Source organism: Macrobrachium nipponense, chromosome 42 (genome assembly GCF_015104395.2).
Source record: "Macrobrachium nipponense isolate FS-2020 chromosome 42, ASM1510439v2, whole genome shotgun sequence".
NCBI classification, from domain to species: Eukaryota; Metazoa; Arthropoda; class Malacostraca; order Decapoda; family Palaemonidae; genus Macrobrachium; species Macrobrachium nipponense.
Genome location: NC_061103.1, coordinates 14,681,344 through 14,734,133, shown reverse-complemented (window position 1 = coordinate 14,734,133; position 52,790 = coordinate 14,681,344). Strand labels below are relative to the sequence as shown.

At 36.7% G+C, this 52,790-nt stretch overlaps 1 protein-coding gene across 1 annotated transcript; it reads right to left on the bottom strand.

Moving 5' to 3' along the window:
* Positions 1-39,270: 39,270 nt before the first annotated feature.
* On the bottom strand, positions 39,271-39,627 carry LOC135213275 (uncharacterized). Its single transcript, XM_064247255.1, has one exon. It carries the CDS (start codon positions 39,625-39,627, stop codon positions 39,271-39,273), a length of 357 nt encoding a protein of 118 aa, XP_064103325.1.
* Positions 39,628-52,790: the final 13,163 nt, after the last annotated feature.

Genomic DNA, 52,790 nt, shown 5'->3' with positions numbered 1-52,790 from the left:
AAATCCTGACGAAATCAACTTTGGACATGTCATCAGAAAAAAGAAAAAAGTTTGATATGAGTTTGTGGAATAGAGAATGTAGAATTTAGACCAAACGCTGGGACCTATGAGGTTATTCAACACCGATTATATTCTAAAGAAACCGATGTTGAGCCATGGCGGATAGATATCCAGATGTTGAAATATATGAAATTTGTTTCCTCGAATAGGTTCTTAGGATCACGCTGTCATTGTGTTCTTAAGGAAAAATCAAATGAGAGACTCCATTATACTGCGTGGTGGAGTTATTAGAAGAAAAGCTATGATTTTGTGATTTTGTAATTTAGTCTCGAAACAAACAGGAACTTTATCGCCAAAACGTCAAGTAAAATGGAGACTGGTTTTTACTTTTTAGTTTTCTGTTAAAGAAAATTGAGAGGCTTTGTCCGTCCGTCCCCACTTTTGTCTGCCCTCAGATCTTAAAAACTACTGAGTTGAGGCTAGAGGGCTGCAAATTTGTATGTTGATCATCCACCCTCCAATCATCAAACATACCAAATTGCAGCCCTCTAGCCTCAGTAGTGTCTTTTCTTAAATGTTAAATTTAGCCATGATCGTGGGTCTGGCAACGCTATAGGACAGGCCACCACCAGGCTGTTGCTGAAAGTTTCATGGGCCGTGGCTCACAGCTCACACAACATTGCACGCTATACAGAAAATTCCATTGTGCTGAAGAAATTTCGTTGCAATTTTTGTTTTATTCTTTGAAATTAATTAGTTTCGTGTAAATTGTCTTTGTTGTCTTTGTCTAAAGTGGCGAACACGTTTTTCTCTTCACGAGGATCAGTTTTATTCCATTTATAATTAATCCACCAAAATGAGTAAAACGTTGAAAATACCATAACTAGATTTGCTCCTGTGCAATGTCTTTCGTAACTTCCATGACAAACCTCTTAACAATTATAATAGTGCTTTTAGTTATGTCTTTTCGGTCCATTTTATGGTAATATAAGAAATAGGGACGAACCCATAGCCACGCTGAATGTTTGTATATATTAATGAACACATCAAAAGAAAAAACCAGAATCCTTTTTTTAACGCAGTAGGAAAATAGAAAACATTTTTTGCCTTTGGATTAAATATAGAAGAACTTAAAATATGGAAAACCTTTCGGAAAAGCTTTTAACCAGAGATGTACTGGTTATATTAGATTTGGGACTGAATTTCCTTCCGTGTAGGTTAGGGAAATATTTCTCTACGAATTTTATCAGCCAAATCAATGTCGTCAATGTGGAAGAGCATAGCAAACCTCTGCTGACTTTTCAAGGGGTTATTGAAGACTAATCTGATTGTCTCCTTATCCTGCTCGTGAACTGAATGTGTGCTAAGAAGGATTGTTAGTCTAAGAGATGTAGGAATGATGACACGGGACAGAATTCGTTCTACTTGACTGTTTTTGTCTGCATTTTTTCCACTTCTATGTGGGGGCCCATTGTTAATTCTACTTACGTTACTATGATGTAAAATGATTTGCGTCCATCCCAAGAAATACGCCTGTCAGCCTGTGCATAGGGCACATTGGTATTTTGAAATTACAATTTATTTATTTATTTTATTTATTTATTATTATTTTTATTTGTATTATTATATTATATTATTGTTATTTTATATATATGATTATTATATATATATATATATATATATATTATATATATTATATATATATATATATATATATCTATATATTATATATATATTATATATTATATTATATATATATATATAATATATATATATAATATATATATATATATATATATATATATATATTATATATATATATATATATATATATATATATATATAGATATATATATATATAATATATATATATATAGATATATATATATATATATATATATATATCTATATATATATATATATATGGCTATCAAAGTCCTCCAATTCGACTGGGTAGGTATTTATAGTGTGGGATTCCAGGTTGCATCCTGCCTCCTTATGAGTCCATCACTTTTCTAGGATCACACACTTCTGCATGAATCCTGGAGCTACTTCAGCCTCTAGTTTTTCCAGATTCCTTTTCAAGGATCTTGGGATCGTGCCTAGTATTCCTATGATTATGGGTACAATTTCCACTGGCATATCCCATATCCTTCTTATTTCTATTTTCAGGTTTTGATACCCATCCATTTTTTCCCTTTCTTTCTCTTCAACTCTGGTGTCCCATGGTATTGCGACATCAGTGAGTGATGATATTATTATATTTTATGATGATATTAGTTTATTATTATTATTATTATTATTATTATTTTATTATTCTTATTATTATTATATTATTATTATTATTACAGAAGATGAAATTTTTCATATCGAAGAAGCCCTACTGGGACCAGTGACTTGAAATTCGAGCTTCCAAAGAATATGGCGTTCGTGAGGAAGAGATCCCACTTAGTATTAAAAAAGGAATATAAATAAATTAATAGATTGATAGATAGATAAAGATGTATTAACATGCAAGGAGAATAGTATTAGTGTAGTAATGCATTGCAATTTCTTGAGTTCCAATTGCGGGACATCATCTGGGAGGCCGTTCGAGAAAAATATTATAATAATAATTAATAATAATAATAATAATAATAATAATAATAATATGCTTTATTTCAGCTCAGGGCCAATATACCTGGAATATACAAAATACAGACAGTAACATACACAATCTAGATACATGAGACATGAAAAAAAGAAAATGAATAATCGGCACTTAAACACAAAATAGCTGAGGTAGCATAAAAGCTAGTAATCATAGTACTGGTAATAACAGTAATAATATTGGTGAGAAAAAAAAATGCATTGAGAGTAATAACAGTTAGTGCACATTTTATATAACTTAAATTTCAACTAGAGACCTTAGGTGGTTACAGTAGTCAGGTCCAGAGGGCTAAATACAAAAATTGAATGTAAAAAAAAAACTAACTTGATAGTAATCATAGTAATAATGAAAAATGTAATAAATGTAATAATGACAAAAACTGCAGATCATATTTTTGACTGTCATCTCAATCCCCGAAACGCCGTATGTGTAGACTTGGTTGCCCAAAATACGTAAGAAAAGATGCCTCAGCAGATTGGAAGGATGATGCCATTTGCGTCATATTGTTGCTTCCTTAAGGTGTCCCCCGTAAAACAAACTCATCTGAAGCAAACTTCAGAATTCTCTTGATTACTGAAAGAAGTCAGCACAGTTTTAAGTCCGTGACCAGCTTCTATGTAGCCCCTTTTTTTTTTCCTTTATCTATCAACACCACTAGAAAAGGTTCAATTTCAAGAGAAGTAAAGGCGAAGAACAAATTTAAAATGTTCTTATTCGATTAAGAAGTTTTTTTTTATTATTGTTGATGAAACTGTGGGTAGAGGGATATTTTTTGTTCAGGATTGAAAGCATCATGTAAAGATAAACATTCTGCATAGGTAAGAGTTCGTCCTTAACCGCTATTGCACTTTTGATGTATACAAGGAATTTATCTAAATTTAACTTCTCCAAGAAATTATTTTCATCAGCATAAAACTGATCCCCTGGAGGAGATTTGTGAATGATATTTTCTGCTTATTAGACAAACATAAGTAAGATGAGTCAGAATTCGTTCATTTCACAAGGACAACTGTTATTTTCGTTGCAGGAAAGAACAGGTTAAAACGTGCCAAAGTTTCTTCGGCGCAGTCCAGTTTTCTGCACAGCGTATGAGGCTGAATGAAAAACTCAACCACGGCCTGGTGTGGCCTTTGGTGTTGGCACTTATAGCGGTGCCAGACGCACGGTCATGGCTAACTTTAACCATACATATAACAAAAACTACTGAGGCTAGAGGGTTGCAATGTGGATGCTTGACGATTTGCAGCCCTCCAGCCGCGGTAGTTTCTAAGAACTGAGGGCGGACAGGAAAAGTGCGGTCGGACAGACAAAGCCATCTTTTCCTTTTACAGAAAACGAATAAACCAGTGCCTCCACTTTATAGGTGTTCAAATTATGAAAGTTCCCACATACATTTTCATAAAATTAATATTTCGTTGTCCAACAGTTGCTGTGATATGATTTTTTTTAGTAGTGACTATGCGATCCCAACTACCTGTTGAAGCAACAAGACAGAAAATGGTATTTATTCACATTTATCCGTCGTGATTTTTTCAGTGTTGTCTCTGTACAGTTATTTCTTTGATAGGTGAAAGAACGTGGAACGTCTATACAGGGAGATAACCTGCTATTCCACCCAAAATAAGAAGCTACCAGCATTTTAAATTATCCTAAGTCTGTGCGTAACTTTCAATTTAACAGCACCATTAAAAATCACCTAAGTAAAATTGATTTAAATTTCCGGTGAAGATTCTACCACTGGTCTATATGTATCAAAAGTATAAAATTTTTGTTTGTCTTATGCAGGAGACGCTTAGTTGTAGTTTGGAACAACGTATCTCTCTGACCATAGGAAGGCAGTATGCTCTCGTGATTAAAACAGCGCCACTGCAATATATACTCGTATATTTGGGATAATGAAGTGGAATAGTTGAAGGGTTGCTGAGTAGTTATGTGCCTGCTTTGACGATAAACCTTTCGTTAAGCTGAACCAAATGAAAATAGGCTTACCATCAGAAAAAATATTTATTTTATTTATGACTTCGTGACTGATGTCAACAGAGACTGGTGATGAATCATTCTGCTCAACTTCCTCTTCAAGCAAATTATCTTATGCGTTGCCGAAAATAATCGCTTAATAGTTACTTTATTCATCTTAGGGGTGCTAAGAAGCTTAATTAAGGTTTATAATTCATTCCAACGTATCTTTTATCCCATAATAGTGCCCATTATCTTACAATAATAATAATACTATTAGGTAATAATAATCTAAATAAAGAATTTAGTAGTTAATCTTTTAAGTGATTTTCATAATTTATCTGAAAATTATGCGAGCCGATATGTGTGATGTTGAGGAGATTCTGGGATAACATTCAAGTATTTCCTTACCAAAAACTCAGTGAATAAAATGAGTTTTTCCTGCAAACTATTCAACTAGAAGTTAGTGATCGGAATGTCGTGTATTTTTTAAGCATTTAAACAAAATTTGCGAGACATAACATGACACAGCCTTTACAGCGGTATTCTTGTAGACCCTTACGTCAAGGGAGCGCAAATATTTCAGATGACACGAGTATCTTGCGCGACGTCATGTTGCATCACCCGAAAACCATCACTGGGGCTCTTTGTTCAAAGACTTTTCGTATTCTTTAGGCCCGTTTGGTTGACAAAGACGAATGTATGAAATAACCTTTGGACATTTACACTCCCATCCATTTTGACTGAAGCAAGTGCCTGACTTCATGTCTTCTCGAGAACCAAGTGCCTCTGGAAATCCGTGTGTTGGGCAGGAGGAATGGAAACAGGCGAAGGGTTTCCTTATTGTATTTCTGAGCTGCAGGATTCCCCCTGTTGTTGCATTCTGATATGAAGAGGCACAGAGGATGACAGCTAGAATATTTAGAATTGTGGCCCTCCTGAGGCTTGTGAAATCCCGAGACGAGGTCTGACATTTGTCCTTTGGGAGGGAAATCCTCTCCCCTTCGGAATACTCAAGACGTACATGGGATCTGGAAGAGGGGAGGTCTGTCAATGTGATGTATTGTGAAATGTAAGGAGAGTGTCTAAGTTGCTCAATCTATGGAAGCAAATAGTGTGATAAAGAGAAAGCGATGAAAGAATACACTAAGATGAACTATGAAGGTAAACCTTGAAAGCGTCAGAAAATATTCAGGGAAAGGCCTCGGAATATAGGAAATTCAGTTTGGAAAGATGTAAATGGGAAAAATCCAATAAACATGAAAAGTGCAAGAAAGGGATTATGAAAGGTGATGAGAAAACAAAAGAAAATATGTACAGCAGGGTGTAGAATGATTGACCCCTGAAGGTGAATATTAGGCTACAGGCATAATAAGCCGAGTCGAGAAAATAACGGAAAGAAGTATGAAGTCTTCGAATAGCTTGCATTCTACAAAGCTTATAGATTTAAGAAGACTCCATCTCGGAGGAAAGGCATAGAAAATAAACACTAAAGCGAGAAGGAGGAAATCAAGGTCTAGAGAGTATATTATATTCTCTAGACCTTGGAGGAAAATGAATAAAAAGGGCGGAAATATCCTGTAAATGGGAGGGAAGTTGTAGAGTGTGGCTCGAACTGGATATGTGCATTTGGAACAGTGTCTTGAATGTTATGCTGCGTCGATGACTGGAGAAAATGTAATTATGTGAGAGAAAAGGATCGCTCAATATGGAGAATGGGAACTGAATAATAAGTTACACTATGACGGAATTGCTTTGAAAAAGAAAGGGTAAGTCAGGAGATGAAAAAATTTAAATATGTAATCTCATGAAAATGAGGATGATCGCCTTGAGTGTAAAGAAAGCCAAACGTACGAGCAGATTCAGGTACCTTGAAGGGTTAGAAATAGTGAAAGATAAAGAAAATTGCTTGAAATACCCAGAAACAATAACAGTTTAAGTGCAGTGAATTGTTTTAGGAAATGTCTTGGATTCTTGAGTATATACAGAAAGATTTATTGAAAGATTTTTCAGCAACCACCCATTAATTCCTCTCTTGCTGTGAATTTTTGGATTATGAATTCGTCTTCACATATCAATGACATTTTACCCACGATTTGATATTTATGTTATAAAAACACTGCCATGGCACTGTTTGTAGGGCCCAGGATGGGTATTTAACCTTGGTTTTGGTGAACATGCTAAGATGCTCCTTGGAATCATACTTAGATAGACTGTCTGTAAAGATGAGCACATGTGCATAAGTTATGCACATAGTAACAGACAGTTTGCTCTCTGTTGTCTGTCCTAGAGGAAGATTTTTATTAGTAATATAATTCATTTATAACTGACAGATAGGGATTATAAGGAGATTAGTACCTAGAATCCGGCACACCTGGAGAATGAGTAACCTTTCCAAACAAGCATAAACATGGTTACAATTTAAAAACAAAAAGATTAAGTCCCACTCCTCAGACACAGGGACAAGACAATTAAAAGATTATACATGGCGACAGCTGACCAATTCAGATCTTTGGTAAACAAAAACTTTTTCACAAAACATATTAAACATACACATACAATGAAGATCTCTCTAAGGCAACTAATTTGTATTTATGTCTGTAATTATATCTTTTAGGTCATTCTTAAACATGTTGCAAATACAAGGGTCTAAATGAAACAGGCCACAACTAATATTAAAATTACAATGGGAAGTAAGTTGTATTATGGCAGATTCTAAAAGATTTCGTGATAAGACATCTTTTGATCTAGCAATTACTGAACTAATAATCCAATTTCTCCAGTGGTTATTTTCACTTAAACAAATGAATATTGCATTAGATGTTTGCCCAGTTTTTACAGAATATATATGCTGGTTTAATCTTACTTCTGAGCCATTGCTTGACTGTCCGAGATAAAAAGAGGGACAGTCCATACATGGAATTTTATATATTATGTTGTTGCTTTCCCTGGGGCCATTTTTTTATTAGCATTCCTTTTAGTGTGTTATTATAGGAAAAAACAAGGTTGACCTTAGAGGCTTTTAACAATGATTAAATGGTTTCAAATCCGTTAAAATAAGGCAAACTGAGAATGTTCTTAGAATTTTCTTTCTCCGTGTTACTTATACTATAAAACTTTTTGTGGGCTTTATTATAACAAATATCTAATATATGTGAAGGATAATATATATCTTCCCTATTTTTCTTATGTATTCAATTTCTTGATCCAAGTATTGGGGACTAACAATGCGCAATGCTCGTAAAAGCATAGAAGAAAAAATTGATATTTTGATGTTAAGATGGTGGCCTGAATAGAAATGAACATAAGTTAAGTTGTTGGTTGGTTTCCTATAAATACTGAATTTACATTGAAATGGTTTTCTATGTATCAAAACATCTAAGAAAGGGAAGCAATTGTCTTTTTCCAATTCTAGAGTAAACTTAATTGATTGTACCTGGTTATTTAATTTATAGAGTAGATCGTTTACTGCAATACCAGCAGGCAGAACAGCTAAAATATCATCAACATATCTAAACCACTATACAGGAATATAAATGATATTAGGTAATTAGCATTTTTCAAAGAATTACATATACAAGTTTGAGAGGAGTGGCGATAAAGGGTTGCCCATTGCCATGCCAAAAATTTGTTGATAAAATTCACCATTGAATATAAACTTACAATAACAAATGCACAACCTAGTGAGTGAAATAGTGTGACTTATAGGTAGAGGTAATTCATACTGAGTTAGTTCATTACTCAGATATTCTAAAATAGAGTCTGTAGGGACTTTAGTAAAAGAGAACTTACATCAAAACTAATGAATCTATCAGTGGGGCAAAGGTTAATTTTGTTTAATTTATCAACTAAATCTGGAGAATTGTACCCATGTTTATGCTTGTTCGGAAAGGTTACTCATTCTCCAGGTGTGCTGGATTCTCGGTACTTATCTCCTTATAATCCCTATCCGTCAGTTATACAAACGACCTTTCCTGTACTATAATTTCCTCGTGTAAGTCAGTTTGTCTGCTGAGTAAAGGACATCGAGTCGAAAGATCTTGCAGAAATTCCGTTATTTATTTTTCCTTCGTGGTTTATACCTTTATTTATGGATTTATCACGTTCCAAACTTTTGTGATTCAGTTTATATATATATATATATATATATATATATATATATATATATAGTATATATATATATATATATATTAATAATGGAGACACATTGTCTCCGTTATTCATTTTGGTAGCGAAAGCCAGAGAGCGGCAGACACTAGGTTTTGGTAACACCTTTTCCCTCTCTCTCTCTCTCTCTCTCTCTCTCTCTCTCTCTCTCTCTCTCTCTCTCTACTAGCGCAGTCTCTCTCTCTCTCTCTCTCTCTCTCTCTCTCTCTCTCTCTCTCTCTCATCATACCTCCCCTCCATTTCATTAGGTCATCAAAGCAGAGTCGTGAACTTACAAAAATATGCATTTATTTAAAAGCAAAATATTGACTGAATAACTCAGATTCTCAACAGCATGATTAAATGGAATGATAACTCAAAGTTCAGATAACTCAGATAACCCTCGCTAATTAACAGTATATAGTAATTAGTCAACACCAATTATCTCTTCTCCAGAATATAGTTCCCCCTACCAGAACCGTTCCCTCCACTAGAATCGCCTGTTAGAAGAACAGGAGAACAAACTATAAGCATACACAATTGTAAATACAAAGTCAAAAGATTAAATGAAATAGAACATCTTTACAAAATATCAAAAATACAGTCAAGCCACACCTTTGGCTAAAACAGATATAAATACACTCACCCATCTCAACCTAGAATCTCCAAGCACTTAAACAGAAACACGTTGGCAGAGCCATCCCGGCTCTTTCTCTCCCCGTAAGAGTCTCGCCATGATAAGTGTACATTTCCTTAATATGTAGGAAAGAGGCTCACACATACACACAAACTCACAACCATCGATCACGCCCTGAAACCACTCGTATATATATGTGTGTTATATATAATATATATAATATATATATATATATATATATATAAATTATATGTATATATATTGTATGATCGTATGTGTGTATGCGTGTGCAAAGACTACCACGGGGAAAATTAATCTTAGTTACGAATCCTGGGCTTTTGATCTAGAAACAGCGGTTAAGCAGTCTACTTTGACTTAACTGCCAAGAGATGTAAAAGGTGATTTCGACTCCGCTGAACATCTTCCATCGAATTCAGGATCTTTGCTTAAGATGTATATTAGTTTAATCTCCACCATGATAGCTGATTGGCTAATTCCTGAATTCATCTGGAATGTTTACAGCAGAGTCGATATCAACTAATATTTCTCTTGATAGCGGAGCAGTCACAGCCGACTGTTTATTGTTGCTTCTAAACTAAAGGCCCTCGTTCGAATCTTGGCCGGGGCAGAAGCACTTTTCGTTCAGTATTCTATTAATGCGCAGGTTATTCCAAGGGTGTAATGAATTCGGTATTAGACTATATTTATGGGTTCATATGCATATATAGTACGTATACTTATGTATGTATTTATATAGTCTTTATTTCGGTTATATTGTAAGTTTTTCTGTTCCCAGTTAATAATGTCTTCATCGTTCTTAAGAATTTTATTCAAGCATGTAACACTCATTCAGAATCTATCTATTTTTTCCATTTTGCTAATTAAATTAACGTGGAAGAAGAGAGAGAGAGAGAGAGTTTCGAAATAGTTACCATTTGGTAATATGTTTTAGTTGCTTTGAAAACAGAACGAGAATTCGGTGCATTAGAGAATAAATCATACTCATTGCCATTCACAGGTTTAAAAGCTTGTTTAATACTACCATGCTAATTACCAGCCATTGGGTACGAATCGAATATGCTGCTGGTTACGAGTCGACCGGGTCACGAAATGACTTGGGCATGTTGCAAGTCGGTCAAGTTACGAGTTGGCTCGTATTCACTAACATTAGGGTTTATTTTCATAGTGTTTGCTATTGTTAGGTAGGTTCTTTTTAAATACTTGTTTCATTGTTTTGTTGATTTTAAATGTCACGTTACCTCCACAAGTATGCATGTACATATATATGTGTTGTATTCACACACACACACACAGACACACACGATGTTTGTGTATATATGAATGTCTGTATATGAGCGAGAGAGAATGTTCATAATTTCGTTTTGTTTACAATCTACAAAAGGAATTCCTCTCTCTCTCTCTCTCTCTCTCTCTCTCTGTAGATAAGTTAAGGTTTCGCTAATAAGACTAGGAAAACCATTTACCGATTTCTATAAATTCCCCTTTGTAATATGTGTGACATTGTTACAATAAAAAGAACAATGGTATTGCAAGACATAAACCATTTTTGATCGTTCCTGACTCCTCTACAAAACTCCTCCACAAATCATCTTTAAGACTTCCGCCGTAGGGAATAGTAGGGCTCTGGAGCAGTAGCTCAGGAACATTTTATGAATGGTCCAGGAATGTACTGGAGAGTTTGTTTGTATTGTCCAGTTTGCCTTTGGTTTAGAGAGATGGAACATTTAGGACACGAACAAACATTCTGTATTGTCAAGTCGCTGAAATCGCATTTCGAATTAAGTTTTCAGTCGAAAAAGGGACTTTCGAGTTGGTTAATTAAGCCAAGGTTCATGTCTTTTGGAACTTTTAGTGGCCTTGGTTAACATAAGGATCAATCAGTTCTCAGGATATTATTGAGCAACTGACTTCATTTTGGAGGGTAACAGAAAAATTTGCCTTAGAAAAATCTACCAACCGCGGCTTACGGGACATTGAGCCATCGAAGTGATTTGCCTATTAAATTGAAAAGAAAACAGCTCAGAAAACATCATTGTTTTAAAAAAGTTAACGAACAACTTCCCAGATGATTTTCAGGAAATTATGTCAGTTTTATATTTTATTCAGATGAACTTGTTGTTACGTGAAATTCAAAATTTGACTCATAATAGAGGACGAATGCTAATTACAGATGTAAGCAGCCATCTGCTGGTTGCAATTCTACTTAAAACCTCTTTTTTCAGCTGTGCTTCTGAAGAGACCGTTTTAATAATCAGAGAAGAAATAGTTATCACGGATAATTTCCTAAAATACTGATTGTCTTTGTAAGATGATATTTGTAGCAGCATTTCTGATTTTTATAATGGAAATATGTACTAATGTCCATCTTCATATTTCTTCTGCGATTAAATTGGAATGGTTGGACTCTGTGGCTTACTTTTCTTCAGTTTTGTGGTCGAAAAACCATGCAACAACATATTTTCCAGTGGCAGTCATGGTTCATAATTAGGTCTTGTGCATTTTTTAGCTATTTATGTATTTTTAAGGCATTTAATCACTTTTATTGAAGTTGTTGAAAATGTGTTAATCCTAAGTTTTTTCCGATCGGTTACCCCACTTCGAACGAACATCATTTTTAAAAAGGCATCTTGATTTCGTATGAAAACTGGTGTTAAAAAATCCATACATCTTGAATCGTGGAAAAGCATTGACTAGCAAATGTAACTGAGACATTACTTTTATCCCGTCATGTTTTGTTGTTTATTTAATGCTTTTTCGAACAATCAATTTTTTACTTAACCCTTTAACGACCAGAGCTCCATTTGGGATCTTTAAAAACAGCTACTTCTTTCGGGTAGTCGTGGTGAACAAGTTTGAGCTTGTATGAAATTGACGCTTTGGCAACTCATAGCTACACTCCTCTGCTCTTCGAATCAACCAATCAGAAGCCACCAGGCCCTCGCACGAAGACTGGAGGGCCTTCGACAGACCACCTCAGTCACGTGCGCAAGTTGGAAAACAGTCAAGACGTGTCGCAGTAACCTCCAAGTTCCCCCCCCCCCCCCCCCCCCCCAACACCCCCCCCCCCAAAATTCGAATCATGGTAAGTCACAGTGACTGTGGGATAGTGAAGCCTAATGATATGCTTACCTTTTGATGTTGGTTTGCATTTTTGTTAATGTTGTTAAGAAACGGGGTCTGCTGTAGCTGCTCGGGTTGGAGATATTACGGCGAACTGAATATTCTGGGAAGAGGAAGCTGGTGCCCTTGAAGTAGTTTCTGATCCCAAATATGACTTCACTAGCTTCTTGGATTCTCCTTCTAATGAAGGTGTTTAGGAATTCTGCCTCTCACCCTATTCATGGTAATTTTTAATTCTGTATTAAATTGAATTATATCATTCAGGGGCATTACTTGGGTGGGGCAGTGTCCCAAAAATCTGTCGTGTTGGGAAACGTTTGGTATTCGATAACTGCTGTTGAGAATAATGATCGTATATCGTGCTTTCTTGTGGGGGGCAAGACAATTTCTTCGAGAGAGGTGTCATCATCATCCTGGGTATCTGCATTGGTATATGACATTGAAACACTTTTCTAGATTCACAATAATCGCAAGAAGATAATTACAACAATCAAAACTCAACTGACCCTCTGACCCCATCGGAGGTCACTGACAGGCAGGTCATCCATTACATGACCTTTGAATTGCTGTTTTGATTACCTACATTGTTCGTTGTTTAATGTTTCCACTCTTACTTTAATTTACTTTCTTAACGATTTTGATATTTCATTTCATAGCTAAAGACATGTTGGAAAACATGTGAGAGAATCTGTTGATATAATTCAAGATATACATAATTGTATATCCACTTGTGAATCTTTTAACCAAAACAAAATTGATAACACGGACAAGAACATTACACTCATTTCTCCCAGTGTTAAAATCCTTCCCATCCTGTATTAAGAGACCAAGAATATGGCCAATCTGCTTCTTAGGAGTACTCGGGGACCCCCCTTCAAATGAACATAACAACCATAAAGTCTTATACCAATAAAAAGTCCCAGTTGAGAGATGCCTTTAATCATACATTTGGATCTTGACATATCTCTCACAGCATCTGTCCTGCCACCTACACGAAGGCATTATGAAAGGTCATTATTCCCGGGAACGAAGGCCACGATTTAACCTTCAAGCATCATCAGCGCGCCTGAGGTTTTAAATACCTCCCTAGACAAGCCATGACTGCAGCACACATGGAATCATTATGCATACAAAAATTCAAATCAAGCATGAACAGTGAAAGAGATAAAATTTCGATCTACGATCATTAGAAGGAGAAACTAGGAAAATCAGATGGCTGAATGTGTTACCAAACAGTGCCTCGCTGGCACTAGCATCCTTCTCCAAATCTGTTCAGTTCGTCGCTACATCACCGCCCTAAGCATCTACACCAGACCTCCAGCTCAACAACAACAACAAGGATATTCCAAAAGTTCAATGGCTGTAATGTCTACATGACACCACCAAGCATTCTAATAAAAGTAGTTCGTCGTTGGACGAGTGGATTTCGCGCTCGGCTACCAATCCGGTGGTCCGAAGTTCGATTCTCGGCTCGGCCAACGCGGGACCAGAGGAATTTATTTCTGGTGATAGAAATTCATTTATCGATATAATGTGGTTCGGATCCCACAATAAGCTGTAGGTCTCGTTGCTAGGTGACCAATTGGTTCCTAGCCACGTAAAAATATCTAATCCTCCGGGCCAGCCCTAGGAGAGCTGTGTTAATCAGCTCAGTGGTCTGGTAAAACTAAGATATACTTAACTTTATAATAGAAGTAAAAGTCGCGGTGTTATTAGTAAAACTATAACTACAATCATTTTACCTATTTTTAAAAATAGTTATCATATCTACCAGTCCCATGTAGGGAGATTGTTCCGTTAGTGCATCTCACATGGTGTAATGTTGGCGTTACTAAAGGGTGTTTACAGCGTCTCTTTGGCCCCTACCTACATCAGTTTTTTACTTTTACCTCCATTCCCGGTTTTTTTTTTCAGGCAAGTCTTGCTATCCAACCTCTTTAACTATTACTTCTTAGTGCAACTGTGGAGTTTTTCTCAAAGTTCCACCCTTAGATCCCTGTAGGCTACTTCATCATATTTATTTTGTTGATCTCTTTACTTTCCTGTCAGACCACACCAACTCCCTCTATCCACTGTCTTAAGCGCTGAGTAGCCGATAGTGCCCCAGTCATAGGATTGACTGCGTGCATTTCTTGAAAAATCAAATCAGGCTATCTATCAGTTCTCTCTCTCTCTCTCTCTCTCTAAGGTATTGATACCAGCAAATGACATTCTTCTGTTCTTGTGCTCTGACCTCTCAAAGAATGAGATATTCTTTCTTTTCTCTGGTGAAAACTGGCTCCAGTGAACTAGATTGTTGTTCACACCTCCAAGCATTGAACTCTGATCTAGTCTACTGCAAAGGGAGGTCTAACGGCCACAGATGTCGCATATTATGCTCACCCTTCCAGGTATAATCCAGCCTTAACAGGTGAGGTTGTGTAAAGTTAGCGCCGTATTTACTTGAAGTGTTTTAATACATTATGCTTATTATCGTTTATAATTTGTCTGATTTTTAAGGGACGTGCTTCACAGCACAGTTTTCAGTCTAAACATTATTCTTCAGTAAATAGGAAAATGGTTATAAATTAACCTTTTCTGTTCACCCCTGTAATTCTTTGCTCCAACAGAATTAACGTTGGCAAATAAGGTAGCTGCAGTCAGTTTCATTGGTTCTAGATTATACACTATATAATAAGCCTCAATTTGTGTAGCAGAATTCAGAATATCTGCTCTTTTTTTGAGAGGTAATAATGTTCAGCTGAATATAAAATGGTTTCATCTCGAGATTCTCCGTTTAGGAAATTGATTTCATATAAAAACGATAAAGAAATGTTAAGGGTAAGATACCACTGGTCTTTTTTTTGTCCCAGTTACGAATCGTCGCCTCCAGAAACAAAAATAGAGTCGGAGAAGTTGGTCGTCTCCCCTTGCAGAGAGCAGGATTGTCTTAGAACGCTTTTAAGTTCTCCATCTCGTTTCCTTCCCCACTCAACCTCCGGGATCTTTCCTCTTCCTCAGCCTCCTCCCTCCTTCTGAAAGGGAGAGAGATTCAATTGAGTTTTGTCTTTGAAGGTGAACACATATTTTTAAGACTTTCATACGATGTAAGGAAGGATTTTTTATGCTATAGGGTGACTGCGTCACGCATCGAGAGAGACTGTTGATCTTTCTGTTAAAGCTTTCTTTCTTTCGTACTTCTTGCTGCATGTGGAAATTTATCATTTAGATCTCATGATTACATACAGGCTGAGCATATTATTCCCTGTATGAAGAGTTTTCATTTCCATGTGCATATTATGGTATCGGTTTTAATGGATCACGCGATCAAGCAAGATTTTATAATGGACGATTCGTGTCCCAATTAATAAATGTATAATATTCATAAAAGAACAAAACAAATGAGTAAAATTCAAGTCTTTATAAGCAGGTGCGATTCTTAAAGGGCGTAACCATTTCAGATATTGCGATTCTACACAGATATTCTGAAGACATGAAGTTTCATGGAAATTGAACATGATAGAGGGTTAAGGAAGCATATTGTAACTAATGCGTTATATTAGGAAGCCCATTGCATTTCTTGAGAGTTAGAGAGTAAAGAGTATTAAATATGGTGGGCGATGGAGTAATTTACTTATTATGCAAATCAAGTTTTAATTTTCAATAAACTATTAAGATTTGATAGTGACTCTCTGTCAGTCTATTGCAATGACCCAAGGATGAGGACTTACTCTATAAATGATTTGAGGTTGAGGTCGCAAGCTTGTGCCTAGACAGCTTGCTAAGTTATCCAGACATGCTGCAATTTTTGGCCTTTTTTTTTTCATGAATACCAGCTTTCAAGATACTTTGAAAAAAATTAAAGCTTTCTTCCACAAACAGGGAGCTGCAGGTTTCTTTGCAGACAGATCAGTTGCGATAGCAACAGTGAAGCAAATCCGAACCCTAATGACCACCAACATGTAAGAAACGGTTGTTAATCTTTAAAATAAATGTTAGTAAACGTTTTTGAGTTTTCACATAACGATTTTTTTTCTCCAACTAAAGTAATGAATCCTTAAGGCATATTCTTCTGTATTATATCAGTCTTATTTAAAAGTTACAGAGAATTTTGTAAGTAAGATTGAGTCTATTGTCCAACACTTCCCTAAGAATTCCCCATCTATAGAGAAAGGTTTAGGATTAGCTTTTTCGTTCTTTCCCACCAATCTGTAGCTAACTGCCAAAGAACAAGAGGCTCCGCCAAGTCATTTAAAATAATGACATATTTTTATTCCATTGCTCTAACAAATAGTAGGGAAAGTTCCTGACTGAAAATGGATGTTATTTTATAGTTTGCGAGTGTGTGTCTGTGTGTGTATTCGAAATGTTGTAATTGGCTGCTAACTCATCTGTCTCGTTTCCAGGTAGCCAGTTACCTCGTGCCTACACTTAACAATAGTTAGCCATTTGTGATTTGAGACCTGCCTTATATTAAGAGAGAATTCGTGATTCCATATTTCTTAAGCCAGTTTTCATGAGTGTATGATTAGCTGTTCCCAACCTTCAAAGAAGAAAGCCACAAAACTGCGTCAGTATATTTACAAGAAATACAGTAGATAAAAGAAATAGTGACTATATCCAGTTCCTCGTTGGACGAGTGATTTTCGCACTCGCCTACCTATCTGGGGGTCCGAAGTTCGATTCTCGGCTCTGCCAACGCGGAATCTGAGGAATTTATTATTTTTGGTGATAGAAATTCATTTCCCGATATAATGTGGTTCGGATTCCACAATAAACTGGTTGCGTAAAAATATCTAATCCTTCGGGCCAGCCCTAGGAGAGCTGTTAATCAGCTCAGTGGTGTGGTAAAACTGAGATATACTTAGCTTAGCTACTATATCGGTACATTAGGCATGAATACATTAATGTTAGCATATACTTAGAAGTATAATATGAATTAACATAAATTGTATCCTTAGAAACTGATAGTTTTGTCCTGGGGTTTACTGTAAGTGCCTTATCCATTGTTGCGCGTCGTGTGGCTCCTCTCCCTCTCCTTTGATTATTCCCCCTGATGCTGTGTAGTAGTAGTATCCTTAAGGATCCCCTCATTGCTAATATTCACACGAGTCCCTTGATCTCTCGCTTCATCCTCATTCATTAGAGGGATAATAGGACTCGGCTTTCTCCTGAATGGCGTCTTTGAAGCCGGTTAGGGATTTATCACCTGACCCCCTACCCCCTCCCTCCCCCCTCGCCCTTAATTATTTTCCTTTTTTAGTTCAGTTCAAGTTTCCTTTACGTAAGTATTGATAATATATTCGAATAAAAATGATTACGTACTTCTATGTAGTTATAGATATTTTTATGCGAAATGATTTTTTCAACTTTTTTATTATAGTTTTCTATTAAAAATAATGACGGTGTCAATAACCTATAGATGTGGCGCTAGTTTTTTGGTAGACATAATCAATCAGCCATCGCTGCATTCATACCTTCCTTAGTTTTCCTCTTCGTTGTTTTATATATATATATATATATATATATATATATACACACACACACACACACACACACACACACATATATATTATATATATATATATATATATATATATATATATATATAGATATATAATTATATATATAGATAGATAGATAGATATGCAGAAGCTAGGTACTATGTTGTACCTCTAAGTAAATGTAGTTTTATAAAATATATATATATTTCTTGTACAGCAACTCATAGCTTTCGATGCATCAGCTGTGGTCTTGTTCACTAAAATGTCGAAGACCACAGCTGATGGTCGAAAGCTATGAGTTGCTGTACAAGAAATATTTATATTTTATAAAACTACAGCCTTAAGGATTTTACATCAATGTGGATTGTATCCACATTTACTTAAGAGGTACGACATAGTACCTAGCTTCTGCATATCTATCTATCTATCTATCATCTATATATATATATATATATATATATATATATATATATATATATATATATAGATATATATATATATATACACATGTGTGCTTGATTATTCCTTACGAGTCGAAATGCCAGTTCCTTCAGCCAACCTTCACGAATGTATTGCGTCAACTGAGAATTTCCATTGCTCTGCCGACTGTCTGTATATACATTACAACGACTTAAGTTCGCTGATGACGCCGGCGGGCGATTCGGCCTTTTGCGTCTCAAGTTCATAAACAAAAGAAAGTCGAAACGGCTGCTCCGTCGAGGTTGGCATCTCATTAGTTTTCGTCCGTTTTTTCCTCTCTTTTTTTTTAACTTCTGCTTTTTTGCCATGTCATAATTAATGAGGTAACCCTAGGGATAGGGACTGATAAAATACAAGGCCTCTTTTTGTGGGTGTTGTGGGGGGGGGGGGGGTTGTTGGCGGGAAGGGGATGATGGGCTCTCTCGATTATTTTTTGTCGCAGCCGGGAAGTGGTGCCACATGATTTTGAGAGGGTGAATTCATCATTATTCTTGTTTTTTATTTTGCGTGTCTTTACAAGCTGAATGTATACTACTATTATAACGTGCTCTTTAAAATGCACGCTTCTTACTTAAAAACAAGGACTCATTTTAAGTTGAGTGACCTTCCAAGTAACAATTCCACTGTTACTCCCAACTGCACCTCAGCGCTCCTTGCAGTGTAGTAGGAGGTGTTGGAATAGTCTCTGTAGGACATAGAATATATGAGGCTGATAACATATTATTATCACGTTGCCTTCGATAGAAATTTGTGAAATGATGTTACAGTGTTACGAATCTTTCATTCCTTTAACTGCACCTCCGTTCATATTCTCTTCCTTCCATCTATTTTTCCTTTTACTGTACCTCCGTTCATATTCTCTTTCTTCTATCTATTTTGTTTATTTTGCTGCACCTCCGTTCACATTCTCTTTTTCCATCAATTTTATTCCTTTTACTGCGCCTCCGTTCACATTCTCTTTCTTCCATTCATTTCATTCCTTTTACTGCACCTCCGCTCATATTCTCTTACATCTATTTCATTCCTTTTACTGTACCTCCGTTCATATTCTCTTTCTTCCATCTGTTTCATTCCTTTTACTGTACCTCCCTTCATATTCTCTTTCTTCCATCTGTTTCATTCCTTTTACTGTATCTCGGTTCATGTTCTCTTTCTTCCATCTGTTTCATTCCTTTTACTGTATCTCGGTTCATGTTCTCTTTCTTCCATCTGATTTTCCACCCTCTAACAATTGTTTCACAGTAAAACTGCGAGGTTTTCCTCCTCTTACACTGTTCAAAACGTCTTACTGCCACTTTCCCTTTCGGCGTTGAATGACCTCATAGGTCCAAGCGATGGCCTTTGGCCTAATTTCTATATTCCATTCCATTCTATAATGTTACGCAGACTTTGAGCATGTGAGGCGTTTGCATAGGGAGTTCCTTCAATAGAAATTTGTGAAATTAGGGTGTGAAGCTTTCAAGGTTTCGAGCAGTTTTTCCGGCACCTGATGTATAACTGAAACCTTGATGGTGCGGCGCTACCATTGATGTGTGATACCATGAACGTGTAACTAATGTGTGATACCATGAGCGTTTAACTTGTGTGTGATACCATGAGCATGTAACTAATGTGTGATACCATGAGCGTGTAACTTTGTGATACCATGAGCGTGTAACTTTGTGATACATGGTCGTGTAACTTTGTAATACCATGGGCGTGTAACCGTCATCGTTGACGCATGAAATCGTCTGAGCCTGATTTCATTCACACCAACTTAAAGATTGTTGTCAAAGTATCATTGCAATTTGTGTCTGCGTGTGTCGATCCATCTCTTGTCAACAGAGCCTGATGTCGAAATAAGTCACTGAGGTTCTTAAGGTTCTCACTGACAAATTCTTTTATCACGGGCAATCAGTTTTTTAATTGGAAGGTGAATTATGCAGTGGTGTGGCAGTGAAATTTTTCATTCAACAGTCAGCAAGATGAGATTAAACATATTCTGTATAGTTATGAACCATTCTTCATATATTTTCGCAAAGTATATTTTTACATAATTCTTTAAAGACATCATTGCATTTGTAATTAGATTAACGTTGCTCAATTTTAATGTGGCCTAATTTTTGTATGGAAAGACATGCTTTCAGTGAACCAACGAGAAAGATTAACATATTTAGGCAAGACTTTGCAGAAGGAAATAAGACCAGTAGGAAGTGGCGACAGTGGCTTGGGTATTTAAATGAAGGTCGAGTAAGCACTTGTACACACATATTCTTGATAATTTTTTATTGCCTTTTTAATCTTTATCATTTTATTATTATAGTCTATTTTGTTATACTATCCCTTAATTTTTATTTGTCCTTGTTAATATATATATATACTTTGAAAGTGAGAAAAACTGGCATGAGTGATCATAAGTAGTATAAAATATACTGATGTTAGTAGTATTTGAATCCAACAAGTTGTTGTAGTTCACTGAAAATGAAATAGAAATAAGTTCTAAATGCTTCTAATCTGCATATTCACATATAAATGCACAATTAGTGACCTGAGAAGGTATATATTGCCATAAGAAGTCTGTATAAATGAAAGAAGTCTTCGTAAAGGGGACTATTAAGGAACAAAAGTAAAGAAATAGATGATGATGATAAGTTATACATCTTAAACTGTCCGAAGGTTGACACGTTATTAATTATTAGCTGCTTTAAAGGCAACATTTCCTTCAGTGGAGGCGATTCATTTCCAAAACGATTATAGAAAGAATTGTGGTTAGAAGATTACAGCCTTCACTTATTTGAACCTGGAACTTGCAAAACACACAAACGAATGTGTAGATGTCAGCTTTAAGTCTGTTGTCTTCGTCCAAAAGGATCTTCATGCCTTATCAATATATATATATATATATATATATATATATATATATATATATAGGATATTAGGTCAATATATATATATATATATATATATATATACATATATATATATATATATATATATATATATATTATTATATATATATATATATAACTATATATATATATATATATATATATATATATATCTATATATATATATATATATATATATATATATATATTAGGAGGTCAAAATGACACTCGTTTGAAGAAATGAAAAAACTCCTAACTGGTAACGTGCCTTAACTTTCATGTTGAATGCCATCTCTGAAGTTAGCTGAAAATCAAAGTATCAAACTTGGCTATTATAAACTCCCGCTGTTACAAAAATATACTTTTTATTTACCAAAATTAGCTAACATGAAAATGGAATAAAATGGGTTAAGAATAACAAAAAAAAAAGAAACGGTAAACTATCATATTCTTCCCAAAATCATATTTAAGTAAGTACCCCCTTTTCATCTTTCTGTCCAAACATTCATAGTTTATCAAAGTAAAAAAAAACTGTCTAGAGAAAACCCATTTTTCTATATGGTGACTTCGAATCCATCTGAAATAAAGAGACCATAATTATCACACCATTAAACATTAAAGTTCGTCAATAAAATGTGTGTCACATCGCACTTCCCTTTCTCTAGAACTGAAGTAATTGTCTCTTCAAATGTTAACTTTTCCAAAGTTTTCCACTTTACCTTTTTCGATGGACCTCCAACACCTCTCCTACACCGAAAACACTGTTGTCTACTTTACAGTTGGACGTCCAATTCCTCTGCCAATTCACATACCAGAGATTATATGTCATTTTCTGTAACACGTGTAACGAACTCACACCCACTAATCGACGCACAGATACACGCATGCTACATACATGAACCTCGTGATTAATTCATGTCTTTGGAATGCGTCAATGGCCTCAATTGTGCACCGGTAAACTTCCTGTTTGTTTTTTCATCTCCACATCTTCGAGGAATCCAGCGTTTTGCATCTTTCTCTAACTGGCAAGAGCTAAGGTTATCAACCCCATTATTTAGTATTATATATTGCTACCAGTGTTATTTATATATTATTATATATATATATATATATATATATATATATATATATATATATATTACATGGGAAAACCGCCATGTATTTCATACGGTAAGCGTGGACACGAAACGGAAGGCAGACCTCCACACCCATTTCAATACACGCTCTCTCTCTCTCTCTATTCTAACAATCACCCCACATCTCTCTCTCTTCTCTCTCTCCTCTCTCTCTCTCTCTCTCTCTCTCTCTCTCTCTCTCTCCATTCTAACAGGTAATGAAAATGAGAGAGTTGCATCATAACATAACGTTTATTTACAATAACAACTAAGTCGGTTAACTAAGTAATCCAGTCTTACAGACTAACTTAAAACAACTCATTGTCAAGTCACCCAAAAGGTCACACCTTTCCCTGGGAACTCTGTCCCACTGAAATCCAGAACCATCTGCCAAAGATACAGAACACATTCTGGTAAGTACACACACAAGTTTAAAGACAAAGTTAATAAAATGGAACATCTTACAAGATATCAAACAAGCCACCCCTTTGGCTAAAGTAAAGGTAACACTTACCCATTCCCAACCGGACACTAAACACTATGTCAAAAACTCCCCCGGCCGGAATGCCACGGCATCTTTGCCTATGACTCGAAGCCCTCTGTCAAAATCCCTCCCATAGGCTTGGGTATGAACGCTTTTAACAGAAAGAGGCGCACACGCACATACGAACACACAGTTCGCTAGCGCCTCACGGTTCTAGCTGCATCTAGTTTCACAAAGGCACTTTGGGAAGAGTTCATAAACTGTCGTACATTGACTCGACGAACTAAGCACTTTTATCTCACGCCATCCCCTAGAAACTCATTGATCAGCTACCCTCAGGTCGTTACTCTGCCCTGTCCTCCACATTCCACAGGTTACAGAGAATGCACGAACAATATATTATTAATCAAAACCCTATGTCTTACAGATTGCTCGGCCTCGCACCTATATGCTAGCTCCCGCCTAGCAAAATTGCTTATACAATATAAAACATTGGCCGGCTTAAAATAAAATAAGAAAAACTGCACGTCTCTGGCATCATAAAATAAAGTCTTATCACGCTTTATCTCCCAATAACACAAAACGCATTTTCCCTCATATTTTCGGCATTAGGATTCTTGAATATCCCTCTTCGCTTGTCTGCAAGTAGCTGCACAGACAGCAACAGGCTATAGCAACTGTAGGAAGACGGAATGCCTCCCTCATCGTAGAAGACTCTCACGGCTTCTTGTAGATCCCCAAAAAACACGCTGTAGAATTCTCTCGATCACCCATCATGGAAAATACTTGTAATCACGATGGACAACATGGCAGCAACCTCTCTTCACGGCTGGTGGAACGTCCCTTGCTGGTGTCGGTGAACTTTTGGGCGTTAGTATGTCAGTCAGGTCTTTGGTCAATCTAAGAAAATTAACCCAAACATACTACTTCTATCAAACAATGATCTCAAAAGGGTCAGAAATACTAACTGAACGTCTCCCAATTAACTCCCTCAAATATGACTACTAAAATGATAAGTCATTATCGCAACTCTCTAAGAAAAAAAAAACATCAAGTTCTCAATTCAATTCTCCAAACTCGCACATCAGCACACACACACAACTCAGAAATCACAGCAACTCCACGGAATTCTGCACTCACACTTCGAACTCGAATGTGCTCACAAAAAAAAAAAGAAAAAATTCGCAATAAGCCCAAGAAAGAAAAGAATCACGTAACACCCAAACCCAAAAATATTCTCGCAAGTTCTGACAACCCACAAAATCAGCAAAAATCTCCAACTTTTAACAGCAAAAACCCCTCTACTGCTCAATAATTAATTACAATGAGACTTAATGTCAAACTCCCATTTCGTAAATAGCAACCCTCGAAAAATTACACCTCCCGGTAAAATCAAATCTCCCGTCCAAAAAAGAAATGTTATTTAAGCTCAATCCCCAAATCATATCTCTCATAGGAAAAGAAAGAAAAATAATAAAAAAAAATAATCACAAGTAGATTTCCCCAATCACAAAATACATAATACATGTATAATATGCATAACTCCCGCGTTTTCCCCAAGAAATGCTCCATGTAAAGTTATGGAATTTGCCAGAAAGCAAACTCTCATACATGCGCTTTCGTGAAATGCTATAGCTAACATTTCCAGATATTGCAAAAATTCTGATCTGTCACGATCAGAGGAAAAGAATCAGCACACGGCTCATCACATCGCTTGTCAGCAGAAAAATCACCTGCGGACGCATGCTCAAACACACACAAAAAGTATAGTCAGACACGTAAGTTTGGAAACTCATGATTCTCAAGAAAAAAAGGTCTAACTGACACATTTCACAGAATTAACTCCAGGATATGACTAATGTGTTCAAAAATTTGTCTCGAAGACTTATTCTCTCAACATGACTTTTCCCAAATTATATTTCTCCAAGAATAACACACTTGTGAACATGAAAAATGCACACACATCTCCATATGACTCGTAATGCAGTAATGCCATTCGCCTCTAAATAGACACGAAATCAAAAAAGAGAACCACAGAAAACTTCTCTTGTCTCGAAAAAAACTCCATAACCACAAAAAAAAAAGGTCACCCGCCCAAGATTAATTCCAACTCCATTATGAGACATCATATCAATAATAACACCACTCCGGTTATAAAAATATTTCCTCCATTTGGTTAATAACCAACCCCCTTATATCATTCTCTTATTTCTCCAAAGCCACATGTCAGTAGAAAGAAAAAGACACCACTCCAGAATAGAGAATAATCACCTCTATTTCGGCAAATACAAAATATTTACCTCTATTTCCACAATAACTCCATGTGGAACAAAACAAGGCTCCAAATAATATATCTCCAAAAAATATGCACTCAAGGCATCTAACTCACATACTCACAAATATTGCCCCATAATCTCCAAATATGTGTCTCCATTTGCAACAAAGATGGCTGCAAAATAATTGAACTAAACATAGCTCATACCACTATTGGCAAATATCAAAAATGGCCAAAAATATATCTCCCATATATTATATCTTAAATATAACTCCAAAATAATATATACCTCCAATTATCTCTCCAAAATATAATATATCTCAATTATAACTCCAATTCTCCAGAGAATAACTCAATGTTATAGTCAAAAAACTATAAAAACTCACTCCATTTAGCATAACTGCTAAAAAAGGGCAAAAACTCGGCAAATAAAACTGTCTAGAAAATTCTAGAAAAAATCACCAATGTGCCACAAGTCATTGTAACAGAATTCCAAACTCACAGTGTCTAAGCAAAGACTTCCCCATATGCACTACGACATAAGCCCATAGAAAATTAACCAAGTTTCCTATCTCACAAAGTTGTCACAAATACAACAAGGGTATTATGCAAGAAAACTCACAATTTCTGGAACACAAATATCCAGAGAAAAAATGTAGTGCCATTACGTATGCATTCAAAACATTGCAAGAATTCTCCCCTATATTACTCTATAGCATCAAATAGCTAAAACACGAACACTTTCTCTTAAATGGCTCTAAGTCATGAACTGAGATAATATTCACACTAACTGGAGAGAAAAAACAAATTCAAATTCACCCATGGTAAAAAAAAAACTTGTGTCAGCGATGGCTAACTTTCAAAAAAAAGGAGAAAAGAAAAATCAACGGCACCATTAACTATCTCCCGTAACTCACTAGATGTCAAGCAATTATCTGCTGAACTCATCAAAAAAAAGAAAAAAAAACTAAATGTGTTGTTAGTTCCTCCCATAATCACAAAAGATTTCACCTCCCTTGATAGCATTAAAACACCCACGTATTAGTATATAAAAAATCAGTATCAGAAATATCATTATCACAAAATCACCAAAAAAATTGCTATCATCAAAATTTATTAATTTCAGTATCAGTAACAAAAATTAACACCAAAGTTAATGCTTGTCCATTCTCCAAAAATTCAGCAAAAAATTCAGCAAAATTCAGCAAAATTCAGCAAAATTCAGCAAAATTCCACACAACTCACCAAGATTCAGCCAGATTCATCAAGATTCAGCAAAAACTCATCCCCGTGAATCACTGAAATATTCTCCAAAGTTACAAAAACTGAACAAATAATTAACACAAGACTTCTCCCACCCCATTAATTCATCGTAATAATTCTCCTTGAATAATTATCTGTAATAATTATTGAATAATCTCCCATGAAATATCTCAAATCTCTCGTAAAACAATTCTCCCGTAATGATAATTATACTTAAGCAAACCTCCCGTGACACATCTCAAGTATAACAATTATTAATAATAACAATAATAATAACTCTCCAAAGCAATAATTCTCTCGCAAAGGGTAAAATTCAAATAGCATACAACAGTATTGCTGAATCTTATGACATACAATTTCTCCAGCATGCAACACCATGACATAACACCATTGCCACACAACACAGATACAACACCAATCATCGGCATTTCAAAGTAATTTCTCCAACACAATAAAAAAAAAAATAATCTGTGTATCCCCCCTTTATATTTTGTCTTTCAAGGCACAAACATATAACACTCCCGTGCATGTTAACTACTTTTCCCCTCATTTTCGTAAAAGAAAAATCTCTTTATTTCCTTTTCTCTTCATCCAAGGGAGAGAAAAAAATATCTTTTCTTAAAAAAAGACTCTACGGGCATTTCACTTCATCAACTTATCAATCAGCTGATATCTTAGCATTCAATGTCAAGGCCAAACCCATCTCCCAACACAAAGAGAAAAAAAAATTTCTCCCCCCCCTGAGAACAACCCCTCAGTCAAGCGGCAGAACAGCCCCCGAGGCATGCCAGCAGTATCCCCATCCCTGCACTATCTCTCGAGTGAGGCTAGTGGTACCCATGCAACTACCCTCCCAAGGGATGCCCGTACACCATCGCAATGCAAGGCGCCTCTCTGCAGAAATATGCTGAGCCCTTAAAATTGTGGCCGCTCTGTGTCTCTAAGCCAAATCTGCTTATATAAGCACAGTTCCCATGCATAGAAAAATACACTCCTATGTTTTAAACAAAGACGAATGCATACGTCTATTATAAACACGTGCAAATAAAGAAAACACGTCACTATGGGGAAAGAAAAAATTGTTTTGACCTCTTGAACCAATCCCATAACCCTGAAATATTTAAACAAAAACCCACTCCTTTCAAAACAATAGTTTAACACTCACCACTCCATAATGGGAACAAAAGGAACTCGAAATTCTTCGTAAAAACGCGTAAATCTCGTCGGCACAATACAAACGCGAAAAAAAACACCGGTTTTGGGGGAGAATGACTACCTAGCAACCTCACTTACAAACTAGACTGAGTTGCTTGTCTCACGACTCCCACCCATCTCGGTACGAGCAAATTTGATGACCCTAATAGAAAATCTTTCCTCATCCCCCCATCTCACGGACGGACATTTTCTCTACCCCTTTTATTTCCTAACTGGCCAACCATCTCTACATTGGCGTTCCTAGGCATAGAAAAGCAAGAAAACTTTTTATATCCCCTCTTTAACCGTCTGCCACCACTATTACATGGGAAAACCGCCATGTATTTCATACGGTAAGCGTGGACACGAAACGGAAGGCAGACCTCCACACCCATTTCATACACAGGCTCTCTCTCTCTCTCTATTCTAACAATCACCCCACATCTCTTCTCTCTCTCTCTCTCTCTCTCTCTCTATATCTCTCTCTCCTCTCTCTATCTCCTTAACAGGTAATGAAAATGAGAGAGTTGCATCATAACATAACGTTTATTTACAATAACAACTAAGTCGGTTAACTAAGTAATCCAGTCTTACAGACTAACTTAAAACAACTCATTGTCAAGTCACCCAAAAGGTCACACCTTTCCCTGGGAACTCTGTCCCACTGAAATCCAGAACCATCTGCCAAAGATACAGAACACATTCTGGTAAGTACACACACAAGTTTAAAGACAAAGTTAATAAAATGGAACATCTTACAAGATATCAAACAAGCCACCCCTTTGGCTAAAGTAAAGGTAACACTTACCCATTCCCAACCGGACACTAAACACTATGTCAAAAAACTCCCCCGGCGAATGCCACGGCATCTTTGCCTATGACTCGAAGCCCTCTGTCAAAATCCCTCTCATAGGCTTGGGTATGAACGCTTTTAACAGAAAGAGGCGCACACGCACATACGAACACACAGTTCGCTAGCGCCTCACGGTTCTAGCTGCATCTAGTTTCACAAAGGCACTTTGGGAAGAGTTCATAAACTGTCGTACATTGACTCGACGAACTAAGCACTTTTATCTCACGCCATCCCCTAGAAACTCATTGATCAGCTACCCTCAGGTCGTTACTCTGCCCTGTCCTCCACATTCCACAGGTTACAGAGAATGCACGAACAATATATTATTAATCAAAACCCTATGTCTTACATATATATATATATATATATATATATATATATATAACTATATATATATATATATAGTATATATATAAAGGAGCCCATAAAAACACAAAATATAGAAAGTAAGTACTTACTTTCTAAAATTTGGCGTATTTATGGGCTCGTTTTATTAGATGGAATTCTTTGTAACAACATCTTTACCAGTCACACACACACACACACATATATATCACACATTTACATACTTGCGTTTATGTATACTATATATTTATTATACATGTATACATATATATATATATATATATATATATATTATATATATATATATATATATATATATATATATGTATCTGTATATGTGTGTTTTTGCGCGCGCGCGCGCGAGCGCGGAAACTGTTTCCCTGTAACATCGTCAGTTCACGCACTCCCCAACGTAACAACTGCCAACACACAGAGGAAAAGCCATTAGGCCTATAGAGAAGCCTTTATATCGTGTTCGATTGGCCCCAACTACTTGATGTTCATCCAACCAGGCTGGAGTGGACGATGAGAGTCTTTCACATTATCAAGAGATTTCGAATTGACATGTATTCGCTTAACAGCTACGGCTGTGTCGTCGACGGCATTTGAGATTCGTGAGACTCTATACTGAATTTCTGCACTGTTGTGACAGCTTTAATCTAGATCTAGCTCTACTTTGCAAGTCAACAAGCTTCTTAACATGTAGGAATCATCATAGGAAGCGAAACTAAGCATTTTATGTTCGAGACATCGCCACATATTCATAGAAACCGTCCAACAAGCACTGTTTATATATATATATATTATATATATATATATATATATATATATATATATATATATATATATATAGTATATATATATATACATATATATATATATATATATATATATATATATATATATATATATATATATATATATATAATATATATATTATATAGAGCAGTGGGCACAGGAAAAATGAAAGAAAGGTGTACCTAGCGCTTTCGTGTTATTTCAACACATATTCGAGGTACTATGAGGTACAACTGTACCTCGGAAATGAATATAATTGTCATATTTTATTTAACTAATAACAAACCTGAATTTAGTAAACATAACATTCTCAAATTACCATATGATGAAAGGTTTTTAGAAATTCCTAGAATTTTCAAGCTTTTCAACGTAAATGTTTTCAGTAATATTAATATTAAGAGTTTATTAACAAGAAATTCTCCTAAAGATGTTTCTCGCTGCATATATGAAATTCCTTGTAAAAAGTGTAATAAGATATATAACGGACAAACTGGAATATCACTTACAACGAATCAAACAGCACCAGTATTCAGTTAGAACCGATCACATATCGAATGCATTATTCGTACATATGGGAGATTTAGATCATCCTATTAACTGGAGTCAGGCAAGATCCTTAATGCCGTGTAGCGACACAATTAAAAGGAATATCATTGAATCTTGTTTCATCAAATCAAATAATGGAAGTGTTCTAAATTGAGGTCTTGGTTTATTAAAACTTGATGCTTTCATAATGAAAAAAGTTGTAGATAAATATAAGCAACATAATTAATATTTTCAGTTGTATAAATGTTTTTGGACTTTGTATGGCTAAGCTTCCGATTCTCTTCTGGTTAAATCTGTTTTAGTTTGTGACCGTGTGATCTCCGATTATCCTGGATTATCTCTGATTTTTACATTTTTGACAATTAACCATCTGTTTGTTCGTGATGTTTTTGTTTACCTTATAACTTTCTTTTCAACTCAGACATTTATTTCGATTATACAAGTGATTATGCGTTGAATTTTTTAGGAACAATCACAGTAGAACCTCTGAGTGCTTTATTTATTAATTCACGTAGTGTTATTTTCACATTGTTCTTTAAATCAATTTTTTTAATGGTTCCCTCTTGTGCTTATTCACCCCAATATTCACCCAGATATTCATTCTCTTTGTTAGTTAGTATCACCCACAAATCGTGAATGAAACGTTCGACAGTCTCCTCTCCGCATCTTGAAGGATGAACAGTCAGTCCTCTTTCCTTGATGCTCATTGCTTTTATTATTCTCTTGTATATCCGAAAATTACTCTCTATATTTTTCATTGCATTGATTTTATATAGTACACTGGAACGACTCAGATGATACGTTTACCCACCTGTTTGAATACGTCATAATGCGTACCATTCACTTTCAAAAAAGTGAATTTTAGTTTGTCCCCGCCCCTTCAAGTCCTTTTGCTGCCTTTCTGTGTCATCTGGGGAATAAGACAAAGCTTTGAAAAACACCGCTTTTTGTTTTCATTTCAGAGGAGCAGAATTTGTTTTTACTGGCACCAGACCGTCCTATGTTTAACAGTTTGAACTCAAATTACCATAAGAAGTTGTTACTCTTCATATGGTGTCCTTTAGATGACTTGCGTTTTCTTTGTCATACGATTACTTCCAGTTTCGTCATCATTCGTTGTGTTAACCTTTTTAGCGGGATTTAGCCAGAAAAGTTGTATTGCCCATGAAGCGTTGCTTCAGTAACTTAGATTGTATGCAAACGCATACATTTATGCACACATTTTTGCTTTGATTTTCTGAAGTGATTCATATTTGGCGCGACAGCTTTTACAGTATCCGATGTAATGCTAGAGTACGCAGTCAAATCAGCATTACTGGTAGGGGTCTCGGATGGTCTGGTTGAAATGTTTAGACTGGAAATATTAATTATTCACATACCTGTAATCGTGTCAGTGCACATTCCCTACAGAAATCGATACGAGTAGTTGCGAAAAACATCTCATGGATGTGCTCAAGAAGACCAAAGTAGTGTCGTGGGAAAAGAGCGGAGCAAACACGAGATAAAACGATGGCCTTGAGAAATGACGTCTTCCTTTTGTATTGTACAGAAAGAATGGTGACTGGGCATCAACTCGTCAAGCCTATTTGCCAGCCATAGAAACAGTTTACGAGGGCTCCATTATACAACTTTCTTCAGAGACGTCACCGAGAGGACGTTGACAACGAAGGGAGTGAGCAGCTGTTGTCATAGTTACGGAAAGATGAAGCAGCTTGTAATCTCGCCCACGCAGAGGCTTCTGAAGCCGCGGCCTTTGAAGATTGACAGAACATAAATGCTCCGGGAATCGTAGTGATTGTTACTCGGCTTTCTTTGTAGATGATGCTGCGATGTGGCTTCTCGTCATGAGACCGATGTAATAAATGGATGAGGCTTTGCAAGCAATTAAATAGACTGCGAAATATATATATAAATATATATATATATTTAATTTGTACGTTGCTTTTTATACGTATGTAAATTAATAGTTATACACGGTAATCTTATATTTTAATTAATAGGCAAACTTCGGGTAGGATAATGAGAACAGGCTTTTTTTTATTTTTTTTTGAGCCAGGCTGCGGTATCATACTCCTTAATTTAATTGATGCACTAATACTGGCATCATAAACAAAGGGATTGCGTGCAGCTTAGTTAACATTTATGACACAAGTTGCTTGTCAGTCTCAGAATGATTAGCTTAGAGAGAATAATTTAAGAAAACTTACAAACGTGGTACAGAGTTCTAACAAGAAACGAGAGAGAGAGAGAGAGAGAGAGAGAGAGAGAGAGAGAGAGAGAGAGAGAGAGAGAGAGAGAGAGAGAGAGAGAGAGAGAGAGAAAAGTTTTACGAATATGGAAGGGAAGCATTTATGAAAGAACACACACACACACACACACACACACACACACACATATATATATATATATATATATATATATATATATAAATATATATATATATATATATATATATATATATATATATATATATATATATATTGTCACATATATATATATATATATATATATATATATATAGATATATATATATATATATATATATATATATATATAATATATATATATATATATATATATATATATGTATGGACAAAATACGTTGGCGGAAGCGGGCAACAGGATATGGAAAGACAGGGTGACAAGGAGATAGCCGGTCACTGTTTTTTTTCAAACATAGCAAGAATTTCCTAAATAAGAAACTATCGGACTCCCCTTTCATAAGCACTGTTCCACGAAAGAAACTATATGCCAGTATTCCATACTTCTAAGATGACAAATTTAGAAGGAATCTAAGTGTGCAATTGAAAAACTCTTTAATATGTTGCAAGTTATTGTAATTCTAAAAAAATCGCCTTACATTAGGATAACTTCTGAAATTTAAAGACAGACTTTGCCCAATATTGTAATCTTCAGTCGTATATAAATATACTTGCCACAGATGTGATTTGGCGACTTACATGGGTTCGAGTAAACGGTTGCTAAAAGTCATAATGGTGTCATTCATCATACTGGCTTCAGAGTATCCAATCCTGAATTTTCTTATATAAGAAATCATGCAGAAATTTGTAAAACCAACATCAATTATGCCGACTTCTGTCTTGGGCCAAACAAGCCGTTTACATGAATTGTTTAATTTAGAGTCGTTATTTATTAAGCAGTTAGTGCCCAAGTTGAACTCACACACCACCTCTGTACAGTTGTATCTGGCTTGAGCCGGCTTTCTTCGCTGCTTCTCCCTTCTCCCTTCAACTTTTTAGTCTAGCAGGTGCTTTTTAAATTGCTTTGGTTTTATGTATGTTTTTGTATACTTGTTGAGACTCTTAAAGTCAAAGTTATATTCCATGTATGTTTAATTTGTGTTGTTTCTCTTTTAGCCTTGATGATGGAACCGTGTGCTACGAAACGCGTCGGCAATAAATGTATCACCGTCTAGAGAGAGAGAGAGAGAGAGAGAGAGAGAGAGAGAGAGAGAGAATTTTTCGATAACAATTAAATCCTTTCCTGGTGGAAGAAGACGGTATTTGAAAGAATGCTAATTCAAGACAGACATCCATTTGCTCTTGACTGAATGAGTGATGAGAGGTAAAAGAAGTAGGGTTATTTTCAGTTGGTCTGAATTTCTGTGGATGCATGTGCCATCATTACCTTCCTTAACTTACAATTGACTACATTCAAATTGGCAATAAAGAAATAGGGGTCAGCAGTGAGGGAGTTCAGAGACTGGACGGGGGCTAAGAACGACAGGGAAGGATCCTACCAAACGTCAGCATAATTGACAAATTCAGAATAATGAAGAAAATTAAGAACAGGGAGGAATGGGTTGGCAGTTACCTGCTAGAATTAATTGGCTGTAAAGGAAAATTAACACCAACCATGAAAAATATGCAAGAGAAGGATTGACTGGTGACATCGACAGCTTATCGTTGTCTCTGGAGAAATAATTTTGTGGGATAAGAATGCTGGAGTGATTGTGAGTGTGACGTTATAAAATGAAGTATTAACTTTAAGGATAGGGAAAATGGTGCCATAATATTTATGTACCTTAGAACTGAATCTCTCTCTCTCTCTCTCTCTCTCTCTCTCGTCTCTCTCTCCTCTCTCTCTCTCCCTCTCTCTCTCTCATACACACTGCTCTTTTGGAATTAGACGGATACAGATACATGTATTAAGGAAGGGTAGAATCCTAAATAACTACTGCTACTACTACTACTACCACTATTTCAGTATTATTCGTATTTAAGTATAAGCAATAATTGTCAAGTGGATAATGAAACACATTTTCGCTGACTTTGCCAGGTGGACATTAAAACTTGCATTTTCACTGACTTTTTTCAAGTGGATAATAAATCTTACATTTTCACTGACTTTTTTCAAGTGGATAATAAATCTTGCATTTTCACTCACTTTGTCAGGTGAATAATAAAAGTGGTACTTACCCTGACTTTTTCAGGCGTAAATAGATACCAGTGAGTAGTGGTATTTCAAAATTAAATGTTGCTTGACATATGCAAGGAAAGTCACAGGCTGAAGTAGAAAAATTTGTCATAACTCGCTTCCACTACCTATGACATTCTGGAGAAACAAAACTTTTATTTATGGATTGAAGTGAAGAAAAATGTAATCAAGTTGATGTCACCAAGGGCAAAGGAAAATAAGTGTATTTGAGAAATAATCATTTGACAGTTCTGTAGATGCAAAGTATTTACAAATTAATTTTTTCCAACAATGCCACAGGGAAGCGAGGGGATTGTCTGATGCTTAAGTTCTATAAATCTTTTACCTCTGAACTTTGCTGCAGGCAAATGCTGTCGCTGAAGGGACTCGTGAACAAATGGCAAAAGACTACATTTTCCCTGAATTTTAATCTACAGTACTTAATGAGATTTGGGAATTATGTAATTACGTCTTACGACTGTTCCACTGACATTTGGTATAATAAAGAATTGACCTTTGTGTAATTCGTTTTAAGCATTGTAATTTACCACAATGTAGCGAAAATTTTGTTTTATTTGCTATTGTTCGGTCTTTCATCAACATATTGCAACATAGTGTCACTGTGAAATCCTGCCACCCTTGTCTTTCTTCTGATATATTTTCGTGAGTCTCCATTTATCTCCAGGCCCAACATTACTCAGCATCAGAGAGAAGATCGTGCATGGTTTTGTGGTTCATTTCTTAAAGATTGGGATGAAACTGACTTTCTCCCTGTTGCCGCATCAAATGAATTCATTTACACAGTCAGGAAGCCAAATCATAAAAATGACATCATTTGGGCTGCAAAGTTGGATGATATCAGTGATGGCTTGCGCTATCGCTAAGTTGTGAAATTTCCTGAATGTTTGGGAATTTTTCTGTTTCACAGCCAAACGGTTAATTTGGATCATCAAAGAAAAAGGACAGTCATGGAATGGCGAATACATCCGAGAAACTGTGCTTACTAGTGGAGTATTTCCTTGCCTCAAAGATCTTGAAAATGTGTTATCTGTTAAAGAAGTCACATTTTTGCATGATGAGGCACCATGTTTCAAGGCTCTTCAGACACAGGAGCTGCTTCGAAACAGTGGTATCGATTTCTTCTTGTCAAGTGAATTTCCAGGTAGCTCCCCTGACCTTAATGTGTGTGAAAACATTGGTATTATCTTAAAGGATCGTGTTGAAGCACGCAAAGTGAACTATGATGGTATACCAAGCCTCGTCAACCTGCAAAGAGAGGTGACCGGAAGTGCTCAGGGAAATGGAGTTTGAGTCTCAGCTTTTTGTGATTTGCTGTAATCATAACCCTCAAGAATGCAGGCTGTGGTACAGGCAAATGGGGGCCACACATATAAATACTCACAGAGAAACTAAATAAATACCTGTTCTGAATGACTTTTTATTTTTGTCCATATCAATGTTAGTTTATGCTCTAATTTCGAAACACACACACACACACACACACACACACACACACACACACACACACACATATATATATATATATATATATAATATATATATATATGTATATATATGTATACATATACATATATATATATATATATATATATATATATAAATATATATCAAATATATTATACAAATACACACACTAATATATATTCAGGGTGTTTTGAAATCGAAATTAGAGCATAAACTAAAATTGATATGGACAAAAATAAAAGTAATTCAGAACAGGTATTTATTTAAGTTTCTCTGTGAGTATTTAATATTTTGTGTGCCCCCATATATAATAGATATATATAATATATATATATAATAATAATAATAATAATCTAATAATAATAATAATAATAAATAATTTAATAATAATTAATAATTTAATAATTTAATAATAATAATAATAATCTATTAAGTTTTTTCAATTAATTAAATTACATAATAATAAATAATAATAATAATAATAATAATACCGAATTTAATTTTAATATAATAATAAAGCTCCTTTATTTCAGCTCAGGGCCATATACATGGAATATACAGTAACATACACAATCTAGATACATGAGACAACATGATAAAAAAATGAAAAATCGGCACTTATTCACAAAATAGCTGAGGTAGCATAAAAGTTAATAATCATAATAGTATTAGTAATAACAGCAATAATATTGGTGAGGAAAAAAATGCATTGAGAATTGTAACAGTTAGTGCACAGATTATATAACTTAAATTTCAACTAGAGTCCTTAGGTGGTTACAGTAGTCAGGTCCTGAGGGCTAAATACGAAAATTGAATGTAAAAATAACTTTAACTTGATAGTATTCTCAGTAATAATGAAAAAGTAAAATATCAGCAATAAAAATGATAATAATGACATGATCTGCAGATGACATCTTGCCAATACAGAGATTAAGTCCTTTAGGATGCTTTGTTTGAGCGAGTTGCTGCTGTTTCTCACTCGGGTTATCAGACTGGACATTGTTCGCCTTACAGTGATTTTTAAATTGTCCAGGTGGTTTTCTATGAACATCTCTGTGGCAGAGTGGCAGCGGGGATTGATTGATTGATTTATTAAAAATTATCTGGCGTCACAACTGCTAATGATTATTGACGCCACTACAATGGAATATACAAAGCATATGTGAGCATATCCAAACCATCAAATACATTCATACGCACATAAATACACACACAAGACAAAATTATTAACTTAAGATAAAAAAACATTAAAAACTCATTTAATTGAAATAAAATAAAATTAACAAAGGAAAATCCCCATGATAAAATAAATTAATAATCGTAAAACCTATAAACTTACAAAATAGTAAAAATTAAATTTGATTTAAAATACCGATGGCATTATTAAAATTAAACAAGGCGCTTTCAGTAAAATCTGCCCCTAAAATCTTGATAAGGCAAAAACCATCTTCAGTTCCCCTGCAACGTGGAGGAAGGTACCTCTCTCTCTCTCATCTGAAAGACTGGGGAACTCGACTATCAGGTGTCTGACTGTCAATGGTACCAAGCATTCGTTACAATAAGGCTGATGATCCCTACTCATCAGAAAGCCATGTGTCATTTTTGTATGGCCTATTCTAAGCCGACTGATTATTACTTCCCTTTGCTTAGTCATTGATGAATACTTCCAAGGAAAGATGGTGGTAGCTATTTCTTTCATATTTGGTTTTTTAGCTACCATGCAAATTTCCAGGAATCAAAGAACGCTGATTTTAATGACCTGATACATATCATTTGTAGGGAGTGCACACTTAGCTTATTACTTTGGTTGACAGCTGTTGTGGCAAGTGAGTCTGCTACTTCGTTTCCTGCCACACCGACATGTGCAGGGGATCAACAGAAAGATACTGTACTACCACTAATCTTAAGCAACTGAAACCACTCTAAAATTTCAATTATGATATGATGGAGTGAATTAAAATGACCAATAGCTTGCAAGACAATCAGTGAATCGCAACACATAACAGAGTGTTCTCCAGAATGACAAGCAATCTCTTTAAGGGCAATGAGAATTTCATAACACTCTGCTGTAAAAATGGATGCCTGATCTGGCAGCCTTCCACTCTTATTAAAATTGGGAAATACAACTCCATAGCCAACGCCTGCGTCAGACTTGGATCCATCTGTAAAAGCTATGACTGAACCATCATGGCCCGTCAAATGTTCTAAAAAGGAGATGCGCAGCATCTCAGCACTCCTTCTTCCTTGCTACCAGTGAAGAACCTGCAGTGCTCCACAGAAGGAAGCTTCCAAGGGGGCACAACAGAATATGTAAATGGCTAGACTTTGACCTTTGGAATAGAATAATCTAAAATTTTTAAAACTGTATTCAAAAGGGTTTGGATAACGCGGATTATGTTCATAAAGGTTAAAATATTTATCATTAAAAACTGTTTTGCTCGTTAATGAGTCAGGAATCCTCTGGACTCTATGCCAGTATCGAACAAGTGATATCTGACGAGATGAATCTAGATTAGTTCCCCTGAATCTACCAAAAGACTTTGGATTGGAGACTTTTTAAAGGCACCACTCACAATCCTTATTCCTGCAATCTGCACCGAATCTAAAATATTTAGTTTTGATTTCGAGGCTGAAGAGTATACCTCATATGCTAATTTTTTTGATGCCACTATGGCTTTGTAGAGGATCATTAGGTGATTCCTATCTGCTCCCCAAGATGTATGGGAAAGCACTCTTAAAACATTCAGAACTTGCATACACCTAACTTTCAGATCTTTTAGGTGAGGTACCCAAGTCATTCTTTTGTCGAACAGTAATCCCATAAAACGTGTTTCTTCTTTACATGATATCCTCTGATCATGTATGTAGAGGTCAGGATCAGGATGTATACCTTTAATGCGGCAGAAATGTACAGCAACAGTTTTCGATGTAGAGAACTTAAAACCCCTTTTTTCTGCCCATTCGACAATTTTGTTAATAGCCAGCTGCATTTTTCTCTAAGTCATTGCCATTCGCGAGGCTGCACACGTTAGAGAGGTGTCATCAACAAATAAGGAAAACATAATATCTTTAGGAATCACAGAGGCAATGCCGTTAATGTACAAAGCAAACAGTGTCACACTAAGGACACTTTCCTGTGGAACTCCTTCTTCTCAGCTGTAAAGAGATGAAAATGAGTTTCCAACTTTAACCCAACTTTAACCCTGAACCTTTGATTTTTTAGGAAAGCTTGGATGAATAATGGTAATTCTCCTCGGAATTCATAATCATGGAGTGTCTTCAAAATACCATATCTCCAGGTTGTATCATAAGCTTTCTCCAGGTCAAAGAAAACTGATACATGATGGTTTTTGGAGATGAAAGCCTCGCATATTGAATTTTCAGTGCAAGAACGCATTTGACGAAAGCCACACTGGGCTGGAGTTCTAAGGCCCTTCTTTTCTAAGATCCATATAAGTCGCACATTGACCATTTTTTCCATCAACTTACATATGCATGATGTTAGAGTTATAGGACGATAACTAGAGGGAGTAGTACCATCCTTCTGTGGCTTCAAAAAAGCTAGTAATATAGCTATATTCCACAAAGCTGGAAATGCATTTTCTTTCCATATTTTATTAATGATACTGAGCAGGAACTTTTGTGTTCCGAGTGGCAAATTTTTTATCATGGAATAGGTTATGTCATCTGCACCAGGAGCAGATTCATTACATGATGACAAGGCAGATAAAAATTCCTGAGAGGTAAATGGCTGGTTATATGATTCACTTCGCGTGGATGTAAAGTCGAGAATTTTATTTTCATTTTTGAATACATTCTTTCTAGTGAGGTGAGCTTTGGGTTTTTAGAAGAAACATTAGCAAAATGGTCAGCAAAATCCTCACTAACATCCTCTGGATTGTGTCAGGTCAAGTGGCATTGTTGGAACAAGCGTATTCCGCTTGTTTCTTAGTATTGATTGTTTACCTGATAACCATTAACCTGTTCTTTTTTGGGGGGGTCAAGTGAGTTGACGGACGATGTCTGATTTTAGTCAGTCAGTCAGTCAGAGGCAGTCAGGTATGATTACCCGTGGACCAGCATGGGGCAGCGTCAGGTACTGGACACCTGCTTATTTGGTGTGAAGCCGTCGCACAGAGTGTGACTTCGTGTTGGAGGTCGGCACCCTTTGGCCAGCATTGGCGTGTTTTCGTTGTCGAGAGGTGTCGAGTGTGACCTCATTGGGCAGCAGCCTTGGCCGGAATTAGCGTGTTTTCGTCGTATGGAGAACGACGTCATGTAGAGTGTGGCTCCATTGGGCATTATTGGTGTATTTTTGTCAGCTGGGGAGCGACACTGTGTGGAGGGTAACCTCATTGGCAGCGTGGAGCTGTATTGATGACCTTGTGTATAGGATTGTCTGTTGTTGCTGTGTCTTAAGCTGTAAATCTCCTTAGGTGGAAATTGAGTGTGATTATGTATCGGTTGACCTAATGATGCCTTGTTTTGCCTAATTCTCAGGAATTGTTTAGAAGTCGCACATTCAAAGTAATGTAATATTTTAACTGCTCACTTACGATGTTTATTATTTTCATATTTTGAATGATGATTTAAGTGCTGCTGGTTAACTGTCTTTATATTTAATTTTGATGCTCGAGTAATTTGGAATAATGCTGCTTGTACATTTTGAATGTCTTTAGTTTTGTGCCTGATTATTAATTTAAATAACTTTGCATATAGTGATGTAAATGGTCTGTTAATTAACTTTGTATTAATGTTAAAATTTTGGGTACAATTATTATTTAATTTGGTAAAATTTTTCAGTTTTTGGGATTTTTTTATGGGCTGTTATGCTGCTTTTAAGTAACTCCATATATCCACTTATGGATGATCTGATTTCAAGGGTATTGACTGACATACTGACTCATATGTATAAAGGTGTAAATACATAATTGTACAAATTAGTTTAAGGTAACTGTATTTTGTTTGTTTAGTTCCTCCCTCCGTTGCTGGGCTCTATCTCTTCCGGTTTTTCCAGTCCCGAATGTTCTAAAACTTAAAAGAACCTGATGAACCATTGACAGGGTTCATAACAATTGGCAACCATGTTTCCATTGACTAATAACACGGGTGGAGGTTTGGGTACATATTTGCCACTAATTTTTCTTATTTTATTCCAGACTTCAGGTAAAGGGGTTTTCCAATTAATTTTTGAGATAAAATCTACCCATGACTGACGTTTGGCTTGTTTAACTTGGTATCGAAATCTGGCTCGTGCCTTCTTAAATAAGATTAAATAATAGTTAATTTATTTCTGGAATAGCGCATAAAAGCTGCTTGCATTGCTTTACGAGCTATGTAACATTGAAGGTTCCACCAAGGAACCGGCTTTCTTTTAAATTTTCCAGTTGTACGAGGCATTGTCTTCTGGGCAGCATCAATAATTAGTTTACAAAGGAAATCCAGTGCATCATCCAGGGACTGGAAATCCTCAATATCCATTTCTAAAAAATTTAGGGTTTTGAATAATGCCCAGTTGGTTCTATGCAAAATACAACGAGGTGATCTTGGGGTAGCAATTTCACCAACTACATTAATAAAGATTGGAAAATGATCACGCCTAATCCTTCACTTATTGGACTCCAAGAAAAGTAACGATAACAATCAGGACTGTATAGTGATAAATCTATCACAGAAAAGGTCCCAGTTTGCATATGAAAATGTGTTGGTTCTCCAGAATTAAGGATTGCAAGCACATGGTCTTCAATAAAATTATAAATATTGTTTCCTCTAGGATTGGAAATGACATCACCCCACAGGGGGTGTCTTCCATTAATATCACCAACAATAAGAAAAGGCCTTGGAAGCTGATTTATTAATCCCTCTAATTCTCGAGTCATATTATGATATGTTCTATTTGGAGGTAAATACAGTGAACATATGGTATATTCTTTTTCAGAAAAATCTGAACAGCAACCACTTGTAAGTCTGTTTACAGTGGATATTTTTTGTGAGCTGTATCTCGCCTAATTAACATAGCACTTCCACCATGAATCCCTACTTGCTCGTCATAATCCGAATGATAAAAAAATGTATTTTTTAGGACATATGATTTTTTGTTCAAGCATAGTCTCTTGCAGGGCAATGCATATTGGTAAGTTTTCTTTAATTATAATTTGTAGAGATTCATATTTGGCTTGCATCCCCTGACAGTTCCACTGCAAAATTGAAAGCCTGCACTCCATTACGATTGATAATTAATAATTATCTTTCACACGTTTTAACCTGGGGATATTGCTCTGGATAACGATGGATTTCTGCGAGGAAATTTCATTACTTTTATTTTCACTTTTATCTTTTCTTTTTTCTGATGCTCACTCTCTTTTCCTGTGATCTGATTTGGGCCGAGTTCCATTGTATGTAGTCAACTATATTCCTTTACATATCTCTGCTGTACATGATTTAAGAACCTGTGGTTTTGGTTGCTGAAGTGATGTGCTATTTTGATTATTTAAAGAACATCCTGCTTCAGGTTTAACATCACCATGCTCCTCTCCACGTGGGGTTGTCTCAGCCTGGTTTAACTTTGTGACTGCAGAGGATGGTTGCTGTTGCACTGCACGAGTAGCTGGCACTTGTGCACTGGACTGTGGCTTCTTAATTACAGATGAAAATGTAACTCCCAGTCTTATTTGAAGTTCTAGTACTTTCTTTCTGGTGTCTTTAAACGAAATCTTTTCCATAACCTTAACTGTTTGCACCTCCTTCTCTATAATAAATTTCACGCAACTTTTTGAGGATGCAGGATAATTTTCTCCACAATTAATGCAAGACGGTGGTTCATTGCATGGACCATGTGCTTCTTTGCCACAATTACAACATAAAGCAGGTTCTTCATTTATTTTCTTTCTACATTTCTGGATCAAATGACCAAATATCGGGCAGTGGTAACATCTCAAAGGTGATGGTATGTATGGCTGACTTTGAAGTTCAGCCAGCCTGCCTTAATAGCATTAGGTAATTTAAAGGTATTAAAAGTGAGGATTAGCTTTGCCAATGGAACAGTCTGATCCCCCACCTTCTTTCTCATACTGACCACCTTTGCCACATTCTGTTCATCTAATTCCTGCTGAATTTCTTTGGTTTCTAATAAGAGCAGTTCGGGAGCATATATAGCTCCTCGACTTTGGTTATGAATAGGATGAGGGAAACACGTAACTTTTCGCCCTACTAAGGTATTCATCTTGAGCAATTTTCCACTTTGTTCAGGTGAGGAGACTTCAACTAATAGGGTCCCATCATCTTGTGGACGAATTTTTGGTGCACAGTTACATACATTATTAATTTCTCTGCTTGCTTTAAATACACTGATATTCTGCAATACATCATCTTCGAGCCTAAGAACTATAAACTTATTGTATGAAACTAATTCATACATACCAGGAAGAATCTCCATTTTTCCTTTCTTATTACTCTGTATATTTAAGTTCCTTGAATTCAATTTTGCATTTTTCTTTCTTTCCAAAGCAGGAGAAGAAAAAGGTTCCATCGTAACAATGTTCGAACCTGAATTATCCATTGCCAAGTCCATTTCCATGCCAGGGTCAGATGATAAAAGAGGGGAGGTTGGCCATATATACAAAAAGATATTATTCGTCCGGGTAATCCCCATATCCACCACGGAGCCATAGTTAGAGGACAGCCATCCCTTTGACAAACACCGCCCTAGGGGTATTACCGGCATATACACCTCACCCTCAGTGCTAAGGCGCCATGATGTCCATCGAGATCACAACCCGGCACCGATGGCAGGGTTTGACCTGAAACTTTCCCCTCGCTCGACCACATCGGGTACTCGAGTTCTACAGGTGAGGTGGCGTGCCATCCATCCTCACCTTCCATCAAAGCCCAAGCACATGTCAAATCATATCAAAAGTCATTAACATAAAATCCACACCTAAATAGGAGGAGGAGGTAGAGAAATAGAAATAATATACAGCTAGAGGGGAAAGGCTGACTAATTTTGTTTGACCAACAGCTGAGTCCCAAGGACAGGTGAGAAAGCATCCCCATCAGGCATCAGGGCCCAGCTGCTGGTCCCTAAGCCCCCTACCCATGCCAAGGGGTCAGCATCTAGGGGGTGGTAGCAGGGAGTGTTTGTGAGGCGTCTCAAAATGTTATTGTGCATAACAGTGATATGTCTCATGGTCTCTCGGGTATAGTTCGTCCAGAGGGAGCACCCATTGTTACTGTAGCAATACGAGCGGAAGAGCAGCAGTTTCACATTTTGGTGACAGAAGGCAAACCTCCTTGCAATCTGTTGCTAGTTGCACATAGTTTACGACACCTCTGTTCAATGTCTGCCATATCCTTTAGGTTGTCGGTGATAATGTGACCCAAATACGGAAATTCCTGCACAAATTCCAGCCAATGGTTTCTGAGGAAAATTTGTGGTTCTGCAATAAGCTGAAGCTATCTCGGGAGCAGCGATGTGCACTGGGTCTTGGTTTCATTGTAAATTATATCAAATTCATCTGCATATTGGCGGCAACTGTCGATGAGTCGTTGGAAGCCATGCACTGATGGGGAAATCAGAACCATATCGTCGGCGTAATAGAGGTTTTTTATAGTTGTTTCATTGACAGTGCATCCGATTGGGAGTGAGTTCAGTTTGACATTCAAGGCATCTGTGTACGTATTAAACAAGTATGGAGAGAGAATTCCCCCTTGTCGAAGCCCGTTTAGGGAGCCGAAGGTGTACGATAATGTTACCCCATTTGACACAGAATTGCTGTGTGGAGAACCAGCAGCGTAAAATGCCAATTAGATATAGGGGTGTGCCTCTTTTATGCAGCTTCAGGAAGAGCTTCAGGTAGTTTACTCTGTCAAATGCTTTTCTCACATCCACAAAACAAAGGAAAACAAGAGAGGCTGATGATAGGTAGTAGTTCAGGAATTCTTTCAGTATGTAGATGCAGGTGTCGGTTGAGTGGTTTGCTTTAAACCCGAACTGGTTGTCAGTGGTGTGTAGAAAGGAGAGAAGTCTCACTAGTAGAACCGACTCAAGTATCTTCGATGCGATCGTTGTGATTGCAATCGGCTGGAGTTGCCAGGGTCAGCTGCATCCTTTAGCTTGTTTTTGATTAATGGTATCAAGTGAACTAAGAGTAGGGAGTCTGGAAGAAACTGGTGAATCATGCACACATTGAATAGGGGAGCTAGCAAAATGTAAATTATCGGATGGCAGAATTTGAAAGCCCCTGCGGAAAGACCATCACAGCTGGGCGATTTATTATTAGGTAGGCTGTTTATGGCATCGCTGATGTTACCTTGTGTAATAGCAAGGTAACACGGTCTGCAGAAGGAAATTGAATGGTGTCAGTAAGGAGGTTATCTACTCACCTCAGGGAATCTTGATCATTTATGCAATTCAGGATATTGTTGAAGTGATCGCCCCACATACTTGCGATAGCCTCGTCTCCGACTGCTTCCCCTACTCTCTGTGATAGCTTTTTAGTTTTGGGATTTAAGGACTGGATATCTTTCCAAAGACAAGGATAATCACTAGATTCTAAGTTTCTAGACATTGCATCTGCTCTTAGTTGTTTTTCATTAAATCTGCAGTGCTTAAGAGCAAGTTTGAACTGCGCTCACTTTGATGAAATCTATAGGCAGTCATGCCTGAAGCAAGCATAGCGGAGATTATGTTCGAATAGAATTCATTCAGATCCCTTCTGTGGTGGTCATTTCTACAATTTGTTTTAGTACAAAGTAAGGTGTCTGCCGGTTGAACTACTGATGACAACCTGGTTTCCGTGGTCGCCCTAAAGTATCTGGTTTTCTGTTGGTTTTTAAAATCCCAGTTTACCGCTGGTGGGCGGTCAGTTAGGGGGTTCACAGTAGGGAGGGATGGGGTACTGAATGACACCTGTAATGGGATGTGATCGTAGCCCGTTGCAAGATCGTAGCAAATATTGCAGATCATAATAAAATTATGAAGTTGTGGAGATGTGATGCAGTGGTCCAGCCAGGAGGTTTTAATTGCGTCTGCTTTATTATGTACATATGAATAGGGGGAGGGAGGGAGGAGGGTTACATTGCTAATTTGGAGAGCATGATTTTGACAGAAGCGAGTGAGTTCATTATAAAATTGTTTTGTGGGGTGGGAATTAAGGTCCCTGATTATACAAATGTGATCAGCTGGAGAAATGTGAGTAATACTGTGTAACTCCCCTAGGATCATGCTGTAATGATAGAAATTATTGTTATTTTCCCTACTGTCACTTGAAGCCCCAGCAATCTGTCACTCCTGTAGGTCATCACCTTTATGTCTAACGATTTGTGCCACAGGAAAGAGAGGCCCCCTTTCGGGCGACCGGCTATGATTTGATGTGTAATTTGCATCGATGAAGTCAAGAAGGTTCTGAAGTCTTTATGTATTGAATCGCAGATGACAAGGTCATGTAGCCAGAGGAGCGTTTCTTGCAATGCAATGATGCCTTTGAAATTTTTGCAGAACATGTTTAGGAGAGGAATGTTCCACTTGAGGCCAAAAATATTCCAAGAGATTATGTTTAATGTAACCATGACTACTCAGGAAGATGGGAGATGAATGCGCTGATTATTTGGGTGGATGGGGGGTTAGCCAGGGGGAGTGGGCAGTCACTCGCCGTGGGCGGTTGGCTGGTGCTTGCGGTGGAAATGACCCTGGTTGGGGTGTCTGTAAGTTCCCCTTGGGGTGGTTGGTCCCGGATTAGGTTATATCTTTAAAATAATATATTAGGACCAAAATTCTCACCTTTAAGAACGTCGAGGTGTTGAAATAGGCAGGTTATCCTGTAAGCCACTTTGTTTACTTTTGCATGGGAGTTCGTGAGAGATGAGTGGGTCAGAGCCAGTGAGAAACTTGACTCTCTCCACTATGACGTCTAGCGTCACTGATGAGTGCAGATTGTGAATTACTATGTGACATCTCTTCTCAGGTGTCGGGCGAGGTGAAACATGAATGTTGAGCTCCGGTTCAGCGGCCAAACGGGAGGTTTTTCTCTTCTTTTTGCTTGTTTGTATCTGCCAGTTGCCAGACCCCTCATGATCACTCTCACCTGCATCTACAATGGGGGTTTGGGGGCGGGGGGAGATGGCTGGGGAGAATCACGTGGGCTGGTAATCATCATCAGAGATCTATCTTCTACCGGAGGCACCAGGGAGGGAGAAGTTGGGAGACCAACAGTCCCTTCAGAATGGTCTATAGGTGATGGGGGCACTCCTGTGTTGCTGGGAGGCGAGGAAAAACTGGATGCCGCAATCAGAGGAGTCTAATGGCTATCTGTGCGATTGTCTATTGAATCCTGCACTCCTTTGATCGCATCCCAGATCTATGCGAGATTATTTGTTTCCACAGTTTTAAGACTGTCTAGGGATTCCTGTAGTCTTTTCATCACTCCCAGATTCTTGAGAATTTATTATTTGTCTCCCCGATTTTTTCTGAGTTTTCTCCAATTGTTTCTGAGAGGGATTTTGCTGTTTGGAAGACTTCTGCCATGTGGTACACCGCAGGTAGGCTTAGGTCAGCATTCTACTTTGGATGCAGATTGTAAGGGTCATCGGTGTAGATTTCCACTGAGCAGGTCCTTAGCCACTTCGTGATATATATTTTCTTGTGAGAGGACAGGTTTTTTGCGGATCGCTCCTTGAGAATGCTTTCTGGTATCAGATCTTTGCCTTTCGTATATGCAACGTTAATTTCCTCATCAGAGAAGACATCACTGACCGATTGTATAGCGGACTCGATGTTGGAACAGTTCGATTGGTATTGTATAAAGTAAAGACAATTTCTTGCAAGTACGAAACTTGTGTGTGGGGCACAGGCACCGGTAGGTGCCAGGGTCACTTGCGCAATGGTTGGAGGTTGGTTGGATGACATTTTTGTGGCAAAGGAAGGGTCAAGCACTAACATATACACTGCATTCTTTTACCCATTTCCCAGGACCAATAGGCCTCGAGTAGCTGTGATTTGAAAGATTTCTAAGGCACTGATTGGAGCAGAAGGGATATTAGTATATCTGCAATTGCACAACACACTCTTCCTTACACGCCGGGTATTATGTGGAGACACTATTAACACATTGCTTACTATAAGAGGTATAATCACCAAGGGCAAAAAACCCTTCTATTCTGTAAAGAAACTCGCGAGAGAAATAAGTTTCTGACTCGCATCAAGACCGAATCCCGGACTTTCAAGTAGGAATCCAGGGCATTAGCATTTCATTCACACTAGTTGACCTCTTTGGTAGAGAAGAGGTGCTGCCAAGCAGGTTACAGAAGTATAGATGAAGTTGAAGCTAATTACTTAACCGCAAGTTGTCTAATTTCCCTATTATTCAAGCTCTCAAATAATAGCATTTAAGCTTTATTTTCCTGTTTTAGCAAATAGGATGGAAATCGACAGAATTCAATGTACAAAATACACAAATAATTTTCTATCTCACTTTGGATGGAACTCAGGACCTCTCAGATGAAAAACGAATGTGCTCCGAAACCATGTCATTGGGAGAAAATGTCCCACTTCAAAATATAGTAAATTATCTCAAAGAAATAAACCTTCTTTATATGATATAACACCTCTTATAATTTCATAGTTATACAGTAAGGGCTGAATGGCCTTTGCTGCCCCAGTGCTTGGTGTTACACCTAAACTTTATAAAACCAACCAACCGAAACCATGTCACAGGAGTCATATAGGAAGCCAGTGCCTTAGGAGTTATGTACATAAGCCACACATCTTCCATACCAACCTGTCAGTTCTTTCTTAGGAGCTGTGTGATACATTCCATCTCCTATTAGGACTTCTGCAGCTTAGATGGAAACACCCTTTTGTTTCACCATAAGAGTTCCATTGTTTTAGACCTGAGGTCAAACTTCATTTCTAAGTTATGCTTTTTAACTGTGTTGATTTCCATCTTATTTACCATGATATTAAGCGAGAGTAATCTTAGTTTTGCGGGTCACTGGTTAGTCGGGAAGTTGACTAAGACTCGTTGGTATGCAGTGCATAACCTACCAAGGTAATTCTTAGCGTATATGAGAATCTGCCTTCATGGGCTCTTTGTCATGGTTGCTAGGCCTCGTGTCTCAACCAAGAGGTTTTGTGTTAAACGTTGACTTGAGGTAATGATTTATCTCTGTATTTAATGCATAACTATGTGTTCACTTCCTTCCAGCTTTGATATTAATATAGATCATTTATAATTCCTGATTTGTTCTAAGAATTACACGCTTATAGATCAGTCAACATTATTTTTTTTATGACATTCTATCAAAATAAAATCGAAGTGGATCTTTCTTGTTTGTCAGTAGGTGGGCGATCAGGAGGGTAGGTGAGACATGACACATCCACCCTCTTCCTGCAAACCTGTTTGTCCTCCCCAGATAGGGGGTGGGTTAGGTTTGGGATCAGGAGGGTTGGCGAGACATGAATCCACCCTCCTCCTGCAAACCTGTTTTGTCCACCCCATTTAGGAACAGAGTAGGTAAGGGATATTGAGGTTAGGGAGACATTACATACAGTGCCAGGTTCCAGTGCAGCATAGCGTGTGCAATCCAGGCTCGTAGCTAATATTGTAATTAAATCTTTGGAACAAAATTTAGGTATACTGAACCAATTACCAAGAAATTCAGTTTGAGTTATTGATAAAGGATTTGAAAGAAAACCATTCGTTATTATTAAGTATATTTGAACTTTCATTCCCTCATTAAAGCCCCGTTGCATTGAAAATTTCGAAGAACCCCTGTGCAAGGTTCTCAAAACTTTTACTGGCGGAGACCATATCAAGAGCAATAGCAATACAATTCATGGAATCTGGGTGGGATCGCATAATAATAATAGTGATATAGTAATAATAATCTTATTATTGGTTATTGAGAGAGAATGCGTCTGTATTATTATTATTATTATTATTATTATTATTATCTTATTATTATTATATTATTATTATTATTATTATTATTATTTTAAGAGAATGTGTCTGTAACTTTTTTGAAGGAAAAAAAAATTTAATTAAAGAAAAATGACTGAGGTTCAGTCCTGTATGTGAAAGCCTGCAAGGCCAGTACCGTATTCGGAAATCTGCCGTTGAGAGTTGAAGAATCAGTTAAAATACCAGATACACATTAATGTTATCACACTTTTTAATTGATATCTGAAGTTCTCCATTATCCAGCAAGCAGGCTTTTCTTGAACAGGGATTAGTTGTTCCTTGCCTTTTTATAACCTACACCTTTTTAACGTAAGGAATCCGTTTTTGTGCCTGCACATGAGAGAGAGAGAGAGAGAGAGAGAGAGAGAGAGAGAGAGAGAGAGAGAGAGAGTGAGTTTACAAACATCGATAGAGAGTGGCTTTGGCCAATGAATTCGCCAGGCATACATACTGCAAAGTCTATATCAACTTATACCTTTCTTGATGGCTCAATGGTCAAAGTTACTGTGTTTTGTTGTTTTTAAACCAGGCAGCATTTTGAATCCTACTGATTACGATGCTCTATTTAAATATAATTCCCTATGGGTGTAAGTTATTTCCGAGATATAGTGAATTGGATATTAAACGATATTCGTGGCATAATGTTTGTGAATATAAAAATGTCAATGTGCGTGTGATGGAAATTCATAATTAGCCATGTGTTAACCATTTACCAGTCAGCTACCATGGTAGAGGATGGCTGATATCGATTGTAAGTAGCAAACATGAATTCGATAGGCATGCTTACAACAGAATCAGTATCAGCTCATATATCTCTTGTTGGCTCTGTGGTTAGAGTCATTGTACATTGTTTTTTCTACAACGGGAAATTTTTTGAATCCCACTTGTGACGAGGCACTTATCAGTTATAATTTTTGTTATCAATATTAAATCCTCTTAAAAATGGATGTTTATCAATATTTGTGGCTTAATATTTGTGAATATCATAATGTCAGTGTATGTGGCAGAAATTCGTAATTAGCCACGTGTTACAAATTTACAAATCAGTTATGATAGTGAAAGTGAGTGGATAGTTATTCAGAGTAGGTATCAGCTTTTACTTCTCTTGATGGCGTAGCGGTCCGAGTTTCTGTACATTGTTGTTTTTAAACCTGGCAGTGGTTTGAATCCCATTGGTGATGCAGCGCTTATCAATTATAAGTATTAGGAGTAAGTAATAGGAGAGATGTAGGTGCGCAGTAGTGAATAAAGAAAGGAAATCATGGAATGGGGATGAAATGATTGATATTATAGATAATGTCAGTGTTGAATAGGGATAGAGGAGAGGAACTGTAGAGACTAGTGACCATTTAAAAGAGTAAATTAGAGATAAAGAGTGATCATGAATGTGAGCAGTAGTGATCTAAAGGGTAAACAGAAATCAGATAACTGGGGTAAAGAATGCCAGTATTGATGGTGGAAGCAGTTGATTCATGTAGATATTTGGAGTGAATGGACTGGGTAATGGCAGCCTGAAAGAAGAGGTGTGTCAACATAAGCGAAGAGGAATCTAAATGGTAGCTCAAGTTGAAAGGGATCATGGAGCCAACTCACCTTTAGGGAAGTGAAGTATGGATGATGAATGTAAGTGACTGAATAATGACGGAGGCTTCCACTTGAGGGTCTTGAGGATAGAAAATATTTCTTTGGAGTAAAAATGGGTGAAAATGTGATGACACGGACATCATGAAAGGCAGGAGAAATGATAGTGTGAGAAGTGTAAGGAGAAAAAAGAATTGGAAGATGTAAAGAGTGTTGGATAAATGGAATAGAATAGGTATTTATATGGATGTTTGGAAGGTAGAGGTGAAGGGTGCATGGTTGCTCTTGTGTGCTCGGGATGGAATTCACTGTAGTTCTTTTAGGTGTAGATTCATAGCAAAACTCGATTCAGATTGTTAACGATATTTGGAAACGGAGTTGCAAGTTCGCCAACTGATAAATGATCAATTAAGAAGATCTTTACAGGTCAGGTCACTTCATCTTCTTTCGGAATTGGAAAAACATCTGCTTCAGACATTGTTGTTAATGAGGGTAACTATTGCAAGCATACCAAATGATAAAATTTCTGTTATAACTGCAAAGGACTAAATAGTTACAAAATGTATGTACGTGATTAGTAAGGTGGATGTGAGCTATTTGAGAAAAATAAGTACGAGTTTTCAGATTAATTAATGAATTTGAAAATGACGTTCCACATTTGGGCAAGATTTGTTGCAAATACCAATGCTGCATTTGTGCTAGGCCAGATGGGAATTCATATTTTAATTATTCCAGTGAAATTAGCTTACCAAAACAATGCTGTTAAAACTTTTAGTGTATAAAACAGTACGTAGTAGAAAATTTTAAATTATGAAGTATATTTAGGATTTTTCCATGCCCGTGTGAACGGATGTCAGCAGGAGCAGACACTGCTCAGCTTTAAGAAGAAAAGTGAGAAGGTATTTTCACCATCTCGTGATATGATTGAAATACGCCTGAACAGCTGAGGCTGTAAAGCTTTGAGAATTATTTTTTCTCTACAATGAGGAATCATAAAATAAGGTAATGTGTCTGTTAATCTTAAAAGATAAAATAATTTGTTCATCATCTCTTATTTAGAAAATTTTACTAGATATTGTTGTGCCTTATGAAACAGCCA

Bases quoted from the DNA above. Each gene is read 5' to 3' on its own strand.
- LOC135213275 (XM_064247255.1), bottom strand. From the start codon at position 39,627: ATGGTCAATGTGCGACTTATATGGATCTTAGAAAAGAAGGGCCTTAGA.